Consider the following 72,089-nt stretch of genomic DNA (forward strand, 5'->3'; position numbering starts at 1 on the left):
AAGAGTATGAGAAAGAACAAGAAGAACTAACAATCAAGAGAGAAGAAGCATCTTGTAATCAAGTTTCAACTATATCAATAGTAAGACTAGAAGAAGTAGATATTCCAGAAGATATAAGAGAAGAAGTGGAAGGAATTAAAGACATGTTTGCACCATAAAACATTCCTTTTACATATACGGAAAGACTGGAAGAAGAGGATTCAAAAATAGACTTAAATGAGTATGAATGGGGTCCAAAGCCTCTATCAGAAGCATCTACCAAAGAAAATCCTAAAGAACCTAATGATATCATAGATAAAGAACAAGCGATAATACACTTGAAGCTACGATGAGAAATAGAGGAAATCAAAGTAAAAAGACAAGAAGATTATGAACAACAACATCATGAAACTAACAAAATCAAGTTGCCATCAATGACAACATAGTGAAACTAACCATGGAGCAATGAGGGGAGCTGCGAGTGGGAAACTCAAATTTCAAACTTGGGAATGGTGGATTTCTTGGGGATTGCATTCTTTCTGTGGGTGGAGCTGGTAATCAAGCTAGTTTCTAGGCCTCTCAGGGTACTGAAGGGGACAAGGCATAATCAAATCGGTGGAAGACAAAGATTCAAAAAATGGGGACCCACATGATAGAGGTAATGAAAAAAATGGTCATTACTTTTTGGAGTGAGGCCGCTGGTGAAATCTGGGCTTCCGGAAGTTAAAAATATATCTGATCCAATGATAGGGGTTGTTGCTATCTCTATTCTAGATAAGCCAATTGATCTCACTGTGTTTGGATTAGCTATGACCTTAGTTGGAAGGTTCACTCATTTTAGGCCTAACATTGATGTTGTTAGGAATTTTATAAGGAGGAAATGGGTTCTGAAAGGTCAATTAGATGTGGTGGCTTTGCCTAGGGGTTTTTTTTCCTTTTCTTTTAATACTGAAGAAGACATGAATAAAGCTCCATATGAAGAGCCATGGATGTTTGGCAAGTCAACCTTGGCTTTACAAAAATGGGCTCCAAACCTTTCTCTTGATGTCCTTTTTTGTGTTGGCACCTATGTGGATGTGTCTCCCCAGCCTCCCATGGGAGTTCTGGAATGAGGAAGTCTTTCAATGGATATCGAGTTCATTTGGAGAACTTCTCTGGATCGACCTGATGACTGCAGCAAAATCAAGGTTGGTTTTTGCCTGTATCTATGTTAATGTTAATCAAATGATGGATATGACTCAATCTATTGAGATTATATCTAAATTGGGGAAATAGACCCAAGTGATTGAATATGAATCTCTCTTGTTTTCTTGTTTTCATTATAAAAAGTTGGGTCATTGGGCGAAATCTTGCCCGCTCAAGAAGAGTAAGAGTGTTAAGAGTGATAGTAGTTCAAAGTAGAAAATAAAAATGAAAGGGAAGAGAGAAGACCCAACTGCAGAGTGTGTTCTTGATAAGGAAGTGATTGAGTTAGAAAATGAGGAAAAGAAGGATATGAATAGTAATAATGAAAAATCTATTTGTGCCTACTCTAACAATCAAATAAAAAGCATCAAAGAGGAAGAGAAAAGGATAGATGTGAATGCTCAAAAATCTAAATCAAAGGACTAGAAGGGAGGGGCTATTCTTCAGGATAAAGTTGATGAGAGTTCCAATGATGATGCTTCTGCCTCATCTAATACTAAAGAAAATGGGGGAGACTTTAATGAAGCGCAGGACTATAACATTTTAGATTTTGAGCCTTTTTTGTTATTAACCAATGGAAGCCCTAAGCTGACCCAATGCAAAACTCCACCTAATAGTTTGGAAATGGTGGCTCTAGAGGGAAACTTGAGGATTCTCAGTACTAAAGAATGAAAATTGAATAATGGAGGACCTAATGGAGGTATTTCAACTAGAAGAAAGAATAAGAAAGTGGCAGATGTTGGAAGTCACAACAAAAATCAGGGGACACATTCACTACAAAATCAAAGGGAACAGAAAAGTTGGAAGAACTGTGCTGATGGAACACAGAGCTCCATCGAGTCAGCCTTATCCTTGGTTAAAGTATGAAGATAATTTCATGGAATATAAGAGGGCTGAATGCCCCCCACAAGAAGGATATCTTACGTAATATTATAAGAGATCATAAATCTGATGTTGTCCTTGTTCAGGAAACTAAGATGTGTAAGGATAAAGTGGAAAGGATTAGAATATTAAAAAATAATGGAGCTATCAGAACTAGTTCGGAGGGCGCCTCTGGAGGAATAGTGATTTTTTGGAACCAAAATACTATTATAGGGAAGGAAATCATTTCAAAAGTTAATAGGACCTTAATTTCGCTTGAGCCTATTAAGGATAACTTTATTTGGGTTATCACTAATATCTATGTGCCTAACTCTAAAGTTGGGAGATCTAAATATTGGAGGAGCCTTGCTGAAGACAGGATAAATTTTGTTAATAAAAGCTGGATAATAATGGGAGATTTCATACACCTCTTAAAGAGGATGAAAAGATGGGAGGCCTTCCTTTGTAGCTAGAGGGAAGACAAGATCTTATGGATTTTATTGATGATCAAGCTCTTGTGGATGTGGATCTCCAAGAGATTTATTATACCTGGACTAATCGCTGAACTGGATCTAATCTTATTGAACTAAGGTTGGATAGATCCTTGATTTCTCTTGAGTGGTTTTCTAAGTATAGTTGCTCTTTGGAATCAATTATTAAGATTGGATCTGATCATTACCCTATTTCTTTTACTATTAATTCTTTTTCTGCTAAGAGAAATTTCCCTTTTAGATTTTAAAAAGTGTGGTTATCCCACTCGTCTTTGGAAGTCCATGTTGTTAATTGGTGGAATTCTAAGGTTGAGGGAATGACTTTATTCAGAATAGCCAAAAAACTTAACATAATAAAGGCCAAAATCAAAATATGGAACAAATAGATATTTGGTGATATTTTCAAAAGAATTGCCTAATTTAAGACTGAAATTAAGGAAGTCCAAGATAAAATCCAAGAGGAAGGGCTTTTAGAGGACTTGAGATTTGTTGAAAATGGGTTGTTGTCTAAATACCACACAATCATCTCTAATGAAGAGACTTTTCAGAGACAAAGATCAAGAGCCTTGTATTTGAAGAAAGGTGATAAAAACACCTGGTTTTTCCACTTGACAGCTCTAAAGCATAGGGTGGTTAACAGGATCTCTAGGTTATCTTGTAAGAGGGGGATTTTATCAAATGAAAATGATATATAAAAGGAAGCTTTGGATTTTTTCAGAAATTTTTTGAGAGGTGTGGATGATCTGGATTTCAGAAATCAAGACCTTCTTGTGCAGGCTATCCCTCCCTTTTTAAATGAGGATGATAACAAAAATATCTCTCGGATACCTTCTAATCAGGAAATCAAAAAGGCAGTGTTTTCTTTTCAAGGAGATAAGTATCCTGGTCTGAATGGATTTCCAATATTCTTCTTCCAAATCTTCTGGCATATTGTGGAAACTCATATCTATAATGGAGTTAAAGAATTCTTTGGTTCAAGGAGGCTTTTAAAAGAAATGAATGTGACCTTCATCATTATTATTCTGAAGGTTTTTGGAGCTGACTCTCTTAAGAAGTTCAGACCTATTAGTCTTTGTAATTCTATTTACAAGATTATGTCTAAGGTTCTTACTTCTAGAATGCTAGACATTCTTCCTAGGATTATTTCAACTCAGCAAAATGGTTCTATCCTTGGTAGACAAATTTTGGATTCTATTATTTCAGTTCATGAAAATATTCACTCTTTAACTACTGCAAAAAATCAAGGTTTTTTTCTTAATTTGGATATGTCTAAAGCCTATGATAGAGTGAATTGGCAATTCCTTTTCCAAATTATGAAAGATTTTGGGTTTGGGGAAAAAGTGATTCATCTTTGCTCCCAGTTGATAGAAACTTCCCCCTCTGTAGTTATTGTTAATGGATCCCCTTCTAGTTTCTTCAAAAGCTCTACAAGTCTAAGACAGGGAAATCCCATCTCCCCTATCTTGTTTACTATTTTAGCTGAAAGTTTGGATAGATATATTATAAAAAAATGTGGAAGATTGATAACTCAAAGGCCTAAAACCTTCATCCTCCAAGATAACCTGTTCTCATGAAAAGTTTGTTGATGATTTGATTACTATGGGGGATGATACTATTAGGGAAGCAAGAAATATGAAGAGAATGTTATGGACACATATAAAATTGCTTCTAGCCAAAATACTAATTAGGATAAGAGCTCTTTGTTCTTCATAAATACCCTTGTTGAAAGACAAATAAGGATTGAAAGAATCCTTGGATGTAAAATTGTTGAGTTTCCTTCAACTTATTTGGGGCTCCCTCTTTGTATTAAGCCTTTAGAGAATTTCTGGATGAAGTTGTTAGATAGATGAACAATTCTAAATTGGCTGGTTGGAAAGGAGCTATCCTTAGTCAAGCGAGCAAGGTAACACTACTTAAAGCTACTCTTCAAAATTTACCTATTTATGCCCTTAGTCTGTTTAAAACCCCTAGAAATTTTGCAGAGGCAATTGAAAGAATTCAAAAAAAGTTTCTTTTCTCAGGAGTGGAAGACAAAAATAGAATTCCCCTTATTTCTTGGAACAAAATTTGTACTCCTAAGGTTTCTAGGGGGTTGGGTTTAAGGAATATTATTTCTATGAATAATGCCTTGTAAGTTAAACAAATCTGGAGAATGAAAGGGGAGAAAAGAGAATGGAATTTAATCTGGAAAAAGAAAAATCTTTATATGCGACCTTCTCAGGAAGAATTTATGGATAACTCTTTTTCTGTTGAAGGCTCTGCAATTTGGAATGCAGTTCAAATGGCTAAAAGTTGGGCTACTCCCGGAAGAATGTGGAAATTGGTGAATGGAAGAATTATTAGATTTTGGGAAGACAGATGGCTCTTGGATAAACCTCTCAAGGATATTCCTATAGCATCCTAAAATTGCAACACTTGCAATTTTGACCGCATTTGGGTCTTCACGATGGTGACGCAACACTGAACTTGAATGGAGACCCTGAAACTTGTTCATGACATCAAAAACTGCATTTTTCAGCACCCTGGCCTGATCCTCCTTGCACCTTGCTATCCCTGGAGGTGGGACCATGGCGCCCAGTGCCTTGGTCCTTCAGGACTAGGGCGCTCAGTGCCCTGGTCCCTGGCCCTATTTTTGGGCCCGGTCTCTTTTGGGCCTTGGGTCTTTAAGTTTGCAAATTGGAAAATAATCTTTCCTGGTCAGCCTAAGGTCGGAAAAATCAGTCTATCAACCCTAATTGAAAAGTATATAAACTACATTTCCTCTCCCATTTTGGTAAGATGGAAAAAAGGTGGAAGCGATATTCAAATATTCAAGCATTCAAGCATTCCTTCAAGCAATTGATCATTCTAAGTCTCCATTCAAGGCTAGGTGTTGCATTCAAGACAAGGATTCAACCATTGAAGAGAAGATCACATACCACATGCAACATACAACATACAACAACATCTACACCTTCGCATGTAAGAATACAAACATTCTTACAACAAGTTACTAGTACTTGTTTTGCATTACAATCATTTACATTTACAGCATTCTCATTTCTTGGTTAATTCCAAAACCGGGGTTTGACCTAAGGGAAAACCCCTAATCCCTAACCCCCCAATCATCCTCGCTTTTCTATGTGTAGGTTGCAGGTACACGACTGTAATTGAAGATCTGGAATCCTTGTGCAGAGACGAACAGATCCCCCTTCATTTCGCGGATTTTTCGGAGGACCGTGTGCACGTCAGGCGCCATCATCCCGTCAACTTTTGCTCAAATTTGCAAGACAACATTGTCTCAACATTTTACTGCTGATTCTAGGTCCATAGCTTCATCCCATATCCCTATCTCTGTTTATAAGTGAATCTTTCTCACTTTTCATGCATTCCTAGCTTAATCCTTCTATCTACATTCTTGACAAAAGAGGGTAGCCTTGCTGTCTTAACCCTTGAAACTCATTTAGAATCCAATCTTTCATTGTGTGGGATTGGATCTTGTGGGTTTCAACCCCTCTTTTGAATGTAAAGTATCCCCTAAGTGAAAACCGTCAACCCTAGTGAACTCCTTCCCCTCTCCTCGGAGTGGTGGGGGGAACACTTAGGGTTCGATCACGATTTTCTGCTTTACATTTTGGTGAACCCGATGTGAACATCCTTTCTGATTATTCATGGTTAGATCTAAAAAAATTCTTCCTTAATTACATTTCCATGTTTGATCTTTTGCAAATTTTAGAGGTTAATTGCATAAAAACTCTAAATTTTCTTTTTAGTAATTGAGCTTGCGAAATGTTTAATGGTTAATGCTTGTTTCAGATCTACCCTTCTACTTCAAATTATCAAATCATATCTATGCTTTAATTTTGAAAATTAAGTGGTTAAGTGTCAAAACCCTAATTTTTAAAACCCTCTTGATTCAACCTTTGACCGACAATTTCACTGATCAAAACATCTCCAAATTAGCTGTAACTTTGGATTCTGCAACAAAATCATAATATCTTTCATCCCTGAAAATTTGGAAAAAAGTTGCGAGGACCGTGTGCACCCCGAGCGCCATCGTCCCTGACATTTTTTCCAAAATTTCGGAAGTTAGATCTTACTGTATTTTTCTGCTAAAATCCAGAATTTTGGCTGATTTTATCAATTCTAACACTTTCAAAATTAAGGTCAAAGTTGGTCTAGTGATTGCTTGGATTAAGGCTCCTAATCATTCAAAAATTGTTGAAATTGAAATTTTGTGTCAAAATTGTGTTCTTACTATCCTAAATCTGAAAAGTGTGTTGGCATTCATTCGATTAATTACACCAAATTTGATTTCCGCTTTCAAAATTGAATTTTGCATGTAATTGAGTCAACCTTTAAATTTCAAAACTTGCATTGCTTTTGGTATTCCCTCTAAAATCATAAAATTCAAAATTTTAGTTTCCCTCTCTTTTTCAAAATTCAAATTTTGCATTTTTCAACAATCTTGGTAGGGTTCAATTTTGAGATTGCAACTTTAATTTGGCCTATCTACAGATCGTAAAATCACTCAATTTTTTCAGATTAGCTTTAAAATCATCATAACTTTCATCCCTGAAAATTTCAAAAAAAGTTACGAGGACCATGTGCACTCTGTTCACCATGGTCCCGGACATTTTTTCCAAAATTTCAGGAGATTGTCGTGATTGCATTTAACAGCCTAAATCTAGGAGATTGGCTGATTTTACTAAAATTTGCTACCTCTAAATTCAAAATCTTCTCTTCCTCTCTAGTGCATGAGTTTTACAACAATAAGCCCTACTTACAATATTTCTGTTAGATGAAGCCATAGAATTAAGTCTTTCCAAGGTTTAATTACCGAGGAGATGGAACCTAATTTGAATAGCCTTTTTAATGAGGACACGGGTAATTCCTCTAATCCCCATAATGATGAAGAAGCTCTCCATGAGGTTTCTGTAGAACAACTTTCGAAATTGGATAACCAATTTGATGATTTTCAGCAATGGATGTCTCAAGAGTATCCCGATAGTCAAGCTCTTTCATTAATTGAGGGTCTAAAACGTATGGTTCAAAGTGATAAGAATGGAATTGATATTTTGCGTGGTATTGCACACATTGTGGATTCGAATGTGATGCCTATGAAGAGTTGTGCCGAGACTTTAGGTTATACACAACCTCCCACTCAAGTCAATCATTTTGTTCCTTTAACAACTTCTATTGCTAGTATACCTACCTTTACATCAAACATAATGACTACTTCTATACAAGACATTCTGCCTATGACCACCAGTCATGGGGGAAATCCTTCTTCTTCAATTAACCCTCTTCCTTCATTTAATCCAACTTCTTCATTCTTTCCTTCAATCAATGTTCCTATTACATCTCCACAAATGAACATGACGCAAGGGGGCAATTCATTTAACCATTCCATTCCTCCTTGTAGTGTTCCTCCTTTCCAATCATCTCCTATGACTAACTATCATAGTGTCTCACCACCTTACTCTCAATCAATACCTTCTTTCAATAACATAATACCTCCATCTCAATCTAACACATCTAATATGAATTCTTCGACTAAAGCGACCATTAACAATCTTGCGCAAACTGTCTCTTCTTTATAGCAACAAATTGCCTCTATGAATCAATCTAAGTTTAGTGTGCCCACATTTGATGTTGCGAGCCCACTTTCTCTTGATGTTGTTTGAGCTATTCCTCCTAAGCATGTTGAAATCCTGCATTTGGAGCTTTATAATGGTAAAGGTGATCCTCTAACACATGTTAAGACTTTTCAAACAATATGCATCGATTTTGCTTATGACCAAAGGTTGCTTGCAAAACTGTTTACTAGAACATTAAGAGATAAAGCCCTACAATGGTATTGCTCGTTGCCTTCTTATTCTATTTCTTCTTTAGAACAACTTGCAAATGCTTTTATTCAACAATTTCAAAACAATATAAGTCCTAAAGTTACTTTGATTGATTTAATGCATTGTAAACAAGGTGTTAAAGAAAAAGTGACTGATTTCATTGGTAGATATAAGCATTTGTATGCTCAAATTTCTTTTCCAGTGCCTAACAATGATATTCAAAGAATCTTTATTTCAAATTTACAAAAAGATATTCGAGACAAACTTCTATTTTCTAAGTTTACTTCTTCCCAACAGTTGTGTGCAACTCTTCACAATTATCAACTGACTGTGAGTCAAATGGAACAAGCAAATCCTATGGCTCCGAGTGATAAGGGTGATAGTAGTCAACAACCATTTGGGAAGTTTAAAACAAATAGAGAGTCCATTAAATTCAATGAAAACATCATCAACAACAATGTGAATGCAGCATTAGGTGTGCCTCCTATTTCTAAATTTTTCAAGAAAGAAAGAAAGTTTACTCCTTTGAATGAATCATTGCATAGTATCATGAATAAGTTATTGGAACAAAATGTGCTTACTCTTCCTCCTATAAGGCAAATAGATCCTGCAAAGATTAATTCACCCTATTTTGATAACAAATCTTTTTGTCAATTTCATCGTCAACCTGGGCATGATACTGAAAAATGTTTTGCTTTAAAAGGTAAAATTCAAGATTTGATTGATAATAATACTATCTCTGTTTCAAGAGTGAATGATAAAGGCAACACATCTATAGCTCCTCCTAACCAAAATCTTACAATTTTACCTTCTCATACCTCTAATGTGATTGAGACTATTGATTCCTCTTTCTCATCTGATGGTCTTGTGTCTATGACTCCGAATGTGATTAACTTTGTAGAGCAGCAAGAAAACCCTAAAGAACCTTCCATCACATTTGATTCTAGTGAAACTATCAGGGCACCTGATGGTCCTTTATACATAGTTGCAAAAGTCAAGAATACACCTTGCCGTGGAGTGCTTATTGATCCTTCTTGCATGGTTAATGTTATTACTGAAGAATTTCTCTTTACTTTACAATTGAATCAAGTGATCTATGACAAAACAGATGTGATTGTGAAATTATTTGATGCATTTTCTTCTCCTGCAGTTGGTTCTATTACATTACCTATTGAGGTCCATAACAAATCCCTTGATGTGAACTTTGCTATTATTCCTTCATCTGAACAATTTTGTGTGAAGCTTGGCTATCCTTGGCTATCTTCCATGAAAGCTATTGCTTCTCCTATTCATAAGTGTTTGAAATTTCCCCATAAGGGTGAAGTTGTTACTGTCAATCATAGTCTCTTTAAACTAGCTGAAAGAACTTCTAGCATTCCTATTGATTATTTTTGGCCTAAACAATCCCAATCTCTTCCTCCATGAAGTGATCATCTTTTCATATCTTATCAAAAGTGGAAAACAGATATGATCCTATCTCTAAGTGAACCTAGAACACCCAAACTTGATATTCCTATCATTCTTGAGAAGGAAGTTCTTCCTTTGAAAGATAAAGCTAATGTCTTTCCTCAAGAAGATTCCCAACCCATTCCTATGGATGTGACTATGTCTATGTCTAATAAACTTTCTAAAAGTAGACCTATACCTCCTCATCATAATGGACTTGGTCTCCTTCCTAAACAAAATATTCCCCCTTTATATGGAGCAGTTCCTCCTCCTTCCTTTTATGGAGAGAAGAGACCTTCCTCTTCTTCTATCATTCAACCTAAGAGACCACAACCTAAACACCCAAGTGATAAGGATGAGAACATTACTCCTCCTCAATCTTCTCCACTTCCTACTAAGACTAGATGAAATTGTTCTGCACATGAACACCAATGAAAGCATCATCTTAGAGCTCAAGCAGCTGCTTCTCAAACTTTGCAATCCCCAAAGACACCTTCAACAAGCATTATTCCATTTTCTCCAAAATCTCCTAAACATAAAATGCATGATGGTCTTGATCCTGTGCAAGTTAAAGATCCTATTTTTATAAATCTTGATGATGATATAGATGAAAATGTTATTCATGATGAAAATGCTACTTCTCTTGCTTCTGATAGTGAATATGAATATGTTGATGTTGATAACCATTTATCTAATGAATTTTCTAAAGCACTTATCCTAGCTCCTAGAGAAGAACAACGTGGCTTGGAACATGAACATAGCCCTTGTTTGGATCTTGTGATAGCTCCATCTGCTGTGTTGGATGTTCCTCCTCTAGCGTGTTCCCTGCCTTCCCGAAACATTGATCAGCAAGATAGGGGGGTAGATGACGTGCTAGACTAGTTTCATTAGCATAGCAGACTCTCTCCTCCTCTCTTTTGTTACTTCTTCTATGTGTTATTCTCATTCTTCTATTTGTTGTCCTTAGTGTTGTCTACTTGAGGATGATGCAAAGCATTGAGATCTCTTTTGGTCTCTCTCATGTTGACTCAAAAGACACATGTGTTCCCTTCTTCTACATGACCTTCCTTGATTGGGGAATGAAGAAAAATTATGCATACATACATATGATATACATGAATACTGACCCCAAGGAAAGTGAAGTCACCTCGTGCTTTGTGTTTTGTGTCTATTATCTTTGGGTTTATCTCACACTTGGGGGCTAAATCTTTGTGATAACGTGCTCCTTTCCCTTCTCATTTCTTATGTGTATCACTACCTTAAAGAAATCACCCCCGTTGAGGCGTGTGCAATTGCTTTAACGTAGGGGGGCATACACCCCATCTATCCCTTTAGGATACTTGAAAATTTCTTGGCAAACTTAGCTTTGCCTTGAAAATTTTTGGTATTTCTCTTGGATGAATCATAGTGAGGGAACCTTACTACTGACAGTCATGGTTCTCCCTCGTGATCTTCCCTTTTACTTTGTCAATCGAAGTCGTAAGATCCCTAGTCCACTGGGGGCTTGGTGTGTCTTGCCTCCTTGATGTGGTGAAAGTCTTTCAATGTTGTTTCCTTGTACTTTACCGGAAGTATGAGCATACGCTTATACTCCTGCTAAAGTGGGGGCTAAATGTAGCATCCTAAAATTGTGACACTTGCAATTTTGACTGCATTTGGGTCTTCACAATGGTGACGCAACACTGAACCTGAATGGAGACCCCGAAACTTGTCCATGACATCAAAAACTATATTTTTTCAGCACCCTGGCCTGATCCTCCTTGCACCCCGCTATCCCTGGAGGTGGGACCATGGTGCCTAGTGCCCTGGTCCTTCAGGACTGGGGCGCTTAGTGCCCTGGTCCCCCAGGACCATAGAGCCCAGTGCCCTGGTCCCTGGCCCTATTTTTGGGCCCGGTCTCTTTTGGGCCTTGGGTCTTTAAGTTTGCAAATTGGAAAATAATCTTTCCTGGTCGGCCTAAGGTCGGAAAAATTAGTCTATCAACCCTAATTGAAAAGTATACAAACTACATTTCCTCTTCCATTTTGGTAAGATGGAAAAAAGGCAGAAGCAATATTCAAATATTCAAGCATTCAAGCATTCAAGCATTCAAGCATTCCTTCAAGCAATTGATCATTCTAAGTCTGCATTCAAGGCTAGGTGTTGCATTCAAGACAAGGATTCAACCATTGAAGAGGAAATCACATACCACATGCAACATACAACATACAACAACATCTACACCTTCGCATGTAAGAATACAAACATTCTCACAACAAGGTACTAGTACTTGTTTTACATTACAATCATTTACATTTACAGCATTCTCATTTCTTGGTTAATTCCAAAACTGGGGTTTGACCTAAGGGAAAACCCCTAATCCCTAACCCCCCAATCGTCCTCACTTTTCTGTGTGTAGGTTGCAGGTATGCGGTTGTAATTGAAGATCTGGAATCCTTGTGCAGAGACGAACAGATCCCCCTTCGTTTCGCGGATTTTTCGGAGGATCGTGTGCATGTCGGGCGCCATCGTCCCATTAACTTTTGCTAAAATTTGTAGGACAGCGTTGTCTTGATATTTTACTACTAATTCCAGGTCCGCAGCTTCATCCCGTATCCCTATCTCTATTTATAAGTGAATCTTTCTCACTTTTCATGCATTCCTAGCTTAATCCTTCTATCTACATTCTTGACAAAAGAGGGTAGCCTTGCTGTCTTAACCCTTGAAACTCATTTAGAATCCAATCTTGCATTGTGTGGGATTGGATCTTGTGGGTTTCAACCCCTCTTTTGAATGTAAAGTCTCCCCTAAGTGAAAACTGTCAACCCTAGTGACCTCCTTCCCCTCTCCTCGGAGTGGTGGGGGGAACACTTAGGGTTCGATCGTGATTTTTCGCTTTACAATTCCTATCCTTAAGGAATGGAAATATTGGTTCAAAAATAGGTATGGTGGTTCTATTATAGACTATTGGAGAAATAAGAAGTGGTTTGAGTTCAGCCAACAATGTCCGAGATTAAGGTTTCTTGAGATTCTGCTTTCTTCTAAAAATTTTAGGGATAATAAGGAGATAGTTTGATTTGGAGGGAGACTTCAGATAGGAATTACACTGTGTCTTCAGTGATGGCAATCCACAACAAAGTTCTGGAAGAGATTCCTATGTGGGATAAAGTGTGGATAAAGAAGTTAATACCCAAAGTTAATATCTTCTTTTGGATTTTTATCCAAAACAAGGTGCTGACTCTTGATAACATCCAAAAGCGTGGATTTGTATTTCCTAACAAGTGTTCTCTTTATTGTAGGGAAGAGGATTCTACTTGTCACATCCTCTACCAGTGCACTTTCAGCCAAGAAATTCAGAAAATTATTTTTAGTAGGTGGAAGTTGAGGTGGGTATTCTCGAACTCTCTGGGAGAGTTCTTGCAGCAATGGTATTGTCCTAATTCCAACTCTAATAATGTTGAGCTATGAAAACTTACTCTCCCTAATGTTATATGGAATATCTAGAAGGAGCATAACAATAGTATTTTTAGGGATAAAAGTGCTAACCCTAAAGTTGTGGTGGATAAAATCTATAGAGGAATATTTGAATATTTAAATGAAACTGATCATGGTTTAGTTGCTAAAGAGGACTTTAATGATAGATGGAACCTTTCTAATATCAAATCTAGTAAGGATAAGGGTAGGGATGGTCATGTGTGGTTCTTTTCATCTCAGAGATGGATTAAGGCCAACTTTGATGGGGTGTCTAAGGGGAATCCAGGTAAAGCTGGTTATGGGGACATTGTTAGGAATTTTAATGGAAGTTGCCTTGTGGCAGTTGCTAGCCCTCTGGGTAATCAAACTAGTCATTATGATGAAGCCTCTACAACTTTGAATACTTTTATTATTGCAAAAAATATAAATCATGATAACTTATGGTTGGAGGGAGACTCTCTAAACATTATCAAGTGCTTGAAGGGAGAAACTGAGCCATCGTGGTCTATAGAAAATATAATTTTTAAAGCTAGAGAAATTATAGCTATCTTTAAAGTTATTATAATTGAACATGCCTTTAGAGAAAAAAAATTGGTTGTGGATGGTTTGGAAAACCTAGGAATTATTTCCAAAGATCAAAGTATTTGGTACGGGGAAGGTAATATTAAAGATCTTCTAAGAAAGGATAGATTCATGGGGAAAGATGAATCACACAATCAATTATGAAAGTTGTAATGAGTAATATTCACATTTATAGAAAGGTAATGATGACCTGTTAGAATGACAGAATCGTAATCAAAGATATTAATCTTCCGCACACTTTGTGGGTTAACATTTTCAAAATTTTGAGAGGTAAGTAGAAGGAAGCTCCGAAATTGCAGAAGAACAAAGCTAGTATTATGAACTTGAAAATGGCGGGGATCTAAGGAGAGAGGAACCGGATAAAATTTCCAAATGGAGGGAAATGCTAAAGGTATGGACTAAGCTAGGAAAAGGGTTCATGATGAATTTCATGGAGAAGCTGGTCAATTATGATAAAGGCAGGGTTAACCTTGCAGTCACAAAAGTCATTGAAAACTTGAGTAAAGGTTCATTCAAAATTCATGGTGTGAGGTTTAAGTTGGATGCGGACCTCATAGCAACAGTAACAGGTATGCCCCACTCAGGTCGTAATGTTTTTAGAGATTTGAAAGTTTCTAATAATGCGGTTAAGATTTTTTTGCACAAAGAGGAGAGGGCAAAAATTGGTAAAGCTACGGGGGGGTATTACGATGCTTCTAACATTAAGAAAATTTGGGGGTGTGTGTTGAATGCTATCATGGAATACATTACAATGGAGGGTCATTTTACTAGGGTCTAGACATACCATTTTGTGTTGTTAAATCATTTTAGGCATGAGGAAAGGATTTCCCTGCCCTACTTCCTCTTCAGATCTCTATCGAGGTCTCTTAATAAGCACAGGAAGAACCCTTTGACTCTAGTGCTTCATTGTGGCCTCATTTTGCTTATTTATGAGCACTGCAAAATCCTTGCTATCTAGGAAAATAAGAGATTGTTTGTGTCTTCAAGGAAAAGTAAGAGAAAGATGGAGGAAGGTGGGCCCAACAAGGAATAGACAACTCAGAGAAAAAAGAGCAAAAGTGCTACTGGGTTGAAGATTCAAGAGGACAAGGATAATCAAAAGGAGATGGACAATGACTCAAAGGATATAAGAAAATATGGTAGTGAGATGGAAATGGATGAGTGTGGAGGGGAGGAAAGTTGGAAAGAAGAGGATGTGAGGTAAGAGGAAGGAGAAGCTTAGGATGTTTCCAACCAAAATAGTCCTACCCGCGGTGTTAGTTTCGGCAATGTCAATAGCCAGCCAATGGAGGAGGAGGTTGATAAGATTAATGAGGAAAAAGAAATGGATATTGAGCAGGAGATGGACAAGGAGAATCCAAGAAAGGATAAGGGGTATGCTGGAGAAGGGTTACTTTTGGATAATCTCAATAACCTATCTGAGGATAGAATGGGTTTTGACAGGTGGACTTATGAAGGAATCAAGAATATAGAAAAAAATGGGAAGCAATGGGAAGAGAAAAGGAAGAAAGATGAAAGGGACTAGAAGCAATGGAAGAAAGATATGGAGAAAGAAGCTAAGAAGATGGAAGCTTAGATTGATAATCTGGAGGAAGGAAAAACTGCTATTAAAAACCTATTGGTTATGATTTTGGATATCCTGACAGCTGTTATTAAGAACTTAGAGGAAATCTCTAAGGTCCTTGAGGGCTCCAGCACTCCCAAACTCATCTTGGACCTTGATATTGATGAAGATGCCATCGAGATAGGCACTATAGAAAGTGCTCCTAGTGGAGCGGCAAAGAGAACAAGGGTGAGCATGAAAAAAGCTCTTATGGCCTCTTCTAAGGAAATCTCTAAACTTAGGGATAATATTAAAGAATTGCATGGGATTAGTAGAAATCTGGCTAATGCCTTGAAAAACATTAAGTAGTTCCTTTTCTATTTTTTATCTATTTTGGCTGGTCGTTGCTAGTTCTATGGGGCTTTTTTGCTAGATTTTGCTCGTATCTATGCTAGTTATTTAGCTATTTGTTCCTTCTTGTTTCATAATGCTCCTATCTTTTAAGGATCTTTTGTAAAGGGTTTCGGGGTCCCTTCAAAACCTGCTTTTATCATAATAAAAATAACTAAAAGAAGGAAAAGAACAAGAAAATTCTTCACCTAGTGTATCTCCCTCTAATGAGATAGACCAGATCATATGGGAATACAAATGAAGAACTGAAGGCTAGACAAGCAGGACTGGTCATTAGTCCAGAGGAAGCTGAATGGGAAAGAAGACACAGATTAACAAAGTCATCAAGGTTATGTCAACAGGTATGTCAACTACAAGTGATCATTGAACCAAATCATGAAGGAACTTACAGCATAAAAGATGTTGATATTGATACTATAAATGTTTTCACTAAGCCACTTGAAGAGGAGTTAGATGCTTCATCTTCTGACTTTGATCACTCTGAAATAAGATCTATTTATGATATTACCTATTCGACACCAAACTATGAATACCTTGTCATGAATGTCAAAACTCTGTCTGAAGAACCTGTTGTAGACACCTTAAAAATGTCTCATTGATCATGTACTAATTATTTGTCCAAATAGTTAAATAGTTCTCTAATTATTTAATTAAGTTAATTAATTTTATTCTTCTAAATTTGTATTTCTTTGCCATCTCATTAATTATTTCAATTTCAATTATATCATCATTTAAACCATTTTTTAAATCTTAATTAAATATTTATTTTTTAATTAATTATGATTATTAATCCCTCAATTTAAATAATATTTAGTATTTAAATAAATTAATTCTCAATTTCTATCTCTAATAAGCTAATTATTCAACCTTCTTCTAAATATATTAATTAAATATTAATAGTGATTTTAATCCTTTAATTTTAATAATCTTTATTATTTAATTAAATTTAATTTCTTAATAATTAAATAGTTTCTTTAAATTATTTAATTAGCTAATTGTTTCTTTTAATTCCATTATTTCTTCTAAGTTTCAAATTCTAATTCTAATTCTTCTAATTTCTTCTAATTTAAAATACATGTACATGATTTTAAAAATCAAATTTAATTCCAAAGTCAAGTTCTAAATATATTCAAATATCAAATTGAATTAAAATAAAATCAATATTTAAAAAAATTCGATCGACATATCTCTGAAATTAAGCGATAGGAGGCTGCTCGGTGCTTGGGAAGATGTGGCATGGGAGATCTGCCACATGTGCCCCAATGGGTATTCTCCAAATGGAGATGGGAAGATAGGGCTTTGCAGACATGCAAGCATTATAGGGGGTTTCATTTCGTTTCAAAATATTTTCAAGGATTTTTTAAGAGCAATTTGTGTCGCCACATGGGGAGCTTAAACCTGCAAGCATAGGGTGGAAATGGGAGAAAGCATATCATTGGGAATCCAAAGGGCATTTCCAGTTGTGATAAACGATCGTTTGCTGAAGTGGTGGCTATGGGAGTCAAGGACACTTCTAGGGTATCTAGGCCTGTCAAACCGGTAGGTGCTTCTAATATCTTTGGCAAGGATGCGGTAATTTCAAGCAATAAAGCCCATTCTATTTCAGGTCTGGAAAGAGGCAATTCGGTAGATGTAGCCCCAGTGAAAGAGGTATGGTTCTCGCAACCATGTTTTCATTTTAGAGGTTCTTTTGTTGCAAAAAGGGCCTCCAAGTTACACTCTGGTGCACTTTTAGGGCAATTCTGGGGCCCTCAAACCAATTTGTCTAAGTTGCATTCTAAATTGAGAAAATATTGGCCTGCACTAATTTGTTTTCAATTATTATCAATGAATTCCTTCGTATTTGTTTCTGAATCCCACCCATTTTAGAGATGATGTTCTTGGGAATTCATTTCATTAGTTGGGTAATATTTTGATTAGGGTTTCTTCTTGGAAACCCTTTTTTGTCCCAAATTCGGTCAAGCCTAAAACTCTCCTAGTTTGGTTTGGATTGCCCAAACTTCCCTTTGAATTCATGGACCCAAACGTGCTGAAATCTATAGGAGACAATTTTGCAAAGTTTTTGACATCTAAATTTGTTTTTGAGGAAGGGAAGGTTCTAGTAAAAATCTGTGTGGTGGTTTCCCCTACTTTTGTATGCCCAATTTCATGTAATATTAAATCGAATGAGGGTATTTAGAAACAATCTATTGTGAAGATGGACAATGATCTTACTCAAAATTTGATTGTTGTGGATGCCCCTCTATTCTTGGACTTTCGTAGCTATAACTCCAAAGTTGTTACAAACATTATGGAAGGTCTGGATATTCCTCAGAATTCTGTCCCTATTAAAGCCCCTTCTATTTATGTCTCGGTTGAGTCTAATCATCAGTCAAATGAGGGTCCCCCAAGAAATAATGTCGTTCAATTTCTCCATAAAGCCTCCACTGATAAATTGGAGAGTGCTATGAATACTTTAAATCAGGTTGGTTTGGAAGGGATTATTAATGCTAAGCCTATCTGTCAGGTTCAAGGTGGCAATTCTAACCTAACTAGCCAAATATGTCCTCCCCCCCACAAGGCCCCAATCATTGTTCTACTCAGAAGGGGGCCTAGATGGCAATATAGGTGATGAGGTTTTCTGTTCTTTAGAAGGGTCAGGTGGTCATATGGATATTCCACATAATATTGGAGGTGCAGGGGAGAATGCCCCGGTTGAGTCTATTACCTTTAGTCATGTTGATGTTGTCCTAATTCAAAAGGTAAAAGAGTTAGCGTATAGTGAGCTTATCAAGGAGTTTGGCAAGCCTCAAGAGTCCCTAGATATTTCTCTAGATGAACGTACGATTCAACAAGTTGAGGATTTGTTCAAGTCTAACAAGGACCAATTAGAAGAGGAGGTCTCAGATAAGATTATGTGCTCTATTGACAATGATTTGGATTTAATTCATAAAAGTTTGCCTCTATCCCCTTCCTTTAATCCCTTTGGGGTCCCTATTTATATTACTCAGGATGCTTCAAATCGAGTGATTCCCCAAGAATTGGTGGCTTCTCCTTGGTCAACTCTAGTTAAAACTCCTATTGGTCCTCCTATTGCCCATGTCAAGATGAAATTCCCTATCTCTATTGTGTCTCTAGGTAGGGGTAGACCTCCAAAAAACCACAAAATTCAATTGGAAATTGATGCAGGCATTCAACAAGTTTTGTCTTCTTCCCCTGGGGTTAAGAAGGCTTCCACCTTGTCTTTGGGTAAAGGGAAAAATAGTGGTCATGGCTCGAGCTCCATCAAAAAGAAAAAGAAGTATTTAATTAGTCTTCCGGTCACTAGATCTGTGGTGGTTAAGAGGAGCTTACAAAAAAGCTTTGGGGAGAACATTTCTTCCCTTAAGGATGAAAGGAGGGGAGTTTTGACCTCCCCTCAAGGACAATGAGGTTTATCTCATGGAATGTTAGGGGCTTAAATGTCCCTAACAAGAGACTCTTGATCAAGTCTCAATTAGACTTGCTTAAGTGGGATATAGGCATGTTCCAAGAGACTAAGCTCTCTTTGGAGAATTATGAGTTTGTATTTTCATTGTGGAAGAGGTAGAAATTTCTATCTTTCTTGGCTTCTGGGGCATCGGGACATTTAGCATTGTTATGAAATGATTTCATTGTTGATGTAGAATTGGTTGCTTCTGCTTCTAATTGGATGTTATCATTAGTATCATATAAAGATTCTAGGTTTAAAGTATGGTTGTTTAATATTTACGCCGCCTCAAGTGTCTTGGCTAAATTCAACCTTTGGAGAGAACTCATAAGGGTCTCATCCCCCCTTAGGAATCATTCCTTTATTATTTTTGGGGGGGATTTCAATGCAATTCTAGATTTGGGTGAAAAATTAGGGGATATTTGTCCTAATAAGAAGTCTATGGATGACTTTAATTCATTCACTTCTGATATGGCTCTTTTTTATTGTAAGCCAAATAATGGTCTTTTCACATGGACAAACATGAGGAAGAATTTATCTCAAATTGAGGAAAGATTGGATAGATTTTTACTTTCCTCCAATTCATTTGATTCACATATTGAGTTTTTTTCCTCTATCCTTCCCCTGACAGGGTCAGATCATTTCCTAGTTTCCCTTTCTATTTTAAGAGATAGACATTCCCACAAATTGCCTTTTAAGTTTGAACCCATGTGGTTTAGGTATCCTTCTTTCCTTTCCCTCCTGTGACAATGGTGGGGAGAGGCTCCATTCATTAGAGGATCTAGAATGTTTCAGATTGTTAAGAAGATCATTTTTTTTTTTTAAAATATCAAGGAGTAAAATTCTCTGCATTTCAAGAATATTTTTGAAGAAAAGAAAGGATCTTGGATATGATTGATGTTTTGAATAGGCATGTGATGCTGCATGGTATGGGTTCTAGGGTGTTTGATGAAATTAAGTCTCTTAGGAGTGAATTAAAAGAAATTTTGGCAAGAGAGGAGGTTTATTGGAGACAGAAATCTCAGGAGCTATGGTTAGCTGATGGGGATAAAAATACAAAAAAAATTCATTCTACCACTAAAATGAAAAGGGCTAGGAGTAGGATTACTTGTATTCAGGATTGTCATGGTAATATTTTTTCTAAGGTAGGGGACATTGCTAGTGAAGCAGTAAAGTTTTTTAAGAATCTTTTTTCATCTGAGAATATTGATGTCTCTAGCAATATCTCTTCTCACTTTCCCTCTCTAGTTTCTCCTGATGACAATAGAATTTTAATTTCTCCTTTTTCATTAGAAGAGGTTAAGGGGGTTGTTTTCTCTATGAATCCAGATAAGGCACTCGGGCCTGATGGATTCACTCCTTTATTCTTTTAGAAATGTTGGGATTTTGTGGGTCCAAATGTTCTTTTGGCTTTTGAGGAAGCTAGGAGAAATAGGTCAATCCTTAAAGAAATGAATACTACCTTGATAGTTAATTTACCTAAGAAGGAGGACCCTAAAAATTTTGTAGATTTTTATCCTATAGCTTTATATAACACCCTCTACAAAATCTTTGCCAAAGTGATTTCTATGAGATTGGCTAAACTTTTACCAAAAATAATCTCCCTTGAGCAAGGAGGTTTTGTTCCACAAAGGGAAACTTTTGAGGGGGCTATAGTTGCTCATGAGGTTTTACATTTGATTTTAGTTTAGAAATATCCTACCATGATCCTTAAGCTAGATATGATTAAAGTTTATGACAGGGTCAAATAGAATGCGTTAAAAGTTGTTTTGTCAATGTTGGGTTTTTCTTTAGCTTGGATAAAATGGATCATGTCTTGTATCTCCTTTTCTAGATTCTTGATTCTTATTAATGGGTCTCCTTGTGGTTTCTTCCACTCTTCTAGGGGTTTGAGGCAAGGGGATCATTTGTCCCTGTTCTTGTTTATATTGCTAGCTGAAACCTTGAGTTGGGCAATCAGATCAATTCAAGTGAAGGGTTTATGGAAGGGTATCAAAATTCAAAACTTTGATCAGAGGATTTCCCATTGCCTTTTTGTCAATGACACCCTTTTGTTTGGTAGTGCATCTTTGAAGGAGGCTAGAGTCATTGATCAAGTGGTTAGGAATTATGTTTCATTTTTGGGTCAAAAGGTCAACAAGGATAAATCTAAGATATTCTTCTTAAAAACTCACTCTTTGATTCAGGATAAGCTTCAGAAGTTTTGGGGTTTCCAACTTGGGGATTTTCCTTGTAGCTACCTTGGGATCCCCTTTTTTGTTAAAAAGGACAAGGTGGGTTTTTGGGACAAAGTAATTTTAGGGGTTTCAAAGAAAATCTTGTCATGGAACCATAAATGGCTTACCATGGCTTGGAAAATTCTTTTGATTAGGTTTGTGTTGAATGCGGTACCAATCTACTTAATGTCAATTCTTAAAGCTCCCAAGGCTATCCTTGTCAGTTTAAAGGATACTCTGAGATCCTTCCTTTGGAATAATAATAAGGATGGGAAATCTAGGATCTCCTTATTGTCTTGGGATAAGGTCTATCTTCCTAAAGAGCTTGGGGGATCAGGAATTTGAAGTTTGGAGAATAAGAATCTAGATCTGGGGGCTAAGCTAGTGTGGAAATTATATGATAAACTAGATTCCCTTTGGGCTAAGATCATGTTTGCCAAGTATTTTCATAATGGAGTTAGAGAGTCTATTTTTTGTGCCTCGAATTTACCCCTGGGGTTGGCTATTTGTAATTTTTTGGTGAAATGTAGAAGTGTCTTGTTGCCGCATCTTTCTTGGACTGTGCATAATGGTAGTTAAGTCATATTTTGGGATGATGCTTGGAATGTCTACTATCCTTTGGATTCCATTAGGTATTGGACCCCATTAAAATCAATCCTTTTGGACAAATGGGGGATTTTTTTGTTTAATTATTTTGATGTTGTACATAATGGGCAAGTGAAGATGGCTAAATGGAAATCAATTGATTGTCTAAATGTTATTCCTAGCCTAAAAGCAAATTTTTGTAATATCCTCAAAGATAGAATTATCATCTTATCTGAGAGGGAAGATGAGCTTATTTGGACTAAGAGCGCATCTGGAAAGTACTCTGTGAAAGATGGATATAATTCCCTTATGCCGGCTAAGGATTTTTCTTCTTGGCCTTATAAATTATTTTGGCATGTGGCTTGCCTCTCGAAGGTAGGAGCATTTTCTTTGCTTGTTGTACAAGACAAGGTTCTTATAGGGATGAGAATGGATAGGATGGTTTTGTCTGTGGTTTTCCCTTGTGTTTTGTGCAATAAGAATTTGAATCATCCAAGACAAGGTTCTTATAGGGATGAGAATGGATAGGATGGTTTTGTCTGTGGTTTTCCCTTGTGTTTTGTGCAATAAGAATTTGAATCATCCTCTCACCTATTTCTTCATTGTGATTTTGCCTTTGGATGTTGGCAATGGCTACTTGAGAAACTAGGGTTGTCCTTTTTTATTGGCAATGACCTTCTCTCCCACTTTAAATCCTAGCCTATCTTGTTCTCCTCATCCTTTTATGCCTATCTCTGGATCACCTCTCCATCAATTATCATTTGGAACATATGGTTAGAAAGAAATAATAGGATTTTTAGAAAGTTATCAGCTTCACTTTCTGACATTTTAGTCAAGATAGAGGTTTCTATCTTGGAGGTGGCTTTGTCATACATTCATAAGAATTTGGAAAATCTAACATCATTCTCTTATTGGGATGGCATGATTACAAGGTCATGGAAATCTCTTTCTGCCATCCCTTCTCATGGGTCTGTTGCAAGAGGTCTTGTTATTAGTAATAAGAGACTTGCTGCTAGATGGGATCCTCCTCCTCTAGGTCATTTCAAGCTTCATTTTGATGGGGCTTCTAGGGGTAACTTGGGATTGGCTGGGGCCGGTATGGCCATTTTTTACCACAATGCAATCCTAATAGCTGCTCAATGTCATGTCCTTGGTTCCTAGTCAAACAATTTTGTTGAATCCCAAGCTTTGTCCCTTGGGATTGATTTGGCTATTTCTTTAGGGATTAAAAATCTATTGATTTAGGGGGATTCGATGGTCATCATTCAAAGTGTTTTGAGCTATAAGAGTAATTGCTTGCACTTGAAGTACATTATAGATCACATTTTAGAGAAATTGTCCTTGTTTGATACTTTCTTATTATCACATTGTTTTAGAGAATTCAATAGGCTGGCAGATTTTCTAGCTAATATGGCAATTGACACTGGTGCTCAACTTAAGATTGTGGAGGTGTGTGATATTCCTCAAGACATTCTTCTCAGGTATTTGATCTAACCCCAAGGTTTTAAGGTAATTGTCTTGACCTATTTTTCCATTATCTCTTGAGGTATCCATATTATCCTCTTCTCTGATTAGATTGTTTTTGTACCACATGTGTAGATAGGAGGTTGATAGGCTCTATTATGCTTTTGTTTACATATGGTGTATTTTGACAATTTTGCATTTGGGTTAGATGGTGATGTGTATATCTAATGAGGTGTGGGCAGGTGAACTACAGTTTGCATCTCATCCTAAAGATTAATTTATATTCTGCTAAGGTATGGGTTCTAGGCTTCTTGATCTTACTATGGGTTTTTGGTAATTCATCTCAATTTATCCATTTCTATTACCTCTTGAGGTACGCATGTTATCCTTTTCTCGGTTCATATTCTATCTGCACCACATGTGTAGATAGGAGGATGATAGGATATATTATGCTATTGTTTACATATGGTGTGTTCTTAAAATTTGCTTCTAGGCTAGATGATGGGGTGTATATCCCATGAGGTATGGATAGAAAGTAATTTGCATCTTTGCTATATATGCATGTTAATCTAAAGATAAATTTGAAATTCTATCAAGGTTCAAGGCAAGGGATATTCCTCAAGGTTATGTATAAGGCAGTGCATTGCATTGTATAGGCCGATAGCTGATATTGAAACCACATTTTTTCTTTGTGTATCTATCATTGATAATGTCATTTATAGGGTGGCGGCATGTGTGATTTGAGCAGTCTTTGTTTTCACTCCTTTATAGGATATGACATACTTGTAACTTTTTAATATATGGTACGATCCTGGGTATTTATTACTTGATGTAAGTACTATATCACTGGCCACCTTGTGTGTGTTTCGGCCTTGACAGAATGGGCTTATGTGATAATCATTGTTGAGGGTGGCATCCTCACTTGTTGGAGATTTATTTATGGGTGTTAGTTTAAGGGTTGTTAATTCATGTGAATTGGTCTAATCAAATAAGCTTGCAATGGATATTCCGCATTGTCATTATGGGAAGTTAAGGGTTGTTTTCTCATTTATATTAATTCGTGCTATTGTCAAGCAGTGTTTATGTTATGTTTTTGAAGCCTTTTTGGAGCACTTGCTGCTACAAATGTCTTCTTCTTTGTCCATTGGTTTTTACAGAGTGGTACTAGAAGCCCAAATATTGGAAGAAGAAAATGAGGACAATTTTGTCAAGCTTGGTAAGGTTTTTAACTTGTTTACTCCTGTAGTGGATTTTGAATTCCGTAGGCTTTTGGGGTGCTGTTGGTTGCAAGTTTGCCCTCACATTTCTTATGATGAGCTTTTGTCTCACTTTGTTACTATTTGCTTTGATGTTTTACTTGATGAGGACTTGGTCCACCTCTTGGTTTCCACATTTATTTTTCTGTCAGTATGCAATTGGGCATTGGTTTCTCCTACATTGGTTGTTTATAGTTTTGATATGGGGTCTTTTTACTATGGTGGCTTTCTTCCTCATCATGAGCTTATGGCTAATGGCTGGTCTAGCCAATTACTATATGAATTACGAATGGGTTTGATATGTGATTCCATGGAAGACACTCAATCCTCCATGGATTTTTTGTTGTATTTGGCTCCTGATCAGTATGTGGATAAAGCTTGGGTTGTCTTTCAGGCATTGCATTCATTAATCACTCTGGGTTCTTTTTCTTTGCTCCTTCTTGTTTGGCTTTTCCTCTAAGGGTTATTCTACCTCTGGCCTCAGCTCATGAACCTCCTGAGGAGAGCTCTAGCTCTTGGTTTTACATATCTGACTGTTCTCTTTTTGTACTTGGTGGAATGGTTTTTGCAGATTTGGAGGTTCTTTAGCTTCTATTATGCTCAGATGATTATCAATGGCTTTGGTAGGAACTTTTATCTCACTTATCTCCCTGGCGGTCCTTCATGGCATTTTTGATTTGCCCTTCATTTGGTGGCAGTTTAGTTTTTTGGAATTGTCCTATGGGACCCTTGTAAAAATTTTTAGAGATAGGGGGTTGGGGGATCTGATTGGACATAATCAAATGATGTAAGGGTAGTGGCTAGTTTTATCTTTTGAAAGCTACAATCAGAGGTTTTCTTGTGGGTTCTTTCCTATCAGTATGCCTTTTTTGAACCCGATGTAAACACTTTATTATTAATATATAAGTTTAGTGGATTTTCCACTTTTATTTTTAAAAAAATTAAAAAAATCAATATTTGAATTAAATCCCAAAGCACATGCTAAATTAATTAATTAATTAATTCGATTATCTTTTCCTATTTTTATCTTTCACTTTATTTTTTTCCAAAAACCTCTCAATCAACTTTGAACAAGAAGAATAATGGAAGTAATATGCAGTCATGGGATAAGGAGCTTTTATTGAATATTTAAATTTCTATTGTTTGATTGTGTTATTTCATTGAGTTTATTTTAGGATTCTTTGATTAGGATAGGTATTCATGATTTCCCTCTATTTCTAGTTGAATTAATGATGAATTTTACATACGACACCTATTAATGTTGAACCATAATATTTAGTCCAGTCTAAAGTAGAAGAAGGTGCTAGTGGTAGGTATGTTGGGTTAGATCCTCTAAATGCTAACATAAACTTTGATAATCATGTTATTACTCTTCCTATTCTTGAAATGCTTACGCAAGGTAGTCTTCTATAACTCAACTTGTTGGTTTGAGGTTGTGATGACAATACTGTGAATTCCTTTGAACCTATTTTAATCTTTATCCCTGCTGCACCTTGAGATTATTGATTATACTCCCCAAGATCAACCCTCAAATATTCCTACCTTTGCCAATGATTATAAATTAGCCTATTATCTTAATGTAATCAAACAAACAAACTCTTCCACCAGTGAACAAAGTGAGAACATGATAGAAGCAGATGCCAAGTAACTTAATTAGTCTCAAAAATCAAAGAAAGAAAAATAAGTGTTCCGATGGTGAAAACCACACTGTGGCGATGTTAGAATCAAAATACTGAAAATAAAAGATGTACATAATGGTGAAAACCTCTCTAAGGCACCTACAGGTGAAACACTTGACATTTTGCCTAATCACTTTCAAGAATGCTCATTAATGATGATTGAACCTACACAACCAGTGAACAACGAAACATAAGAAACTCAACATATTATACATATAGCTCAATCCCTATCAGTAGAAGAAATGAAAGAATTTGCTAATTTCTTCATGGAGAAAAAGGTCAATTTTGCATGAACATATGTTGATATGCCAGGTTTGGATCCTGACCTCATTATGCATCATCTTTCTATTGCTCTCAGAGTTAAGCCTATCAAGCAAAAACTCCAAAAAATGCATCCTCGTGTTGCATTACTTGTTAAGGCTGAGCTAGAAAAATTACTAAAAGTTGGATTCATCAAAGCAATTGATTATGCTGAGTGGATATGTGATATTGTACATGTTTCCAAACTTGACAAATCAATACGTTTTTGCATAGATTTCGGAGATTTAAACAAAGCATGTCCAAAAGATGATTTTTCACTGCCTAACATAGACATGATAGTGGACATGACTACTGGATATGAAATATACTCTCTAATGGATGATTTTTTTTAATACATTCAGATCAAAATTGCACCTGAGGATCAAAAGAAAACAATATTCACCTGTGCATGGGGAACTTTCTACTAGAATGTGATGCCCTTTGGCTTTAAAAATGCAAAAGCCACTTATCAAAGATTTTTAACAATGCTCTTTCATGATATGATGCATAGAAACATGGAGGACTATGTCGATGATGCCCTACTCAAATCTATGAAAAGGTCAACACATGTCTCAGAATTGGGTCCAATCTTAGACAGGATAGAAAAATTTAAACTCAAACTAAATTCTAAGAAATGTGCATTTGGAGTTACATCCGGCAAGATCCTAGGATACATTGTTTCAACAAAACAAATTAAAGTGGACCCCAAACAAGTTAAAGCTATAACAAAAATGCCACCTCCAAAGAATGTCAGTCAAATGAGGCCTCTATAATGATGACTCCAATAAATAAGATGCTTCATTTATTAGCTCGTAGATAAAGCTCAACCATTCATAAAAGCTTTATAGAAAGGAGTTACATATAACTGGCATGAAGAATCTGAACAACACCTAAAGAAAATCAAGGAATTTCTTTCTAATCCACCTATCTTAATGCCACCAATTCAAGACAAACCCTTGATTTTCTACATATCAGCTACTAATACATGACTCAGCACACTTTTGGCTCAACAAGATGAGAATTGAAATGAAAGAGCTATATATTATATCAGCTGGATTTTGGTGTCCTATGAGATGAACTACACTATCATTGAGAAAGCTTGTGTGGCATTCGTCTTCACATCACAAAAATTAAGACATTACATGCTAGCACATTCTATCAAACTAGTGGCTAAGATAGATCCTCTTAAATATCTTCTCAACAAGGCAATTCTTACAAAGAGATTGGCTAAGTGGGTTTTGATACTTACAAAATTTGATATTGAATATGTAGAATGCAAAGCCATCAAAGGACAAGTTAATACAGATCAACTTGTCGATGCTCCACTTGAAGACAATCAACCTTTGCACATAGAATTTCCAGATGAATCCATAATGCATCTTACTTAGTGATCCTGAAAAATGTTATTTGATGGGTCTTTTACTCAATAAGGTTCTAGTGTTGGAATTATTTGTATCACTCCTCAAAGATACTCAATCTCAAAGGCGTACAAGATCCTCTTTCCTTGTACAAACAATATTGCAGAATATGAAGTGTTGGTAAATGGAATCAAGCTAGCTATTGGATAGAAAGTTGTTGAGTTATACATGTATGACAACTATCAACTGATAATCAACCAGATGAATGATATATATAAAACTCAAGATGAAAAATGGATTCCCTATAAAAGAATGGTTGATGACTTTAAGAAATAATTTACCTTTGTATCATTTCAGTAGATTCCTAGTTCAATAAATAGAGCAATAGATGCTATTGCTAATTGGCATCTATATCATAGCTACACAAATTTGAGTTCCTCTATAAATTCCTAGTTGAAGAGCTTCATTGTCTCGCTTATGATTACCCTAAGTCTTAGATGGTCTATTCTATCATTGGACATGACTCATCTTTCTATAGTCATATCTACTCTTACTTACGTGGCCAAATTAACTCTGATAACCTTACCCATAATGAGAAAATAAACTTGATTCAAAATGCTTTACGGTATGTTATCATTGCTAACAATCTATATAGGCAAGGTTTAGATAGTACTTTGCTTAGGTGTCCGGAACCTGAAGAGTCTCAACGTGCATTATTTGTAGTCCATGAAGGTATTTATGGATATCACAAAAACACTATAAATTTAGGCCGAGGGCTAGCCACTATTGGGCAGATATGGAAAAAGATATTATAAATTTGCTAAAACTTGTGAGAAATGTCAACTACATGGGAATCACATACATGCTCCAGTAAGAGAGCTAATACCTTTTATCACACATTGGCCTTTTCAGCAATGGGCATTTGATCCCATTGACCAAATATATCTTGCATCATCTAATGGACATAAGTTTATCATAAATGCCATTGAATACTTCACCAAGTGGGTTGAAGTAGTTCCGCTAATCAAGCAACCAACAAATAGGTGGCTATGTTCATTCTTAACTATATCATCTATAGATATGGAATACCTTCTATGATTGTGACTGACAATGGAGGGAAGTTCAAAAACAAGGATCTATATGAGCTCTATGAAAAGTTTAAAATCAAACAGCATTGGTCTTCTAAATACTACCCTCATGGTAACGGACAAGCTGACACATCTAATAAAAATCTGTTGACTATCTTGCACAAAATGATCAACAAATCTGAAAAGGATTGGCATCCATAGCTCAATCCAACACTATGGGGTTATAGAAGAGGTATGAGAAGACTTACTGGGGCTACACCTTTTTCTTTGGTGTATGGGACCAAAGCAATATTGCCTATTGAAGTGGAAATTCCTTCTTTAAGAATTTCATTGCAAGTTCTTATTACTGAAGAAGATCATAAAATATCCAAATTGCAAGAACTAGAATTGTTGGATGAATGTCAGCAAGTGGCATTTGATCATCTGAGAGCTTACCAGAAAAGAATGTCTAGAGTTTATAACAAGAAAGTTTGACATAGATAATTTCAGGTTGGTGACCTTGTTTTAAGAGAGAATCCTAAAAAAAATAGTTTGGAGAACAAAAGGGGAAGTTTGAACCCAACTGCCTGGGTCCCTACATCGTTACTACAACCTTTGGCTTTGGCACTTATCAACTCTCAACATTGGAAGGAGAATAGATCCATGAACTAATCAACACCATCCACTTGAATAAATTCTACACTTAGCATTCTCTACTCCTACAATCTATACAACAAAAAGTCTTCAAGAAAGAAAAAAAAAGAAGGAAAGAGAAAACAAGAAAAAAATCAAAATATAACATGGAAAAAAATCAAATGCCTTGGTGAAAACCTAGTAAACAGGCACCTTGGTAGTAAAAAATGAGAGCATATCTGCCAAGAAGGTTAAAACCTGGTAAACAAGCACATCTTGTACTAAAGTGCTCCATCTATCAACACAAATTTGGTATTTCCTATTTTATTTCTTGCTTTCCTTCATCTTTTCTTTAGATTGTACATACCCTTAAGTCACTTTTTTGACACCTTGGTTCTTCTTGGAAACCTCATGGCTTGAAACCGATCAACGTTCTAGTCTTAGTGTAATTAACAAATCAATTTGAATGTCCTAAGAAGTTTTAGCAAGTCATCTTTCAATCACTAGTATCAGGTCATCCATTCTGAGTCATTCACCCGTCTCTTATCCACTACAGAGTTTTACCATTAAGTAAATAGGCAAAACAAGAAAAATGAAAACAATCACTAAAATTATTTGAAATTTGATTGAAATTTTCTTTATGTGTTGTCTTTTCAATTGGTTTTCGATTATCATTCCCTCTGAGTAACTCAAGGAAGTCTATCTTGAATAAGAGGAGCAAGGACTAGGGGCTTAAAACTTTTCTTGGTTTTTCGCTTGTAGGAATAATTTTGATGATCTAAAAACATCTCATAAACTAGGTGTCTATGATAAGTGCCTTCACATCAAGGTGAAATTGCCACACATACCTCGACTCCATTTATTTGTATGCTACAGGGAGGTTGCAATCATTTCCTTGTTTGTTTTGAGTAAATTTATTTATCAAGCAATTTGGATACATGCTTAATTTGTCCTAGGATATGAACGGTACAAGCGTCATTGTGGACAAGATAATCAATATTGCATATGACAAGGAAGGAACTTTGCTTTGTTTTATGTGTTTGCACGCAAGCCACATTCAACTCATCCTAGCTCTTTATGCCTTTATGCTTATGTTCACTTGCTATATTAAAAAGGATGTGACATTCAGGTCATCTTGGCTCTTTGTGCCTTGGTGCTTGTGTTTATTCCTACATTTTTTATCAGTGATGATAAAAGGAAAATTAAAATCCAGTTAGTTAGTCCTATTTTGCATACATTTCCTAGTTGTATACATGAGCATAGCATATAGATCCATAAGCCCATTACACATACCTTTGTATTCATACTATTGTATGGAAAAAAATAACATTTGCATTATTAGATCATCATTTTCATTCATCAAATCATTTATTTGCATATGAGAAGAAACAAAAACATCCACATTCATCTGCATTACATACATACATACTGAAAAGAAATGCATTCATATAGAACAATAAAATAAAGAAAGACATCTCATAAATCATCTCATATCAATAACACAAGGAAGAATGACCTCAAATCATGAACTCATATATATCTCATCAAATATCAATGTCAAAGGATACAAATGATATCAAATGTCATAAATACTATCAATCGGGGCAAGAATTGTATAAACTACAAAAATGGGGTACAAAACCTAGGAGATATCTAAAAATCTGACTCTCTACCTCTCCCTCATCGGTTGGACGAGGAGGTGGCGGCTCCTGAACAAGGGCATCATCCTGTCTATCTATCCTAGCTCCCTCTAATCAAGCCATGTACTTGTAATATGACACCACCTGTCTATTTGTTTGTACTAATACACTATAAGCTGGTACATAATATGTTGCTTGGGTAGACTGGTGAAGGACCTCATGCTGAGAGGCAACTAGTTATGCTACCAATCTCTGAATCTCATAGTCTTTCTCTTCTCTCACTCTTTGAATATCCAAGTCTTGCTATGTACTTAGGCTCTGTAGTTGTCACTCATGTTGTGCAATCTATGCCTCACTCTACCCCTTAAGGAATAAATGATATCCACAAGTGTTTCACCTCCTCCTCTCTCCTCATCTCCACCACCCTGCTCCTCTCTCTTCTATGGTTTGTGTCTAGGAGCATCCTCACTGCTAGGGTTCCCTGCCTCACCCATCTCAACATTTACTATGGCATCTCCTCCCCTATCACCACCTACATCTCTACCAACTACTCCTAATGATCCTCCTTGTCTCCTACACTGCTATCACCCTATACTACTACTCTTTTGTTACTCGCACCCAGATCTTCTCCACCCCTCCTAGGTGTCGCCTCTCTTTGAGCTCAGACTAGCACATAATCACCCTTGTCTATATGTGGAGCATGCTTTCTAGGATCTATAAATCAAGGAAAGGGATGCCTTTGAAACCAATCTCTATAATGGGGCAATACTCTTGTATCTGCAAAATCCTTAAGGTACTCCCATCTCTGCGGTTGTAAACCCACTAACTCCTGCATGGTCAGGGCATATAACAATCTAGGACTCCATTCACAAATCTAGCATAAGCTGTAAAGTCCTAGGAGATACTCTATGGCCTCCCATAATGCCTCAAAATCCTGCTAACTACAAAATGGTCACTAAAAACTAAAGATCTACCCTAAAGTGGCCGCATCATAAAAATATCTCTCTGCTGCCTCCTCCAGTCATCCCACTTCTCTAGACCCTTGTACGATCTCCAAACTACGGCTATCAGGTCATCTAACTATCTCCTCCAAAAATAAGTCTTTCCCATGTGGGGCTATGTGATATAACCAGAATATCTATATACAATAGGTTGGGCATCTTGCTATGAATCGTCTACAATCGATATGCAAACTGGGATGTGCTCCCAAGCCCAAATCTACAAAACTAGAACACTTGTCGCCATTCTCTTTTCCCCTCTATAGGAGATCTCATGCATCTCATGGTACATATGCGTGAGTAAGCATGAACCCCAACCTAATCCAACTAGATGAATAAGTAATCTCTCTAGCATCCTACCCCATCCACATAAGAATCCCTTATGTCCCCTATTAGGCATCATGAAGAAACCAATAATGCTAGCCAAAATGCATGCCAGAGGGAACTTTGCTCCATACCTGCTCAGCATATCATCCTAAGTGATAGACTCATCCAAAATAGTGTCATCCTGAAATATGTATCTAAGTGCCTCAATGCCTTGTCATGGAGTCACATCATAATCAACCTTATCTCTAGTAGATGGTATCCTCAAAATCCTGTATACATCCTCAAGAGTGATAGTCATCTTCCAAGTCAGTAGGTGGAAGGTGTTATGCTCACTATGAAATCACTCAACTAATGTAGTCAACAATCCATGATTCACATGGATATCAAGCATTTACAACAAATATCCAAATCCACATGAACCAATGTGATCTCTACATGTGTTTGATAAGTCTCGCACTAATCTCATAATAGGTGGATATGTACATCTTAACTAGATATAAGGAAACTGAACCTCCAAAACTGAACAGAAAATTATCACTACGTGATCAAATTGGATCTAAGAATATTTCAGAAGTGCTAATGAATCCAAATTTACAAGAATGAAATTCAAAATTTGTTGTTTTGATCATTAAAAAAATACTTTGTTTTCCATACAAGTACATAAAAGTAGCAACTAGTATGAGTAAAGATTATGAGTCGTATGAGTAAACTATCTTATACGAGTTTCTATTCCACACAAGATGACACAATGGTATATGATGAAATAACTCGTATGATTCAAGGGTATACACCATATGACAAAACTAATGACTTAATATGAGAAAATAATAATGACTAGTTACTTGTAGAACAAACCCTAGTTTTTCATATGATAAAATGACTGGGGACAAACTAAATAAAAGTTTTGAATGAAAAATTGAACAAAAAAAATTCAAGAAATTTGGAATTAAAGAGGCTTAAGATCTGGAATGGGAATTGCCATCTTGCTCCAAAGAAGGTTTTTGAAATTTTGACCTTTGAGAGGTAAAAACGAATTGAAAATAACCCCTTCAACCTCTTATAGAGCCAAAATCCTAATTTTCAAACTTGCTCTGATTGACACAAAAATTTGTACTCTTAGCTAAATCTATGTCGAGTCCATTTTCAGGATCAAAATTGAAATATAACATCAATTTTCTAGTCAAATTTTCACAATGTTGACCACTTGACACTTTCATCTTCATGTCATTCTTTGGATCACTTTGCGCTCAAATATTTTTTGAATCAATTTTGATCTCAACTTAATTCTCCAATCAATCATCATTTTTAGAATATCATCAATATATCATTTTATTAAATAAAATTTCCTAACATGACTGCAATCTCACTATCTTTCAATTTCTCTCCTGAGGGGGCATACTCATTACGTCAACATTATCAGTGATTACATAATCAAAAGTCAAGAATTTTTTCCAATTTTTATTTAAAGTCGAGCATAAAATATTTTCAATCAAAGATTAATCAAACTTCAGCCAATCTCTAGGGGCATATTAATTTTGTCCTCATCTGAATCAGTCTTCAAATCGGTGTTCAATTTTATCACATTAAATCAAGCTGGATATTCTATTTCGCAAATCAGTTCTTGTTAAATCAAGTTCAGAATAGGTTTATATCTTTTCTCAACCAATTCTAGTTCAATCAAGATCTAGATTAGTACCCGCTTCTTGATCCATCAAGTTCAAGATCGGTATCTCACTCTTCATTAGTCCTAAGTTCAATCAAGTTTAGGATCGGTATTGCTCTAATCAACCTTTTCAACTTAATCACTTCAAATCAAGCTGAGCATCTCGCTCTTCATCGGTTTGTGATCCATCAAGTTCAGAATTGATATCTCTTTGATATCAACTATTCTTTGAATCAATGTGCTACTCGCACACAAATTCAAATAGGGGCAAATGTAACACCCTAAAAACGGTCACCTAAACCATGGGCTACATCACCTAGGTGCTAGCCAAAGGTAATTAAGTCAATCATGAGAACCTAATTAATTAGTTCCTCAATCATCAATGTCACATGGCAGATAAATCATTCTATATTAACTAAATATTTATTTAATTAAATAATCATTCCAAGTAAATCATTTTAATTGATTATCCTATTTATTTAATTAAATATCCTCACATATTTAATTAATAAATTAATTTACCATTAAATCATTAAAAAAGAATTAATTTGCAAAAAAAGGAAATTAATTTGAAAAAAGGAATTAATTTGCAAAAATGAAATTTATTAAATTGAAAAATCTTAGAAAAGCAATTAAACCAATTAAATATCAAAATTGAATAAAAATATGGAATAAATTAGTTTTTGTTATTTTATCTTAAATTTAGTTCAATTTCCTTTAAAGTTGAGAAAAACAGCCAAACACATCAATTCACTTGGATTGTGCTTCCTCTTGGAGAATCTCGACCGCTGATCATTAATCGATCTTGACCGTTGGTCTCTCTTTGGATTTTCTATAAATTCAAGCTCTCATCTCTCATTCAGATTACCTTGGAGATTTATTGTTATTATGTTGGTTTTTGTCTAGGTTCATTGACATTTTATGCATTGAGAAGATTACATCTTAGTTTATTACATATTAGTTTAATCATGATTTCTTTAATTCATCTAGCTCAATATTCACTCATCTAGCTTAATATTGCATCCATTTAGCTCAATTTTCTGATCATATAGATTAAATCCTTCATTTAGGAGTCATCTAGTCACTGGTGTTGCATAAAGAAATTTGAGAGGAAGACTAAAACTAACATCTATTAGAAGGAAATAGGTCTCTTTGTAATGGTTTTATTATTCATTGATTATTGATTTACTAACCATGCATCTAATGACTTATTGAAGTGTTGTAGTACCCCTCCTCGATCAACCTCTTTTGTATGTTTTGAGTTACTTCAGTGACTGTTCTGTGGAACATTATTGTATTTTGATTTGGATATTATGCGATGTTATTTCATGCTTTATCTGGATCTATGGTGTATGATTTTATGGAGTATTTCAATGCTTATGATTAATGTTATTTTATGGATCATTATCATGGACTGACACTTTTCCCTTCCATTGTGATGCATTATTTATATGTTGCATGTTTGCAAGTGTATTGGGATGCGAGGGGATGATTTTCCTTCACTCACTCCATTAAGATAGGGAACATCATGATTCTCCTTCATCGATGTGTTTACCATGTCTGTATATATATTGGTCTATATGCATGTGTGGTTCTTTGGTGTAGGACATTGTAGGTACTAGTACCAGGAAGGTACGGGGTATTGACTCCACCTAGTTTCACAGGTTTGAGCATGCCTTATATATCGGATGGGAGTGGAGGAAATAGTTGTTGTACCCTAGCTTAACCACAGTTATGCTCATGTGAGTGTTGTCAATCGGTTGTGTTTCCTCATCTAGCTGTTATGCATGTCATGGTGCCTTGGTTTGGTCATTCGAGAGTCGTCATTTGACCTGTCTTGGTTTTGCATGTTTCTGTTATTTAAATGGTTATTTAATTTAAATGGATAATGCTATCTTATGTTGGTATAATCATTTAATTAATATGCTTTGTGATTATTGTGTATTTAAATTAATGATTGCTAGATTAAATGGTTAAAAGGGATTAATTTATTGTGTAAAGTTGCATTGATATTTTTGTGAAATAAATAAATTGCCTAGCCATTTAAAAAGGTAAAATGCATATGTTGGAAGAAAGTAATTTGGAAAAAGAAATTAACAAAAGCTTTCCTTTTGACTTTTGCTTTTTCATTTTAACTGTTGGAAAGAATTATTATTTTATTTTTGAAAAGAAATAAATCTGATTGCCTTTTAGTTTTAAAACATTTAAATTTGATTGGATGAAAAACTTTAACCTAGAAGCTTGGGTTAAAAGATATTTTTGGGGCATCCATTCAAGAAAAATTCACTGCAGGGGAAGAAGAGGATTTTTGGAGAGAAAATTATGGAAAAACTTCCTGGAGGAGCTGGGAATTTGCCCTAGTTGCAAGACTAGATTTGCTTCATTCCTTTTGCTTGTTGATTGCTTCAAGGTTGGAGGTTTCTTTCTTGTTTTGAATTTGTTTTGTAATTTTTAGTTTGCTTCCTGTGCATGGAAGTTTGTTCAATCTTCCTGTAGATGTTTGTGGAATGAATGAAATGGAAGAATTAGTGTTTATTACTGCTGGTTTTGTGAAATCTATATCATATGGTTGTATTCAGGAAAGAAATGGTTCATTTCTCTATCTGCTGTGTGTTTTGTTCTTGGAAATAAATTGGTTGATTTACCTCTTCTTTTGAAAGAAAGAATTTTAGATTACGCTTGTTGGGTGCATCCTTGTTTCTATTAGGTCTTTATTTGTCTATTTACTCTTTCCAATATGTTTATTTCACCTTTTTCCTTGCTGGTAAACTCTCCCTTGAAATTTTGGAAATTGGCACTATATGTGTGTTCCCATGACATAATTTTGGAAGTGGAATGTTTGAAGTGGTAAGCTTTACCAGTTTGTAGTGGTAAGCTTTACCGGTTTGAAGTGGTAAGTTTTATCAGTTTGAAGTGGTAAGCTTTACCAATTTGCAGTGGTAAGCTTTACCAGTTTGAAGTGGTAATCTTTACCAATTTGAAGTGGTAATCTTTACCAGTTTTAAGTGGTAAGATTTACTGGTTTGTAGTGGTAAGCTTTACCAGTTTGAAGTGGTAAGCTTTACCAGTTTGCAGTGGTAAGCTTTACTAGTTTGAAGTGGTAAGCTTTACTGGTTTGAAGTGGTGAGCATTACTGGCGTTAAGTGGTAAGCTTTATTGGTTTACAGTGGTAAGCTTTACCAGTTTGAAATGGTAAGCTTTACTAGTTTGAAGTGGTAAGCTTTACTAGTTTGTAGTGGTAAGCTTTACCGGTTTGAATTTGTAAGCTTTACCGGTTTGTAGTGGTAAGCTTTACTGATTTGAAGTGGTGAGCATTACCAATTTGAAGTGGTAAGTGTTACCATTTTGAAGTGGTAGTATTATAGGTCGGTGGCGGTAGTGTTACTAGTGGTAGCAACACAACTAGTAAGTGGTGTCTATTGTCCAGGCAACAGCACAACGGTGGGTTGGTTTGACCCTCGCTTGGTTTTGAGGTCTCACCGGCCTCCAAACTGGTTTGTGTTAAGAACTTAAACTTTATAATGGAATGTTTAAAGTGGTTTTGTGTGACGTAATGTGATCTACATGTGATGTTTTTATTATGTGGTTAATAATTTTATCAATAGAAATCAAGGCATCAATTAGAGATTCAAATTAGTAGATTTGGATATACTCTAAAAATGATTTAAATGCTTGTTTGGAATTCATGATATAACTGGTTGAATGTTTAAACATGGATTTCTTATCTTGATGGAATATTGATTTGAGAATTGAATAATGTGACTACTACAAGAGTGTTATATTTAATTTCAATCAATGATGTTGCGCGTGCTTATGATGTTGATATTCTCAAAGATTGTCTAAGTGCAGATTTGGTGTATTTAGCTGTCCTTGCAAGTGTGTATTGTGATATTTAGGTCTGTGGTTCAGTCATCCTAGGGTGGTGTAATTGGTACCTTTCACCAAGTGATATATGTTGGCTCCATTTTCTTAACCATGTAGTGTCTTTGCCTTATGGTTCGTCAAGAGTCAATATGTCCTTGTTAGACCACTTGTTTTCTCATAGTGGTGTTATGGCTGTCTACTTCACCATAGGGTCCTCGAGGAGTGACCATGCTTGTGTAGTGTCCCTTGAGAGATTGGTTTTCCTTTGGGGGTTGCACCCAAATTGGTAGGCATTACAACCCAGTGAAAGTCAAATAATAACTAGTAATCAAATGAAATGTTTAGGTGGGTAGTATCATAACATTAATAAAGATAATTGTACCTCGTGCATAGGTGAGTGCTAGTACAGGGCTCATAATGTTCTGAGAAGGCCTAGAATGGCAAACCAACCACCTTGTCTTCATGAAAGGTTGGTAGGGTCTGCATAAGTCTTAGTTGGAGCTGGACAGTCGGGAGAGGTTACCAAGATAGTGAGTCAAGACCTATGGAGACTGTACTAGGGTAACCATCTTAAGCTATGCGATGACACTCTCTCATTTGGTTCACTTGTGTTTTGTGATGTCAGTTCACTAGTGTTTGTGAAGTTGAGTCACCTAGATTCTTGTGAAGTCTTATTATGCTATCATGGAGTCATATTGTTTAGTCAACCATGTCATGTTTATGCTTGTTTGAGGGTCCTCAACTATCTCCTAGCATGGTGGGGTGATTCCTTTTGGGAATTACATGGTCAGGTAGTAGTGCCACTTCCCATCGGATGTTTGAATTTGTGCCTTCATGCAAGGATTGGCTTTGTAGGTGTTCATGTGGTTTGTGACTCATGCTTCATCTCATGCTCTAGAGATTATTGGTATTTGTAGACCTATGTGGTCATTGTATCATTGCAATAGTGATCTCATGTAACCTTGTAATTGGATGAGATCTATCCTTTATGTTTATTGAGAAGCTATGTATTGAAAGAGCAATGTAATCCTATGTTTGGATGTTTTTATCAAGTTTCCTTGATGATGTTAGTAAATTCTTATTGAAGTGGAGATTATGTTGTATCGTTTCAATCTTTCTATGATGAATCCTTATTTTCTTATGGCTTCTTGTGATCATTGAGTCAATGATGCATATGTGGATTTATGATGTGAAAATTATTCTTGGAGTTAGTTCTTTGTTTGTAACCCTTAAGGAATTCTAGTATAATTCTTTCGCTTGTGTTATCGTGCATGTTGTGTAAATGCACTTATGATGTTTATACTTAAAAAAAAAAATTGTTTCACCCTTGTTGTGGGTTTTCCTCCGAGGTTCCTTGTGGGGCATTACATTTGGTATGAGAGCCCATGTTTCAACACTAGGTACTCTGGGATTGTAGTGAGCCCATTTGCCTTGACCTTTTTGTGTAGGTCTTGTGGTGTGACTTCCTTGTGTCTTTCTCAGCCTTTGATCATAATTTTTTTTCCTCTTGTGCAGCGTTAGGCCATGGCTAGGAAAGCCAAGGGAGGTGGTTGCGTTGGTTGCCACACTAGAGGCAAAGGAGGAGGAAGGGGTCAAGGTTCCAACCGCCATAGTCCTTCTCCACCACAACTCATGCGATTGTGGATAGAGAGCAGTTAGTTCATCAGGAAGAATTTCCTTCAGTAGAGCACATTCCCAAAAGGGAGGAGCTGCATGAAATGTTTTAGAAGGTGCTAGCTAGACTAGGCCCCAGACTCGAGATGGATCAGCCCAACCATGGCCAGGTAGAGGAACCACTTCAACAGTTTCCACATAGAGAGAGAGAGATCTCCTAGAAGGAGAGAGGTCCCAATGGACCCAGATCTAGCTATCTTAGGGAACATGAGGGACTTGATGAGGTCCAATTCTCCCTTATTTGATGGAAAAGGTATTGGTCTCGAGGTGGAGACCTGTCTTATCAGCTTAGACCAATGTTTTGCTATGTATCCTTATAGTAGCAACACCAAGGTGATATGCATGATCATGCGTCTTGAGAGCTTCACATCTATCTCATGGAAATTAAAGGAGAAGAGGATCGATGTAAGAATTAACACTGCATCTTGGGAGATCTTTTTGGAGAGGTTCAGGGCATGATTCCTCTCACCCTAGTGGAGGTAGTCATGAGTAGATGAGTTCTATGCTCAGCACCAATTTGGGTTGTCAGTGGATTAGTTTGAGCACAAGTTATATGAGCTCAAACAATATGCTAGGATCAGTAATGATGAGGCTATGCTGGTGCAACACTTCTTGAGGGGTCTTAATGACTGTATCAGTGGAGGAGTAAGATTTTTTGAGCCTACTTCTATAGAGGTAGCCATGGTGAAAGCTAGGTTGGTAGAGAAGAACCTTAGCCATGATCATGGTGGCCAGTCTAGAGTTCAGATTGGGAGTGATCCTTTCAGTGGGTCTAGAGGTAGAGGGAATCAATCCCAGACTGCTACACCTTTTTGGGGTCCTCAGATGCCCACCAAAGGTGGATAGCAGCAATAGTAGCCACCAAGACCGAAGCAACCTCAGGGCCAGTAGGGTGGCATCCCTCAGTCCTGGAAGAGCAAGAGATGGCTGAGGGGTAGGAAAACCTTTCCATGACAGTCTTCTTAGGGAGCATCTCAAGCCCCTAGTGGGTAGAGCTTTCAGCAGTCTAGTGGACCGTCTAGGAGTAGAGGACTTGGTAGTGGAACTTGCTTTACTTGTGGTCAGTTTGGCCACAAGGCCGCTCAGTGTCCTCAACGTTCACATCAATCAGTTAGTCAGAGGCTAGCCACATCAGAGCTGATAATGGGGGATGTAGGTAGATCCCATAGAGTTTTTGCAGTGGTGGATGACCACCAGGCTGAGCATCAGAGTACTATGATTGAGACCACAGGTGTGTTATGTGGAACCCCTATCTCTATACTTTTTGATTCTGGTGCTTTAGATTCTTTTATTTCTTCATCCATTATGGAGGGGTGCAAGATCATGTAAGCTAAGTAGACAGATAGGTGGCAAGTAGAGTTGGCTATCGGTGTGCAAGTGTTTGTAGATGCCTTCATCCTAGCTGTGAGTTAGACTTAGGACCCCTTGTCACTTCAGTGGACCTTCGAGTCATTCCTTTGGGGTCCTATGGAGTTGTGTTGGGGATGGATTGGTTATCATCTCATAGCGCTCATGTAGACTATCATTAGAAGATAGTAGAGTGTTTAGATGACCATGGCAGGAGAGTGGGGATCGTTGGAGTTTAGCGATCGATATCCTTACATATGATTTTTGCTATGCAACTTAGGTAGTGCATGCGTCAAGAGTGTCAGCTTTTTGTAGTTTCTCTTGAGGATGTGGATGAGGGAGAGAGTCGAGAAATTGCCCTTGATGGTCACCCTATTCTTCGAGAGTATGCAGATGTGTTTCCTTTGGAGATTCCCGGTATGCCTCCAAAACGAGACATAGATTTTCACATTGACTTGGTTCCTGGAGCGGAACCTATTTTGAGAGCACCATATTAGATGACTACTTAGGATTTGAGTGAGTTGAAGTGGCAAGTTGAGGAGTTTTTGGCCAAGGGATTTATTTTCCCTAGTGTCTCTCCTTGGGGTGCGTTAGTTATCTTCATCAAGAAGAAGGATGGTGATCTTCGATTATGCATTGACTATCGATAGTTGAATAAGGTAACCATCTAGAACCGATATCCATTTCCTCGGATTGATGATCTCTATGATTAGGTGAAGGGAGCCAAGGTGTTCTCTAAGGTAGACCTAAAGTTTGGGTATCATCAGTTGCACATTCATGAGGTAGACATTCATAAGATGACATTTCATACTCGTTATGGTCACTATGAGTTCATTGTGATGCCATTTGGGCTAACAAATGCGCCTTTAGTGTTCATGAGTCTTATGAATGGGGTTTTTTGCACCTACCTTGACCACTTTGTTCTTGTGTTCTTGGATGACATATTGATTTATTCTAGATCCAGGGAAGAGCATGAGGGTCACTTGTGTTAGGTATTACAGTGCTTGAGGGAGAATCAACTTTTTGCAAATCTGGCGAAGTGTGATTTCTTCCAAACAGAGGTGGGCTATCTTGGTCATATAGTTTGAAGAGAAGGTGTATCCATGGATCCTTCTAAGATCCAAGCCATTGTTGATTGGCCAACGCTGACCAATGTTTCTAAAGTTCATAGTTTCATGGGTTTGGTCGAATATTACCATTGCTTTGTTCAGAGCTTTTCTTGGATAGGCCATCTGATTACTTTGAAGGAACTCCTTGTTAGTGATCTGATTTTGGCAATTCCTGACCCATCCAGAGATTTAATGGTATGCACATGCCTCTTTGGAAGGTATAGGTGTGGTGCTTATGCAGGATGGATGTGTGGTTGCCTTTGAGTCTTGCAAACTCAAGGATCACAAGTTGAACTATCTAGTTCATGACTTGGAGTTGGCAGCAATAGTTCATGCATTGGTTCATTGGAGACATTTCCTATTGGGGTGTCGGTTTGAGCTGCATAGTGATCACTAGAGTTTGCAGTATATTTTCACACAATCGAACTTGAATGCTTGATAGCGAAGATTGATGGAATTCCTCTATGAGTATGATTTTGAGGCTCATTATATTTAGGGGAAAGAGAATGTGGTGGCAGATTCTTTGAGCCATAGGCAGCATGAGGTTGTAGCATTGTCCCTTGGTGTGGACTTGAGTGAGAGAATTCTAGGAGTTCTTCCTCATGACACTTGGTATCAAGATGTTAGAGCCACTATAGAGTCTGGAAGACCATTTGAGGGTAGATTTTCTGGATATACTCTTGAGTCAGATGGTCTTCTTAGACATCTTGGATGGATCTATGTACCTCCTTTGGAGGGCCTTCTCATTTTGATCATGACTGAGACTCATCGTGCACCTTATTCAGCACACCCTAGTATCAAGAAGATGCATGCATATCTTAGATAGATATACCATTGGGCTGGTATGAAATGTGACATTTCTGATTTTGTGTCCAAGTGTTTGGAATGTCAATGGGTGAAGGCAGAGCATCAGCACCCTGTAGGGCTTTTACAGCCAAATTTGATATCGGATTGGAAATGGGATATCATTTCCATGGATTTCATAGTAGGGTTGCCTGTTTCTTCGTGGCATCATGATGCCATCATGGTTATTGTGGATAGATTGACCAATGTTGCTCATTTTGTTCTTTTTTGATCATCTTATATTGCAGTATTGGTGGCATGAGTCTTCTTAGAAGATGTGGTGAGGTTGCATGGGATTCCAAGGTGGATCATTTCTGATAGAGACCCTATCTTTACTTTGGCCTTGTGGACCTAGTTGAACTTCAGTTTGGCTTATCACCTAGAGACTGATGGTCAGACTGAGCATGTGAATCAGGTCTTAGAGGACATGCTTTGCATGTATGTTATGGATTAGTAGTCGCACTGGGAGGAATATCTTTGCCTTATGGAGTTTGATTATAATAATGGATATCACAACTCTATAGGTATGTCACCCTTCTAGGCATTGTATGGTCATCCTTGCCATACTCCTTTGAGTTGGGATTAGTTGGAGGATAGGGTGTATTTAGGTTTGGATTTTCTTCATGAGATGGAGTAGCAGGTTGAGTAGATTCGTGGGCATTTGGTTGCTGCCCAGGATAGGTAAAAGAAGTATATCGATGCTCATAGAGTCGATCACCAGTTTTCAATTGGTGACCGTTTATTCTTGAGAGTGCATCCGGGGAAGAGTCGAATCCATTATGGAAAGGGTTCTAAGTTGGTGCCTCATTTTGTAGGCCCTTTTGAGATCCTTGAGAGGATAGGACCTGTTGCCTATCGTCTTGCCTTGCCACTAAGTCTATCCTGCATCCATGATGTCTTTCATGTTTCTATTCTTTAGCCTTATCATTGTGATGTGACCCATGTTCTTGATTGGAACACTTTGTAGGTTGAGGAAAAGCACCTATCCATGGAGCCCGTGCGCATCCTTCAGCATTAGGATTTGTCCCTCAGGGGTCACACCATCGAGCAGGTAAGGGTCTTATGGGACCCTAGTGATGAGTCCTTTGTGACTTGGGAAGATGCAACGAAGATGAGAGAGCTTTATTCTTATCTATTTTAGGCTTCTAGGAGTAAGCCTAAGCTTTATGGGAAGGATGTAGTACCCATCCTCAATCAGCCTCTTTTGTATGTTTTGAGTTACTTCAGTAACTATTCTGTGGAATATTATTGTATTTTGATTCGGATATTATGCGATGTTATTTCATGCTTTATCTAGATCTATGGTGTATGATTTTATAGAGTATTTCAGTGCTTATGATTAATGTTATTTTATGGATCATTATCATGGACTAACACTTTTCCCTTCCATTGCGATGCGTTATTTATATGTTGTGTGTTTGCAAGTGTATTGGGATGCAAGGGGATGATTCTCCTTCACTCACTCCGGTGAGACAGGGAACGTCATGATTCTCCTTCATCAATGTGTTTACCGTGTCTATATATATATTGGTCTATATGCACATGTGGTTCTTTGGTGCAGGACATTGTAGGTTCTAGTACCGGGAATGTACAGGGTATTCACTCCACCTAGTTTCATAGGTCTGAGCATGCATTATATATCCGATGGGAGTGGAGGAGGTAGTTGTTGCACCCTAGCTTGACCTATCTTATATATATCTGATGGGAGTGGAGGAGATAGTCCGTTGTGTTTCCCCATCTAGATGTTATGCGTGTCATGGTGCCTTGGTTTGGTCATTTGAGAGTCATCATTTGATCTATCCTGGTTTTGCATGTTTCTGTTATTTAATTTAAATGGATGATGCTATCTTATGTTGGTATAATCATTTAATTAATATACTTTGTGACTATTATGTATTTAAATTAATGATTGCTAGATTAAATGGTTAAAAGGGCTTACTTTATTGTGTAAAGTTGCATTGATATTTTTGTGAAACAAATAAATTGCCTAGCCATTTAAAAAGGTAAAATGCTTATGTTAGAAGAAAGTAATTTGGAAAAAGAAATTAACAAAAGCTTTCCTTTTGAATTTTGCTTTTTCATTTTAACTGTTGGAAAGAATTATTATTTTATTTTGGAAAAGAAATAAATCTGATTGCCTTTTAGTTTTAAAATATTTAAATTTGATTAGATGAAAAACTTTAACCTAGAAGCTTGGGTTAAAAGATATTTTTGGGGCATCCATTCAAGAAAAATTCATGGCAGGGGAAGAAGAGGATTTTTGGAGAGAAAATTCTGGAAAAACTTCCTGGAGGAGCTGGAAATTCGCCCTGGTTGCAAGACTGGATTTGCTTCATTCCTTTTGCTTGCTGATTGCTTCAAGGTTGGAGGTTTCCATCTTGTTTTGAATTTGTTTTGTAATTTTTAGTTTGCTTCCTGTGCATGGAAGTTTGTTCAATCTTCCTGTAGATGTTTGTGGAATGAATGAAATTGAAGAATTAGTGTTTATTACTGTTGGTTTTGTGAAATCTATATCATATGGTTGTATTCAAGAAAGAAATGGTTCATTTCTCTATCTCCTGTGTGTTTTGTTCTTGGAAATAAATTTGTTGATTTACCTCTTCTTTTGAAAGAAAGAATTTTAGATTGGGCTTGTTGGGTGCATCCTTGTTTCTATTAGGTCTTTATTTGTCTATCTATTCTTTCCAATATGTTTATTTCACCTTTTTCCCTACTGGTAAACTCTCCCTTGAAATTTTGGAAATTGGCACTGTATGTGTGTGCCCATGAAATAATTCTAGAAGTGGAATGTTTTAAGTGGTAAGCTTTAGCTTACTAGTTTGAAGTGGTAAGCTTTACTGGTTTGAAGTCGTAAGCTTTACCAGTTTGAAGCGGTAAGCTTTACCGGTTTGTAGTGGTAAGGTTTACTGGTTTCAAGTGGTAAGCTTTATTGGTTTGAAGTGGTTAGCATTACCAGTTTGAAGTGGTAAGCTTTATCGGTTTGTAGTGGTAACATTTACCAATTTGAAGTGGTAAGCTTTACCGGTTTGAAGTGGTAAGCTTTACTGGTTTGCAGTGGTAAGCTGTACCAGTTTATATTGGTAAGCTTTACCAATTTGAAGTGGTGAGCATTACCGGTTTGAAGTAGTAAGTGTTACTGGTTTCAATTGGTAGTATTACCAGTTGGTGGTGGCAGTGTTACCAGTGGTAGCAACACAACTGGTAAGTGGTGTCTGTTGTCTAGGTAGCAGCACAACAGCGGGTTGGTTTGACCCTCACTTGGTTTTGATGTCTCACCGGCCTCCAAACCAGTTTGTGTTAAGAACTTAAATTTTATAATGGAATGTTTAAAGTGGTTTTGTGTGACGTAATGTGATCTACATGTGATTTTTTTATTATGTGGTTAATAATTTTATCAATGGATATCAAGGCATGAATTAGAGATTCAAATTAGTAGATTTGGATATACTCTGAAAATGATTTAAATGCTTGTTTGGAATTCATGTTATAACCAGTTGAATTTTTAACTATGGATTTCTTTTCCTGATGGAATATTGATTTGAGAATTGAATAATGTGACTGTTGCAAGAGTGTTATATTTAATTTCAATCAATGATGTTGCAAGTGCTTATGATGCTGATATTCTCAAGGATTGTCTGAGTGCAAATTTGTTGTATTTAGATGTCCTTGCAAGTGTGTATTGTGATATTTTGGTCTGTGGTTCAGTCATCCTAGGGTGGTGTAATTGGTACCTTTCACCAAGTGATATATGTTGGCTCCATTTTCTTAACCATGTAGTGTCTTTTCCTTATGGTTAGTCAAGAGTCAGTATGTCCTTGTTAGACCACTTGTTTTCTGATAGTGGTGTTATGGTTGTCTACTTTTCCATAGGGTCCTTGGGGAGTGACCATGCTTGTGTAGTGTCCTTTGACAGAGTGGCTTTCCTTTGGGGGTTGCACCGAAAGTGGTAGGCATTACAACCTAGTGAAGGTCAAATAATAACTAGTAATCTAATGTAATGTTTAGGTGGGTAGTATCATAACATTAATAAAGATAATTGTACCTCGTGCATAGGTGAGTGCTAGTACAGGGCTCATAATGTTCCGAGAAGGCTTGGAATGGCAAACCAACCACCTTGTCTTCATGAAAGGTTGGTAGGGTCCGTATAAGTCTTAGTTGGAGCCGGACGGTTGGGAGAGGTTACCAGGATAGTGAGTCGGGACCTATGGAGATTGTACTAGGGTAACCATCTTAAGCTATGCGATGACACACTCTCATTTGGTTCACTTGTGTTTTGTGATGTCAGTTCACTGGTGTTTGTGAAGTTGAGTCACCTGGATTCTTGTGGAGTCATATTATGCTGTCATGGAGTCATATTGTTTAGTCGACCATGTCATGTTTATGCTTGTTTGAGGGTCCTTAGCTATCTCCGAGCATGGTGGGATGATTCCTTTTGGGAATTACATGGTCAAGTGGTAGTGCCACTTCCCATCAGATGTTTGAATTTGTGCCTTCATGTGAGGATTGGCTTCATAGGTGTTCCTATGGTTCGTGACTCATGCTTCATCTCATGTTCTGGAGATTATTGGTATTTGTAGACCTATGTGGTCATTGTATCATTGCAATAGTGATCTTATGTAACCTTGTAATTGGATGAGATCTATCCTTTATGTTTATTGAGAAGCTATGTATTGAAAGAGAAATGTAATCCTATGTTTGGATGTTTTTATCAAGTTTCCTTGATGATATTAGTAAATTCTTATTGAAGTGGAGATTATGTTGTATCGTTTCAATCTTTCTATGATGAATCCTTATTTGCTTATGGCTTCTTGTGATCATTGAGTCAATGATGCATATGTGGATTTATGATGTTGTGAAAATTATTCTTGGAGTTAGTTCTTTGTTGGTAACCCTTAAGGAATTTTGGTATAAGTCTTCCGCTTGTGTTATCGTGCATGTTGTGTAAATGTACTTATGATGTTTATACTTTAAAAAAAAAAATTGTTTCACCCTTGTTGTGGGTTTTCCTTTGGGGTTTATGGCGGGGCATTACAAGTGTTGTGTATTCAGATACAAGTCCACTTTTCACACACACACACAACATTCAACTTATAAACTTGTAAATTTGAGATGAATTCACATTTCTTCTATGATGTCTACTTTGATGAGTTTGTCAAATGTATGCAAACATAATACATGGTACATTTCAACATTATTCTTCACTACTGAAGTACGTTATCTCTTTACCTTTTCTACATTATTTTTCTATCTCTATTACTTTTTTTTAAAATTAGGCTTTCAAATCATAAAAGCTAATATTAATCATCCCACTATGTTCAATTGGGAGGATATCATTTGTTGTCATTTTGATTCAATTTCAATTAGGAATTGAGGTAAAATTTAATTTGATAATTTTTTGTTGCAGTTGGTGGCAAAGTTTTGGGATATCAAAATTGATTGTAGTTAGAGAGCATTGAATTGAATATTATTTATGGGCAGTTAGTGCAATAGATAGTGCAGAGTTTGGTAGTACCAGAATAATTTTGACCAAAGAAGCAACTCTTGTTTCTTTATTAGATGATCACTTGACCCTTGAGCATGTCCAGCTTGTTATTAAGGCTATTGTTCAAGGTTGTGATATTCATATTGTACAAAATATTTCAAGCAATTTTTTTAAAAATGTAGAATTTATTTTCAAAAAAAATTACATGAATTGACAAGTGAGGCAACTAAAATCCAAGGACATGACATGATGAAATTCATTACAAAAGCGGTATGTATGCTTTCATAATTTTAGTTGAAACTATAATTTGATCTTAGTTCATATGCTATATAGAAAAGAAAACTATATTTTATATTTTATTTAAATTAACATTAGAAATATAAAATCACTGTATACAACAAATTTAATCTCGTAGTATTTAATATACATTTAGATTGTGTTCTTAAGTGCATGTATAATATTATAAAAATAAAAATAAGAGTTTTAAATTAAATTAATTTTTTTAAGCTTTATGTATATATTCTTAAAGTTATTCCAATAATTATTCTAAATAATATAAAATAAAATTAAGTTATAGCTATTTATTAACCTTTTCAATATTATTAAAGAAAAATAATTAATATATTTATAATTTTTAGATGCATAACTTTTTCAACAATGTTTTTATGATAATTTTCAAAGATCAAAATAAGCATATTGATCATAAAATAAAATCATTGCAGAATGAATTTTAAGAATTTTAGAATATTGTGTTTATGTGGGTACATTATGTTGAAGCTAGTTTAAAACGAGCACAATGGAAAGGAGGTCAATATGTTCCTACCTATAATGAGTACAAAAATATTGCTGCAACAACTGGAGCAAGTGAACTATTATCATTGCACCCAATCCTCTTAGCATATCTTAATTTCAAAGATGATGCTATCAAGAAAATATTTCTCAATAAATTAAGATTCTATGAGCTTATATAGTTGATTGGGCACATAGTTGATGATATTCATGATTTTCATGTTTAATTCCTTCTATTTCAAGTTGATGATTAAATATAGATAAAAAAATTTGTCATGCTTATACTATTAACATATTCTTATGATTTTGAAGGATGACAAGCTACATGAAGAAACAACCTTAGGAATTTATTTCTATATGAAGAATCATCTTGAATATTCAGAAGAAAAGGCATTAATTCATATGAAGAACCTTTTTGACCAATTGCTTACAGAATTAACATGGGAATTTCTGAATCCGACGAAATTTCTACTTGAATGGGATAAATTATACTTCAATCTCCAATAGGGGAGTTCAATGCTTTTATATATTTGGAGATGGCTTCACATATCATGATAAGGGAGTCAAGCAATGAGTATTTAAAGTTCTATTTGATCTAGTTAAAATATATCAGGATAATGTTTTTATCAAGTGGTGGTCATTAAATATACATTTCTACAAAAATATACTATAACTTAAAAAGTATATTTCTAGTTGTATGCTAGGAAATAGGAAATCATCACAAAATATATAGATATTGGTCATTATTACCTCAATCACCAAAGCTCATTGTAATGATCTATCCTAAACACATTCAATAGAGACATGAGATAAAAGCATTCAAAAATGAAAGATTATGCAAACCATAGACATGAATTGAACGCTCCTTCATGTGGCGCCATTGTTCTTCTTTCCTCTTCAAATGGTTGGATTGTGGATCTCACCTACAAGTGCACACACAATTGAAAGCAAGATGGACATTGATTATTGATCAAGAGTACTAGAAGCATAAATTCGATAGTCTGATTAAGGATTATTAATTATTAGTTACCAATTACCAATTATCAATTACCAATTACCAATTACCAATTATTAGGGATTGTGATTGATGAAGATCATCCAATTTATAGAAGAATTGGAGAGATGACAAGATTAGCATGATCCAATTCAAATGGAAATTGCAAATCAATATGACAAATTATGAAAAATTATGCACTTTCTATGAAAAATTTGATTGATTGATAATTGATGACAAATTATGACAACTTCTATGTCAAAATTGATTGATTGTCAATTATGACAAATTATGACAAATTGAAATGTCATTCCCATAGAATTAGGAGATGAAATAGGAGGAAATTGAAATTACGAATTAAGAAATTAGGTAAATTAATTAATAATTTGTCATTTATTAATTAATTTACAAGAGGAAGAATAATTAGCCAATTAAATAAAGATTTAACTGTAATGAGAAGACTTAGGATAAATAAGTAATTTATTAATCCTCAAGGAAAAAAATGATAAGCAAGGTTAAATGACTAAATCATGAAACCCTAGAAGGTGAATTAGGTCTTGAAAGATAATTGACTTGATTTGATTTGATTTTGGATTGACAAATGACCAATGTGATAAATGATTTGATTGAGAAAATGCGCCAATTGACGAGGAACAATGGCAAATTGATCCAAATTGACATAATTGAGACAGATAACGATCGATGACAAATCAATCGAAAAATGACAAGATCAAATAGAGGACAAGAATCGATGACAAAATAGCTTGCAAGACGACAAGATTGAAAATGACCACGATCAATGACAAACCAATCACAAAATGACAAGATCAAACAGTGACAATGATCGATGACAAATCGATCGCATGATGACAAGATTGAAAAGAGGACAAAACCCTAATTAGGATTGATGATGTCCAAAATGATAAGATTGATGATAAGATTTATAAGAGGACAAAACCCTAATTAGGATTGATGATGTCCAAAATGATGACAAATTAGCACACACATTGATGCAACAGGATAAAATCGATCAAAATCATGACTGAATAGTGTTGTCGACAAGACCAAATTCAAAGGCGAGATGAATGAAGAATGTAGAAGAATGACTCGATGCTCGCAAATGATAAAGACCAAGTGTGTGACATAGGAGAAAAAGTTAATGTGACGCAAAAACCTAAAATGAGGCAATGCGCAAATGTTAAAGTACGATTCCGCAAGCGTTGACCATTTTTAGGTGTCTACATTTTGCCCCTCTTTGAGACAATGAGATTTTAAGCGTTGTTTCAAAGAACAATAATGAAAATGCCCCAGACAACTAACAATGACATATGCATGCCCCCTCAAGGAATTGGCCAGAAACATGCAGAAAAGAGGCCAATTGATCGATAAGAATGATAGGATCAAACGGACTGACAATCGGATATCAGATGCATGAAGGACAAGCAATTTAAGGTGCACAAGACTGCGACAAACATAAGATGGAGAGGATGCATGTCCATCTATGCACTGACAAAGAGCTATAAATGAGACCAAGAGGGGGAAAATTGCTCATTTGCACTAGACAAAGAGGAGGATTTGTTGCTCTAGAAAAGGACACTTGCAGAGAGATAGCGAACATTCCAATGGCAGATCACCTCGAAGAATGTGTACGCATGTACAAATGACCAGATGATGTGGGAGCAGCGGTATGTATCTCAAAAACCCATGTTTTCAATTTCATGAATTTGACTTGCTTGCGGGACATTGCAGGGCCCACAGGGGATGCAGAAACTGACTTCTGTGCTTGTGTAGGGTCTTCTGCGCTTGTGTAAGGTCTTCTGCACTTGTGTGAGGTCTTCTGCACTTGTGTAAGGGTACACAAGCATAGGTTACATGACACAAGTGCAGGTTACATGACACAAGCATAGGTTCCTTGACACAAGCACAATTGTGCATTGGGAACTCAATTTTGGTCCAAAACAACATGCAAATGATCCGAAAATGGGGGATAAGGGTAGGATAGGTTAGAATAGATAAAAAACACCCTAAGCTGGACATGAAAATGAGGAAATGCAACCCATAGGAGCAAACCCTAAAACTGACAAAATGTGCCCCAATTGTGATGTAGAGTCGACAGTATCCGTGGATCACATGGGAGAACTGACCTGACTGCTTCATGTTATGACATAGACTCAGAAGCACGGACAGAGATACATTAGCAGGACTTGAGACATGGTAGGGATGAGGAGGATAGAGGGAGAACCCAGTGATAGAGGCACGTGCTCCTTATGACAGACAATAGACATTATATAGTTTGACATTATATAGTCAGCCTGCAGGCCATACTTAGGACAGACAGTCCAATTTTGTACTCTGATATTATTATGGTATGTGATATGATAGACATCGATATGATGGGATGCAATGTGTTATGACTTATGTTATTTTTCTATGTATGGATGACTTATGTACTTGTTTATGAACATGTATGGATGTATTTTTATGTATTTTTGATGTATTTATGAAATGAAATGGATAAAATGCTTGATGTGATGCTTGATGCACTAACCAATGAATGCAGGATGCAGCATATGTATGGAGAAATCGGAGCACTAGACCGAACTAAAAGAAGAAATGTTAGTAAGAAGAAATGAGACAGAGGGAAATTAGTGACGAAGAAAAACTTGCTTTCAGTAATGCACTTTGTAGGTGAGAACCTTTATTTTAATATAGAAAAATGGATGCATAGCATTGTGGCATTGAAGACCAGAGCTGAAATGCAACCCTATTTGCAAAAGATAGACACATCACAGATAAACGACAATCACAACCAAAAGAAAAAGGACCATGAACCATCCCGATCACTCTAAATCACTCAGTGACATCATCGAGCAACATAGGAACATGATCAAAGCCAAAGATAAATCAATAAAAAGATAAGATGCACAATTCAAGCAAGTCAAACAAACATCTTGATCTTCATTGTCAAAAGTTGAAAGCGTTGATAGGATGATCATGCTGTCTGGTTTCAGGACATGTGGTACCCCATCTAAGACAGGACACAGTCTAGTTTCGAGTATACCACACCCTGTATAAGACCCATGATATTAGCCAAGGATGAATGATTTTGAGGTTGATTGATATGACAATTTTTGATTAGTGTGAATGTTTGAGTGAAAAAGTTCATCTGTTTAAGCGTGATTTCATTAAAGCACAGCGTGTGATTGTGAGTCATAGGATGTATACTCAGTGATCTGTCGATGCATAAAGGGAATACTTTATTGGAAAAATGCGTGTTTTTGTGAGGTTTATAAAAAAAAAATTTGTTTGTGTTCATTTTTTCCAAGACTTTATATGATTTTTTTTTAGGGATTTTTTTTTTAGGACATTTTTCAATTTTTATGATCTTTTTTTCAGGACATTTTGTGATTTTTTTTTTTGATCTTTTTTCAGGACATTTTGTGATTTTTTTGATCTTTTTTTAGGACATTTTTCAATTTTTATGATCTTTTTTCAGGACATTTTGTGATTTTTATGAATTTTTTCAGGACATTTTTCAATTTTTATGAATTTTTTCAAGACTTTAGTTAATTTTTTTGGATCATTTCAGGACATTTTTCAAATTTTTAGGATTTTTTGTAGGACATTTTTCAATTTTATGACTTTTTTTTTTTTTATGATTTGTGCCCCCAGTGTCTAGCAAGGAAAGGAATATGACAGGTGAATAAATAGGCTTGCTGAAATGATGGTGGATAGAGGGAAGACAAAGGCCTTTTAGTATGGAGACAATATGGATGCAATGTTCAAGGGCTATTGCATGATGGGACAAGAGACTGGATATGACAATGTAAAGCAGTGACATGGCATGAGAGACATGTCAAGAGGATTTTGAAACCATGTTTAAATTTTGCGTCCTTATGTCAGATCAAGATCAAGGAATGAAAGAGTGTATGGATAGTGATAAGATATGGATAGGATAAGCAAGACCAAGAATGGATAAGGGACATGGACTGAAGGTTGGGGTAGGCTAAGGGATAGTGGCAGAAAGTTGCAATAAGACTGGGAATATGGATGAAAGGTTGTAATAAGCAAATGGATAAATGACCAAAAGCTATGATAGACTAAAAGCTGCAAACAAGATGCATGATGCTCATGACAATCGTCAGCCTTGTCAAGATCAAAGGTGGAAAGGGAAATTGGACATGAGGGACAATAGGATAATGAAGGGTAATGACAGGGGTTCGATAGGATAATGAAGGGCAATAGGATATGAAGGAGGAAACCTGCCCCCAAGTGTGGTGTGCAAGAAGTTCATAGATTACGCATGATGCCTGTTTGCCAAGTTTTCATCATGGTACTTGCCCAAGGCGCCTGTTTGCCAGGTTTTCACCAGTGGACGAATTATTTTTCTTTACTGTTTTCTTTTCTTTTTTATCTTTTTTTTTTTGAATTTTTGACTTTTTCAATAGAAGATGGACACATGATATGGGATGGAAGAAGGACTCAAGTGTCTTTTTCTTTAGATAGTAGCCCTAAAAAAAAATGGACCATGACCTTTAAAAGTATGCTCAAAGACGTTGGTAGGATAAGGACATGGAAAATGAGATGAAACTAAGGCAAGGATTTGTGCAAAGGATTGGATCAAAGGGATCGAAGGATGGAAAATATGCATTGGATAATGGATAGGGTACTGGAAGAATTGGGCTTCACTGGATGGAAATGTTGGCAAGATTGACATTGGCACACACCTTGAGGGGTGATGGACTGATGGAGGAAAAATGGATCTCAAATTGTGAAATTTGGATGGAGGAATAGCTTGGGATTTTGGGACGTAAGGGCCCAAAATGGATGAAGAAGGTGATGGAGGAATAGACTTGGAAGGTGTGGATGGAGGAACAGCAATTGTAGATGCCAATTTTGTTGTTTCTTTAGGATTTTGTGCTTCAAGGAGCCGCTTAGGAATCCACATTGTTTTGGATTTTTCATGCTTTTGTGGTTCCTTGGAGTGCATTGCTTGCACAAGGGATTTAGGAACCCATATATATTTTGACTTTGCTTTATTTTGCTTAGTGGGCCTTTGTGGCCTTTTGGATTTTTCCTTTTCTTTATAGATCAAAATTTTCTTTGTTTTGACATGTCGATTATATTGGACATGTTGATCCTTGAACACATGTGGATTTCTAGACTTACGACTTTTATGCTTGGCATCCAAATTGCTTGGAGGGGGAAAGGAATGCATGGATGGATATGAATGAAATGGAGGCCTGTGGGATGGATGGAAGGTTCTCCAAGATGTGTGCCTTTGCTGATGTTGCATAGGAGATGGAGGGATATAGGGACCTAGAATGGATGGAAGCGATGATGGGGAAGGTGGACATTTGGATTTTGACTTTGAAGGGATACCAACACCTTGAGTGTGAGCTCTGTAGCCATGACCATTAGTATACTCTTTTATATGAAGGGGTTCTTGCTTGTGAAGGTCTACCCCTTTGCCTTTATCAATATTTTGACTAATAGGATACTCTTTTCTTTCGGAAGAAGACGCAAGTACATTATGAGGTGGATATGATATGAGAGAAACAATGAGATCTTGAAGTGGATCGGATTGCACCAAAGTGGAAGAACCCATTATGCATGTCAAGGGTTCATGAACATCTTGCACTGACACGTTAGAATCATGATGGGGATTAGGATTATGTAGTGGACATGGTTCAATGATAGGCTCTTCAAGAGACGGAATGGGAGAAATAATGGGATCATCAAAAGAAATGTGATCTTGGAGTGTATATGGAGGATTAGGATGCAGAGATGGAGGAACAAAAGGATCTTGTGGAGGATCTAAAGGAATAATTTGATCTTGACAAGGAGGAAGATAATTGGAATCTTCTTTAAAAGTGCTTTTCTCTTGACTTCCAATGGGATCATCGGAAAGGATGGAAAGGATATCTTGATCTTTCTTAGGAAGTGGAATGTCAATGGGATTTGAAAGGACATTGTGTTCATGAAATGGAAGGGGATCATTTGGGATTGGATGAACTGGGATATCTTGATCTTGCTCAGGGAATGGAGTGTCAATAGGACTTTGGATATGATGGACAAGAATAGGGGAATCATCATGAGTGTCTGGGAACATGGGGTCTTGGTCAACAATTGGATGGGATGATAAGGTTTTGGGATCTTGATCTTGATCTATTTTAATACGTGTTTCTTCATGCTCTAAATTATCCTCTTGACATGAGGTTGGACTTTGGATATGCATGGAGGATTCTGACAAGGAATCAATATTTTAGCATGAAGGAAATGCACTTTGAACATTTGTGATGGATTCTAGCAAGGAATCAATGCTTGAACATGAGGAAGAGGGACTTCGAATGGGGTCCTCTAAAACAGGTAATGGCAATAAAGTGCATGGTGGCATTGGATCTTGTGTTTCTGAAACATGACAAGGATGTGCATCATGAATTGGATTATCATGGCAATCAATTATGGATAGCTCTTGGATAATTGCATCCTTGGGTGTATTATTTGATGAGGACAATATGGAAGGTTCTTGTGAAACTTCTAAAGGTGTAGGGATAGATGCCACTAGAGAGTCAATTTGTTTGTAGGTGGATGAGGTATTGCTAGACATAATTATATTATCTTGATCTTCCTCAATAAACTCACTTGGTAGTTTCCTTAAGATCCTTGCAATAAAGCCACCTTTCTTTTTAGGTTTTGACATGATTGGATCTGAAATTTGAACTTGTTTTTGGTTTGATGTCATGTTTTGATATTGGACTTGGTTCAATTGTTTTGACATGTTTGAAACTTGGGTTGGTGTGTGCTACAACCTTTGTTTTTGAATGTTTGGTGGCGGTTGTTGACATTGATATGTTGATTGAATTTGCTGATATTCCACCATTGGTTGCACTATTTGTGGACATTGTATAGTTGGTTGGACATATTGTTGAAATTGGACCATTGGTTGTATTGGTTGAAAATCTGATTGATAGGAAACACCTTCTTGTTCTTGTTGTGGAGGCACGCAATGTTGTTGTCTCTTTTCTTGAAATTGTTTCATCATCTCTATTTGTGAGAGGAGAGCTGGTATGTCTGATCATTCAAGAAGAGATCTTACATCAATTGGCTTGATATTTGGATTTCGACTTGAAAATTTTTGAAACATTTTGGACACTTGTGATCTATTCTTCACAATGTTTTTCACTTTTTGTTCCAATATCTCATTTTCTTGAGCTAGCTTCTCCTCTAGTTTTTGTATTTGGACATTTACATCATCATGAAAAGTTTGACCAATATTGCCTTATTGTTGGGTTGGATATAATTGTGATTGCATTGTCGGTTGATATGTCAAACTTTGTTGCATCATTGGTGCTTGGAACCTTTTTTCAATAGACATGTCACTATGCAAATGCAATATTTTTGGAATTTTTCAAGGACAATATATGATATGCAACTAAATACAAACTAAATAGATGAAAATGCAACCTATGGCAAGAATGCAATCTATGTTTTTGGTGTTTTTCAAGATTTTGACAAACTTATGAATGCAAATCTAAAAGAGGGACCCTTAGGAAATTGGAATGATGTCTAGACCTTGAAGGACAAAAGGACCAAGTGACGAAAGGACCAAATGACAATGTCTCCCCTATATGCTTGGATACTAAGCTAGGTTTGACCAAATGAAAATGATGACAAAAGACAAAAGTTTGATAAGGTCTAGACTTCCTAACAATGACTTAGGGTTTATCAAAGATTTGGATTACTCAAGTATGACAAAAACTAGTTTTGACACTATATGCAAAGGGGCAATTACTATGAAAATGATCCTAATATGATATGATAATGACCTAAACTTAATGAAGAGACTTAAGGTCTGCAAATATGAATGTATGATAATGGTATGACTTTAATGCAAGAGGATACATGCAAAATGGATGACTCTTATTGATATGAAAAGGAGTATGACTTAGGTGAAACCTAACCTTGGTACTTGACAATGAATTTTGCAAAATGCAACCTAGGATGAACCTAAATGCAAGTGACATGAATGTTAAGAGAAGATTTTGAACAATGTTTGATAATCATGTTTGAAGATATGTTTTGAACTTTGTTGAATGAAATGTTCTTATGTTTAGCCCTGTTTTGAATCAATTTGTCTTGTTTTTGAAATGAGATAAAATTCAACTTTTGACAATCAAAGAATACAAGATATTGCAACTTAGACTCAAGACAATCATGCTCATTCCCACATTTCTTATGGTAGGTAAGGACATTAGGTACTTGAGAGGTAGACTCATTATGGGATTCAAGGAGAATACATAGATGCTTGACCCCACGGGCTCCCCTCCATGACACTCACTTCTCAGGGAAACCAAGCATCAGTCCCCATGGAAATCTCCCCATGGCGAACTTAGTATCTCTTCCAAGTATCTGAACTTGTCCTTCTCAAGCAACTAGAAGGGTTTTTGGCCTCTAAAAACAAGGTATGTAGTAAGGATTTCTGTTAAGCATTACTCCTTGATGTCATGCAAGCGTGATTGAGACATTAAGCCCATCAAGATACCAAACAAATGTAGTCACACAAGCATGATTTAGACCAAGAGGCCCTACTTAGATGTTGATATGAGAAAGAGTTCAAGGGTCATCACTCCCCAAGTAACTGCAATTCCCACGTAACACTTCCTTCAAAGCTTTCACTCATCAGGTATTTATTTATAGTGAGTTAGAATGCCAAGGTATTCTAGTCGTACTCACTTTGGGTCATTCCCTTCTCATGATTATCACTTGCTTGCAAAAGCAAAGTGGTCAGGAAGGCAAGCCCTCTAAAGGAGACACTTAATCAAAGACATGAGCATGGTATCAAAGATCTGGATTTCTGATCACCCTAAGAAGGATGAAAGCATACTCTCCTACTCCAATGTCACACTCAACAATCAAAGCACAAACACATTTATTCCAACCTATTTAGAAATCACTAAGTGCATAATTAAAAAACACAAACACAAAGTTTGGTTGTTTTTCCAAGGCAACCTGCAAAACCCAAGTTAGAGGTTTGATTTGTTGTCTTTAACTATCGATTCTGCATAACACATGTTAGTAGTTTGATTTATTGTCTTTGCCATGCATATGCCAATATTTGCATAGATAATTAGTACCAAAATCCAAAGCACAGAAAATAGAATGCAAAAACTAAACAAATTTCAAGTAAAACACTGCATTTTTACCTCTGTTCTGGACTTTACACAGGCGCAGAAGTCATGACACAGGCGCAGAAGTCATGACACAACCACAGAATGTCTTCAACATAGGCGCAAGTTGCTTGACACAGGCACAGGTTGTCTTACACAGGCACAGAAGTCTCCAGAAAGCCCTGCACTGCCCTGTTATTGGTTTTTCTTGGCCTACAAATCAACTCAAAAGCACTCAAAGACATAGTAAAGGGGTTAGATGGTTAGTGTTCACGTCGGGTTCACCAATTACTGTATGCTAGGAAATAGGAAATCATCACAAAACATATAGATATTGGTCATTATTAGCTCAATCACAAAAGCTCATTGCAATGATCTATCCTAAACACATTCAATAGAGACATGAGATAAAAGCATTCAAAAATGAAAGATTATGCAAACCATAGACATGAATTGAACGCTCCTTCATGCGGCTCCATTGTTCTTCTTTCCTCTTCAAATGGTTGGATTATGGATCTCACCTACAAGTGCACACACATAATTGAAAGCAAGATGGACATTAATTATTGATCAAGAGTACTAGAAGCATAAATTCAATAGTCTGATTAAGGATTATTAATTATTAGTTACCAATTACCAATTATCAATTACCAATTACCAATTACCAATTATTAGGGATTGTGATTGATGAAGATCATCCAATTTATAGAAGAATTGGAGAGATGACAAGATTAGCATGATCCAATTCAAATGGAAATTGCAAATCAATATGACAAATTATGACAAATTATGCACTTTCTATGCAAAATTTGATTGATTGATAATTGATGACAAATTATGACAACTTCTATGTCAAAATTGATTGATTGTCAATTATGACAAATTATGACAAATTGAAATGTCATTCCCATAGAATTAGGAGATGAAATAGGAGGAAATTGAAATTAGGAATTAAGAAATTAGGTAAATTAATTAATAATTTGTCATTTATTAATTAATTTACAAGAGGAAGAATAATTATCCAATTAAATAAAGATTTAATTGTAATGAGAAGACTTAGGATAAATAAGTAATTTATTAATCCTAAAGGAAGAAAATGATAAGCAAGGTTAAATGACTAAATCATGAAACCCTAGAAGGTGAATTAGGTCTTGAAAGATAATTGACTCAATTTGATTTGATTTTGGATTGATAAATGACCAATGTGATAAATGATTTGATTGAGAAAATGCGCCAATTGACGAGGAGCAATGGCAAATTGATCCAAATTGACATAATTGAGACAGATAATGATCGATGACAAATCGATCACAAAATGACAAGATCAAACAGAGGACAAGAATCGATGACAAAATAGCTTGCAAGACGACAAGATTGAAAATGACCACGATCAAGGACAAACCGATCGCAAAATGACAAGATCGAACAGTGACAACGATCGATGACAAATCGATCGCATGATGACAAGATTGAAAAGAGGACAAAACCATAATTAGGATTGATGATGTCCAAAATGATAAGATTGATGATAAGATTTATAAGAGGACAAAACCCTAATTAGGATTGACGATGTCCAAAATGATGACAAATTAGCACGCACATTGATGCAATAGGATAAAATCAATCAAAATCATGACTGAATAGTGTTGTCGACAAGACCAAATTCGAAGGCGAGATGAATGAAGAATGTAGAAGAATGACTCGATGCTCGCAAATGATAAAGACCAAGTGCGTGACATAGGAGAAAATGTTAATGTGACACAAAAACCTAAAATGAGGCAATGCGAAAATGTTAAAGTACGATTCCGCAAGCGTTGACCATTTTTAGGTGTCTACACTAGTCTTTGATAAAAAGTTCTATTATTGCTACACTTTATCAATGTGCTAATCTAAACTAGCATGCATTACTACCTTTAATTACCTATTGGATTCTATACCTTATGAAAGTATCATATTATTGACAAATTAGGTCTACTATAAATCCATCTAATGTTGAATTCTTACAAACATATTTTAAAATATTACTAGGTTAATAATTTATATAATACATTCTAATATTTGTGAATACGATTAATATGTAATACACATTTTTGAATGGATGACATACATGAACTACTTTTTCCTATAGATATCTATGCTCATAGAGTTTCTCACAAGTTGCACATGATTTTATTATTGACATTTCACATGCGAATTGGGTCATGTTGAATGTATATAATATGGTTTAAAATTACCCCAAACAAGTAAAATGGTAGGAAAAAACTAGCAAAATAGAAATATGTGATATTATTAATCTAGATAAATTTAGTATTTATATGGGAATATTTTATAAAATATTTTGTTTGAACTTATCATCATTTTTTGAGATTGGCAAGTTGAATGCACATGATGTATAGTAGGAAAAAAATAGAAAAATAGAAATATGTGATATTATTTATCTAGATAAATTTAGTATTTATATGGGAATATTTTATAAAATATTTTGTTTGAACTTATCATCATTTTTTGAGACTGGCTAGTTGAATGTACATGATGTATAAAGACTTTTTTTATATAGATGTCAACCTTTAATGTTCACCTCTACCTTGTTAAGTAGTGCTCATAATCTAAAATAAAAATCTTTGTCATGGTATTGGTATATGTAATGGCTATTTGTTCTTAAGTAAGATAAAATTGTAGATTAACAATATATTTTGTATCATAACATGCTTTTCTACAACATACAAATTAATATCAAAAGGAGTGCAGAGGTGGGAAGAGTTGTGGTCTAGTGGAGGGGGTGTGATGATTTCTTTGGAGGAGGGAGAGGTCATAGATGGGGAAGGTGGTGATGCAAATGAGGGTGGATCTACAACTAAGTCTTTGTCTGTGCACATTCTATAGGTTGTCATTTTCTTTTTTACCCCCATTTTGCCTTTCTTTGTGTTCCATTCTTCTCTAGTTTGGATAGTTTATTTTTCTTTGTTGAAAGCTAGGTCAAGAGATAGAGATAGGGTTTTTGGGTGTGATGGTTGTTGGCATTCAATTGTCATTGATGTCCACCAGTATTGCAAGCAAGCTACTGGTAGAGATATATCATCAAGGATGAAGAAGAGTGTACTGGTATGATGAAGGATGAAGAAGAGTGTAACTGTATGGTGAAAGACAAATGGTTGTTGAGAATATCAGTGACTTCACCGGTATATGATGAAGAGGTAGAATATTAAAGTAATCATAATCCACCAAGGGTGAAGATGTGCTACCGGTGTAGTATGCACTATGGGTTAGCAAAAGAGGAAAGTCTCACCAGTAAAGGGGATATATGGGTATGTTTTCATTGAGTGATCAAGTGTGAACCGACTATGTGCTGATGAACTAAGTGATTGATTGTGGTGATGCCATGTGGAGCTGAGGTGGCATATTATGCAAAGGTCGGTTAAGTCTCCATCGACATGATTGGTGAAACAACTAGTCAACATAAATGAAACAACCACAAATCATGGTATTTTAACTGACTATTGCAGCTTGAGGAAGAAAGAATGATATAGGAAGATCAGGGAGTAGTTAGCACCTAGATTTATGCAAAGGAAATCCGATTACAAGAAGACCTCGAAAAGGAAACAACTGAGCAGTTTTATGAGTTGACAAACTTTAGTATATAGAATCTTGTATGTGATTGCTATCTTTAGCAAATATGCAATGGATAATGGAAAACATGAATAGATGCATTCCTAGATTACAAGTGATAGATCCAAGATAGTCTAGATTGGATCTCATGTAGATTGTATTGGGTAAAGGAAACCCTAACGGCTCCCAATTTGAATGGTTTCTTGGTAGGAAAACTTAGGTTTAAAAATGTTGGCTTGAGACTATGATTATACTATTGAAGTAAGAAGAAAGAGTGATATTATTTTATGAGAGATGAAGAGGAAAATACTTAAATGGATTTGTGAGCATAGTTATGATTGACAAGGAGAAGTAGAGCTAACCAATATAAGGAATATCTAGTGAAGAGTTCATATCAGCAGAGGTTGTGTTTGATTGTGAAGTGATTAAGTGTGAGTTGAGAGGAGGAAGACAATGTAAAAGAGGATTGATAAAGTTAATGAACAAAGTCAAGTTGCAGAGCTGGAGAAGAGGAATCAAACTAGTAAGGGTGAAACCGACAGAGTAGAATATTGAATGGTTGTAAAAATTCATTTGCTACTGAGACTTTATTTGTGTATCTGAGTTCTATATGGCTTTTCATTAAGTTGTAGCTTAGTGAAGGGGTTGTATCTCCCTTAGGTTGTAGCCTATAAATTGTGCAGGGGTTGGTGCTCCTTTGAGTTGGTGCACATAAATCAGGGCTTGGTGCTCCTTGGGTTGGTGCCCTAAATTTTGTAATCAGAGTTTCATTGTGAGGCTGGATTGAAGTAGAAGATCTCTAGTAGCTATTATCACCGAGGTTTTTCCCATATTGGGTTTTCCTCATATAAATATGTTGTTGTGTGATGCATTCTTGTGTCGGTTCTTTGTTAATGTTTTAGAAAGATCTTTCTAACACTTTACTTGCACTCTCTAAGTTACTGGTTAGCACTTAGTTTGTTCTTTTCTTTATCGGTATCTTCTTTTCATGAAAATAAGTTTAAATCATTGATTCACTCCCCTCTTAGTGATCCATTGTGTTCAACAATTGGTATAAGAGCCCTTGGTACCCTATTTTTAAAAAATATTTCTCTAGCTTGGGTAGTTCCTATTAGGCATTCACAATGGCAAGAAATGAATCAGCCTCCTCAAAAGCTCCTATGTTTGATGGTGTCAACTATGCCTTTTGGAGTAGAAGAATGGAAACCTATTTGTCCTCTCTAGGTTGTGATGTATTGACGCCAGTTTTAGATGGGTATACAATTCCTAATATTCCCCCTACTGATCTAGATGCTAAGAGGGAATATGAGAACAATGTTAAAGCCAAGAATGTCATTCTTAGTGGGTTGTCCGATAATGAGTTTGTTAAAGTCATGCACTACTCCTCTTCCAAGGAAACATGGGATAAGTTGCGAAAGATTTTTGAAGGAGATGCTAAATTCAGGGAAGCTAAGCTGCAAACTTTGAGAGCACAACTTGAGGGTCTAAAGATGAAAGATGAAGAGAAGATAGCTAACTATCTTCAAAGGCTTGATGAAACATCAAATACCATTAGAGGGATTGGAGAAGAAATAAAAGATGAGGTGGTAGTGAAGAAAGTACTTATATCTCTTACATCTAAGTATGATACAAAAGTCCCAGCAATAAAAGAAGAAAAAGATGTGAAAGTCTTTACAATGGATGAGTTTTATGGCTCCTTAATTGCTTATGAGATGAGGACTGTCGGTATAGATTCTATGAAGAAAGAAGTTGCTTTCAAGACTTCAAGAATGGGAAAAGAAGAATCTACTCATGATGCAACTGATGAAGACTTTGATGACATCATTACAAACTTTGTTAGAAGACTCAAGATAGGTTTAGGCAAGTATAAAGGCAAGTTGCCTTTAAAATGCTTTAACAATGGAAAGATTGGACATTTTTCTACTAAATGCCCTTATAGTGATAAGAATGAAGATGATCAATCTAGTGGTAACAAATCTTTTAGTAAGGATAGGAAGAAAAATGTTTACAGACATGGTAGGAAAGGCTACCGGAAGTAGAGAAGTCTTTAAACACATGAAGATGATACCACAGATGAGGAAAGTGTCTCAAATGACTGCTACAGTGGAGATGAAGTAAGAGAAAAAAAATTTATGGCTCAAGAGGCACCGGTACCTGAAGAAATAGAAGAGGAAGAGAAAGAAGGAGAATTGGAACTTGAAGAAAAACTCATCAGTGCCTTAAATGAGCTAAAGAAAACAAGAAGAGACTTAAAGAAGGTAAAAAGGGTTGCAAGTTGAGAACAAGAATTGTTGGAGCAATCCATTGAAGAGTCCAAGAAAACAATCACAGATCTAAACCTCCAGTTGGAAGAGGCCAAGAGGATGTTTGAGGTTACCAATACCAGTCTAAGTGAAAAGGAAAAGGAACATTAGAATCTAGAAGCAGAAATAGTAAAGCTATGGAAGGAATTAGAAAAAAGCCAGGAAGAATTTAATGTGAGAAGAAAATTTGAAGGCAACACTAAAGCCCTAGACAAGATGCTGAGCAAACAAAAGAAATCCAAAGATACCGGTGGCTTAGGTTTTCAAATGGGTCAAAGTTCAAATAGAAAAGACACATCCGATAAGGAAATATAATTCACTTCTTAAAAAGAAGGTGACGAGAAGAAAACATTCACGGTGGGCAAGGATACCAGAAAAAAGACATATGTAGATGCTACTAGATACCACTGCACAAACCAGTATGCTCAATAAATGAATTGAAGACCACATTAAATGCACAGACATGCAGATCCAAGGAGAAATGTGGTACTGATCTTAAAGGATTCACAAGGGTTAGTAGCATGAAAGGAAGACCCCCTATGAGGTAGTCGTTTGCAGGTTCAAGACAACCAAACTAGTATGTTCCAAATGTTCATGGTGATTGTCACCGATACAATAAGTTCAGTCATAGAATGACAGAGTGTAGGAAAATGAATGTCAACCCTAGTTTTGAGAGTAGAAACTCATTTGCTGCACTACAAAGTACAAATGTCATATGTTATAATTGCAATGAATTTGGTCACAAGAGTTATGAATGTAGGAGTAATATGCAAATGTCCTACAAGAATGTATTGAGTACATATTTTAATACTAATGTGAAATGCTATAAGTATCAAAATTTTGGTCACATAGAAAGGCATTGTCAGTTGAGGAATGACAAACAAAAGAGAGTTGTACTAGATGAAAAGTTGGAAACAAAATTGGAACACAAAGTAACAAAAGAGGAAAAGAAAGAAGAGAAACCTGTTTGGGTAGACAAAGAGGAAAATAAGACAAAGTCCAACCTGATTGTGTAGATTTCTCTACATGTTGAAAGTAGTAACTTATGGGTTATTGATAGTGGTTTCTCAAATCATATGACTAGAGATAAAAAAAAGTTCATCAAGCTTGATGATTGGAATGGTGGTTCAGTCTGATTTGGTGATAACTCCTCCATCAAGATCAAAGGCTAGGATACATTGAATATTGATGGAAAAATCAAGGCTCATTACATGTACTATGTGGAAGGTTTGAAGTATAATCTATTGAGTGTAAGACAAATGTGTGACAAAGGGTACAAGTTATCATTTTACTCTACTGACTGCCAGATAAGGAAGCAGATTATTGGTCACGTGGTAGCAGAAGGAAAGGGAATAGAGGGAAATGAATACAATCTAAAGGAATTCTATGAGTCCCAATGCATGATGGGGCAAGTTGATGAAAGTTGGTTATGGCACTGGAGACAAGGCCATGTGAATTTTGAAAATCTAGTTAAGATAAGTAAAAACCAACATGTGAGAAACATACCTCAGATCATAAAGCTGACAATCACATTCTGAGATGAATGTGTTAGAGGTAAGAAAGCAAAGATCATCTTTAAAACAAAAGAAAATAACACCTCAAGACCTTTGGAACTAATACATACAGACTTATGTGGGCCAACAAGGACAAGAGATTTGGCAATAGAAAGGTATTTCATGTTGTTCATAGATGATTACTGAAGAATGACTTGGGTAACCTTCCTTCATGACAAGTCACAAGCATTTGAGAGGTTCAAAATTTTCAGGAAGATTGTGGAAAATGAAAGTGGACACCAGTTAAAATGCTTAAGATCTGATTGGGGTGGAGAATTTTCTTCAAATGAATTTATTGACTATTGTGAGAAACATGGAACTCGAAGACAGTATTTAGCTGCAAAAACACCTCAAAAAAATGGGGTGGTAGAGAGGAAAAATAGGACAATGAAGGAGATGGCCAAGACAATGTTGAATGAGGGCAATATACTGGATATATACTAGAAGGAAGTAGTTCATACTATCATCTACACTTTAAACTGGGTTCAATGAAGAGTGAACAGTAGAATGACCCCCTCTAAGTTATGGAATGAGAGGAAACCATCACTCAAATACTTCAGAGTGTTTGGAAGTAAGTGATTCATCAAGATTGATGCGCGTGGATTGGGAAGTTTTGATTCTCGGAGTGATGAAGATTTTCCTTGGGATACTCAGCCAACAGTAAGGCCTACAAATTATACAATAAGAGATTGAGAAGAGTAGTTGAGAGTGTACATGTGAGAATAGATGAAGACTCACATAGAGGACAATATGATCTTGCACCCTACATTGATGAGTCAGATGTGCAATATGAAGAACAATCTGAAAATGGACCGGTAGAAGATTTATCAAACAAGATTCCCAACCGGTATGTGCAGAAGAATCAGCTAGAAGAATAGATCATAGGAGATAGGAACGAACATGTGTAGACCAGAAGGATAATTTCTTGGGAAGGTGAGTAGGTAAATTTTTGTCTCATGACTGAAGTAGAGCCCAAAATTTTGATGATGCTAGCAAAAGTAAGAAGTGGGTAGATGACATGGATGAAGAATTGAGACAAATTGAGAAAAATCAGACTTGGGAACTTGTTCCTAGACCAACAGACAAGAATGCCATAGGTACCAAATGGGTATATTGGAACAAGATGAATGAAGAAGGTAAGATAGTCTAGCATAAAGAAAGGTTAGTTTGCAAAGGGTATGCTCAAGTGGAAGGTATTGACTTTGAAGAAACCTTTGCACCAATTGCTAGGTTAGAGGCAATAAGAATGTTTTTAGCTTTCTCAGCCTACAAAGGATATAAAGTATATTAGATGGATGTGAAATATTCTTTTCTCAATGGCAATCTTGAAGAAGAAGTGTATATGGAATAGTCAGAAGGGTACTCATTGCATGAAGATGAGAGTTTTGTATGTCAATTGAAGAAAGCTTTGTATGGATTGAAGCAGGCTCCCAGAGCATGGTATTCCCAGTTAGATAAATACTTGAAGGAGCAAGGATTTCAGAAAGGGAATGCTAACAACAACTTGTATGTCAAGGGAAATGGAGATCACATGATTATAGTTGTTGTATATGTGAATTATATTATCTTTGGTGGAGACAAGGACATCATGTGCAAAGATTTGTAGATCAGATGAAGACATAATTTGAGATGTCCATGTTGGGTGAGTTGTCCAATTTTCTTGGTTTGCAGATCTCTCAGAAGGAAAAAAGGAATTTTAATCTCCCAAACCAAGTATGCAAAAGATATGCTGAACAAATTTCAAATGGAGGACAAAAAGCTGATAAGTACTCCCATGATTATCGGTTGTAAGTTGATAAAACTAGATGAATCACCAGAAGTTAAGAAAACACTGTATAGGTCTATGGTTGGTAGTCTATTGTATTTAACAACCTCTAGACCAGATATTGTACAAGTTGTTTGCATGGTAGCAAGATATAAAGCTACTCCTAAATAGTCTCACTTAAATGGAGTCAGAAGAATTTTTAGGTATCTGCAAGGGACTATCAGCTATGGTTAGTGGTATACAAAGAAAGGAGATTTCTTTTTGCAGGCTTATACTGATGCAGATTGGGTAGGAAGTATTGATGATAAAAAATGTACAACTGCAAGTGCTTTCTACTTAGGAGACTAGTTAGTATCATGGCACAACAAGAAGCAAGATTCAGTGTCACTATCTACTGCTGAGGCAGAATACATAGAAGCACCTACATGTTGTTCACAGGTTTTATGAATGAAGTAGACATTGGAAGATATATAGGTGGAGATACCGGAACCTATTCCAATCGAGTGTGATAACTCAAGTGCCATCAACATCTCCAATAATCCAATAATGCCCTCAAGAACAAAACACATTGCAATCAAGTATCATTTCTTGAGGGAGAAGCTTGCAGACAAGGAGGTTCTAGTTGAATATGTTCCCACCGGTGAACAAATTGCTGACATTTTTACCAAACCACTTCATCTAGGTCCTTTTGAGTACTTATGAAAAAAATTGGGAGTTGTCTCACCATTTGGTTGCACTTAAATGCATGAGAGGATGCATGATTCAGGGGGAGTCTTGAATCATGAAGCATGGACACAGGGGGAGAGAATGTCTTAAGTAGATGTTGTCAAGGGAGAGATTCTTTGTGTATGACTAAGGTTCCCTTTGCCATTGTTGTCAAAATGGGGAGTGAAATCAGAAAAGGTATGTTAAAATTAATGGCAAAGGGGGAGATTGTTGGCATTGAGTTGTCATTGATGTCAACCGGTATTGTAGGCAGGCTACTAGTAGAGATATATCATCAAGGATGAAGAAGAGTGTACTAGTATGGTGAAGGATGAAGAAGAGTGTACTTGTATGGTGAAAGAAAAATAGCTGTTGAGACTATTAGTGACTTCACTGGTATGTGATGAAGAGGAAGAATATTAAAGTAATCACAATCCACCAAGGGTGAAGATGTGCTACCGGTGTAGTATGCACTACCGGTTAGTAAAAGAAGAAAGTCTCACTGGTAAAGGGGATGTACAAGTATGGGTTTGCTAAGTAATCAAGTGTGAACTGATTGTGTGTCAGTGAACTAAGTGATCGACCGTGGTGATTCCATGTGGAGCTGAGGTGACAAATATGTAGAGGTCGATGAAGCCTCCATCGACACGGTTGGTGAAACAGCTAGTCAACATAAATGAAATAGCCACAAATCATAGGATTGTAACTAACTATTGTGGCTCAAGGAAGAAAGAATGACAGAGGAAGATCAGGGAGTAGTTGGCACCTAGATTCATGATAGAAAATCTTGTACATGATTGCTATCTTTAGCAAGTATGCATTGGATAATGGAAAAAATGAATAGATGCATTCTTGGAGTACAGGTGATTGATCCAAGACAATCTAGATTTGATCTCATGCAGATTGTTATGGGTAAAGGAAACCCTAATGGATCCTAATTTGAGTGGTTTCTTGGTGGGAAAACTCAAGTTTAAAAATGATGACTTGAGACTATGATTGTCTGAGAGCCAAAAAGGAAAATACTTAAAGGGTTTTGTGTGCATAGTTGTGATTGACAAGGAAAAGCATAGCTAATCAGTATAAGGAATATTCAGTGAAGAGTGTACTGAATATAGAGAGGTCATATCAGCAAAGGTTGTGTTTGATTGTGAAGTGATGAAGTATGAGTTGAGAAGAGGCAGATAGTGTGAGAGAGGATTGAGAAAGTTAATCAGCAAAGTCAAGTTGCAGAGCTGGAGAAGAGGAATTAGACCGGTAAGGGTGAAACCGATAGAGTAGAATATTGAATGGTTGCAAAACTTCATTTGCAATAGAGACTTTATTTATGTATCTGAGTTCTATATTGCTTTTCTCTAAGTTGTAGCTTAGTGCAGGGGTTGTAGCTCCTTTAGGTTATAGCCTATAAATTGTGCATGGGTTGGTGCTCATAAATCAGAGGTTGGTTCCCTAAATTTTGTAATCAAAGTTTCATTGTGAGGCTGGATTGGAGCAGAAGATCTCTAGCAGCTATTCTCACCGAGGTTTTTCCCACATTGGGTTTTCCTCATATAAATCTAGTGCTGTGTAATGCATTCTTGTGCTAGTGCTTTGTTAATATTTTAGAAAGACCTTTCTCACACTTCACTTGCACTATCTCAGTTACTAGTTAACACTTAGTATTTTCTTTTCTTTATCGGTATCTTCTTTTGAAGAAAATAAGTTTAAATCACTGATTCACCCCCCTCTCAGTGATCCATTGTGTCCAACAGTGGCAAGCTGTATCCAACTAGGGATGTATTTCTTATGGTTTTCATTATCAATATTTGTGTGGGGGATTCATTTCATTCAATCCATTTTGGGTTTTCTCAATTTTGATAGAGATATTAGATCTAGTTGTTATTTTTTTTGGGCAACACTTTATTGCCCTAATGTTGGCTTCTATATAGGGTCTTTTTAGTGGTGTTGCATCTTTTACTCAATTCTTCACTGGTCTCTCTTTGTTTGGTCAGTGGCTATTTGTTTTGGTTGTTCAAGGCACTGTACTTTTGGCAAAGGTTTTATTGGTGGAGTTATCTTTTTTTTGAAGAACCTATGGTTTTTTTGGTGGATGTGCTAGGGTTTTGTCTCTGGCATGTGTGGATGAGGATTTTTCTACCCCTTCTGGGGTTTGTCTCTTGATCTATTTATGGGGAATGTTTTTACTCTATGTTTATTTTTCTATTCCCATTTTGTTGATCTTGTTGGCAGCTTTGTTGTTTTCTTCCATTTCTCTTGGAGTCATTTTTACAGTTTTCTCTAATTTTTGTTAGGGGTTTTCTCTTCTTTTGAGGAGAAGTTTGACCTTGTGAGTAAATTTGGAGCCTAGTAGTTTCAATTTTTTAATAATTTCAAAAATGGGCTAGTGATGCTCTTTCCTTGGTCGTTTTCCATGTTTCTCCTATGGAAGTTGATTTTTTTTTTTCAATTATTTTAGCATATTTAAGATACTGATCA

This window comes from Cryptomeria japonica, chromosome 7 (genome assembly GCF_030272615.1).
Source record: "Cryptomeria japonica chromosome 7, Sugi_1.0, whole genome shotgun sequence".
Lineage (NCBI taxonomy): Eukaryota > Viridiplantae > Streptophyta > Pinopsida > Cupressales > Cupressaceae > Cryptomeria > Cryptomeria japonica.